This window comes from Erpetoichthys calabaricus, chromosome 14 (genome assembly GCF_900747795.2).
Source record: "Erpetoichthys calabaricus chromosome 14, fErpCal1.3, whole genome shotgun sequence".
Classification (NCBI taxonomy): domain Eukaryota; kingdom Metazoa; phylum Chordata; class Cladistia; order Polypteriformes; family Polypteridae; genus Erpetoichthys; species Erpetoichthys calabaricus.
In genome coordinates, this window is record NC_041407.2 from 70,202,899 (window position 1) to 70,274,987 (window position 72,089).

At 37.5% G+C, this 72,089-nt stretch overlaps 1 protein-coding gene across 2 annotated transcripts; it reads right to left on the reverse strand.

Moving 5' to 3' along the window:
* Positions 1 to 9,884: 9,884 nt before the first annotated feature.
* LOC114665246 (mucin-5AC) lies at positions 9,885 to 57,201 on the reverse strand. Of its 2 annotated transcripts, none has more exons than XM_028819697.2 (9): positions 57,010 to 57,201; positions 33,096 to 33,184; positions 32,497 to 32,613; positions 23,460 to 23,581; positions 22,948 to 23,046; positions 22,159 to 22,321; positions 21,497 to 21,555; positions 13,498 to 13,593; positions 9,885 to 10,484 (listed from the first exon to the last, which is right to left on the reverse strand). In XM_028819697.2, the coding sequence occupies exons 2-9, from the start codon at positions 33,118 to 33,120 to the stop codon at positions 10,218 to 10,220; spliced, it is 948 nt and encodes a 315-aa protein (XP_028675530.1). In that variant the 5' UTR covers positions 33,121 to 33,184; positions 57,010 to 57,201; the 3' UTR covers positions 9,885 to 10,217. The 2 variants fall into 2 exon arrangements, with proteins under 2 accessions (XP_028675530.1, XP_051775063.1); XM_051919103.1 differs by lacking the exon at positions 57,010 to 57,201 and adding an exon at positions 41,130 to 41,206.
* Positions 57,202 to 72,089: the final 14,888 nt, after the last annotated feature.

Genomic DNA, 72,089 nt, shown 5'->3' on the forward strand with positions numbered 1-72,089 from the left:
GCCAGTCCTACTTTGTAGGCTGTACTTCCAAATGGACTGAAAAAGTGTCAGTCCATGCGCAGAAAACGTTTCCTTCCTTCTTCAGTGGAGAACAGATTTAAAGGAGTTTGCGATTTAAAAACCTCGTGACAAAAAAGAAAAAAAAATGGCAAGTTAGTTTACATTTTATTTTGCCACTTTCATCCACACACGATAGAGGAATGTGTAATTCTCGTTTCAAGGACAGAGAAAACTACATTTATCTTTTTATATCAACATAATAGACTGGAAAATAACGGTTTAAGAGCAAAAAAAAAAATTGTTAACACTTTAGTCTGGATACTTCAAAAATGGATTTATTACTTACAGTATATACTGTTGCATAACAAGACATTATAGGTTTGTTCAGTAAAGGGTTATTCATCTGTATGCAGTGTGGAATGTTTAAAAGCCTTTGATCCGCTGGTAAAGTTATTTGTGACTATGCTAAATAATTCAACTAACATAAATACATTATCTGTTTATATTTCTCCCTGTTTTCCCACTCCATCCAGCTCCTTCTCTAAGTTCTCACCAGTCACATCTGCGTTTGTTAATAACCTGCTTTGTAAGATGAGGCCGAGTACTTGTGTACTGGACCCCATCCCCAGCACACTACTTAAATCCTGCTTTCATGCCATAATCCCTACTGTTACAACAATAATAAAGTCATCCATTGACACAGGCTCTGTGCCGCTCATTTTTAAAATCGCTTCTGTAACCCCAATGTTAAAAAAATATGGTCTTGATGCTGACAATCTTAACAACTTTCGGCCTATTTCTCACTTGCCTTTTCTGTCAAAAGCTCTTTGAGCGTGTTGTAGCTTCCCAACTCACTAACTACTTAACTCCTAATAATTTGATGGAACCCTTTCAGTCTGGTTTCAGGGCACAGCACAGCTGTGAAACTGCTCTGCTACGGGCAACCAATGATTTGTTTATGGCAGCAGACACTGGACGCACCAGCATACTAATTCTATTAGACCTCAGTGCAGCATTTGACACTGTGAGACATGACATTTTACTGTCCAGAATGGAGAACATGCTGGGTATCTCTGGCACTGCCCTCCAGTGGTTCAAGTCCTATCTGACTGATAGGCAAGAGTTTGTTAGTCTTGGAAACAGCAGATCCAGCTCAGCGCCAGTCACACAAGGAGTTCCTCAGGGCTGTGTCCTCAGCCCTCTTCTCTTCTGTATTTACATGCTTCCCCTTGGCCATATTATTCCTAGCTTTGGACTGGGTTATCATTTTTGTACAGATGATACTCAACTTTATTTCAATGTTAAAAGTGGAACTTTATCAGAGCTCTCTCAGCTCACAACCTGCCTCAGTGAAATTAATACCTGGATGGAGCAGAACTCTTTAAAATTAAATTGCAATACGAATGAACCCCTGCAAACTGGGACTAAAGTGCAACTTAATAAAATGAGCTCCTTCCCAGTCCATCTTGGCGGTGATCTCATCAGACCTGCCTCTACTGTAAAGAATCTTGGTGTCATTTTTGATTCCTCCCTTTCTTATTCCGCCCACATAAACCACATTAAGAAATTTTCTTACTTTCACCTCCATAACATACCCTGTGTTCGCTCCTTCCTCTCCTTTTCTAATGCTGAGAAACTTGTCCATGCTTTTATCACATCTCGCATCGATTATTGTAATTCCCTACTGGCAGTTGCCCCTTCTTCGACTCATGACTCAGGCGTCGCAGAGAGTGGCAGCCTTTTCAGCAGCTCCGTGTACGACTTTATTTTTCTACTTTTATTTTTCTCTTTTTTATGTGAATTTCCCCTTGGGATTAATAAAGTATCTATCTATCTATCTATCTATCTATCTATCTATCTATCTATCTATCTATCTATCTATCTATCTATCTATCTATCTATCTATCTATCTATCTATCTATCTATCTATCTAATCTTATATCACAGCTCCATCTTATTCAAAACTCGGCTGCAAGAGTCCTTACTCGAACCAGCAGCAGCGAGCACATCACACCCATCCTGCTCCGCCTTCACTGGCTCCCTGTGTCTTACAGAATCGAATATACTGTAAAATCCTACTAATAACCTACAAAGCCTTAAATAACCTCGCGCCAAACTACATCAGTGACCTTCTCCATCACTATGTGCCTGTCCACCCACTAAGGTCCTCTGATTCTGGCAATCTTGTTGTGCCCCTCACTAATCTACACTCTATGGGTGACAGGGCCTTCAGCTGTATAGCGCCCAGACTCTGGAATGACCTACCGAAAATAATCAGGTCAACTGACTCCATGAATTCTTTTAAAAAACAACTCAAAACTCATCTGTTCAGGAAGGCTTTTAGCTCTACTTGATTTTATTAGCTTTCTCTCAGTTTACCTTTATGTCGAGATGCTCATGTAACCTGTGTGTGTGTGCCAGACTATCAATTATGTTGTCTGTTAGGCTTTTTCTCTGAATTTACTGTCTTAATCTTCTTTATTTATTTATCTGGTTTGTACAATGCTATATACTGTATACCCTGCTGTTCTATCTTAAACTCTGTGAAGTGCCTTGAGCATGGGAAAAGCACTATATAAATAAAATGTATTATTATTATGCAGGATTTACAGGTCTTATGCTGAAGTGTGCGATATCAAAAAAAAGAATATGTCACTTAAGCCACTTTTGACTGTTGCAAAGTGAAGTTATTTTAGTAGGCAACACTGCACAGATGAACAACCACTTTACTGATGATCTGTTGGTATTATACACACCAAAAGAAGCCTTTTAAGTTCTTTTAAGCCTTTGTTACATGTAAGTAATAGCTGGATTTTTGCAATACTTCTACTAATGTGTTACTGAAAAATCCTCACTAGTATGGACTGAATAATACTGAATATGACATACAGCATTTATTTATATAGCACATTTTCATGTAAATGATGTAGCTCCAAGATGTCAAAGAGAAAATCATAAGAAAAGAAAAATGAATTAGATATGACAATATTATTAAAGACAAAAAATTAAACAATCTTAAAAAATTAAATGTCAAATTACAAAATGTTAAATACCAAGATAAAGAGTAGCATCCTTATATATTCATATATATGAGTTCAGTGATAAGGTCTGGCCAGGAGGACAGAAAAAACAAAGCAAACTCCAGTTAAGCTGGAGAAAAAAATAAAATCTGCAGGGGTTCCGAGGCCAAAAGACCACCCAACCCCAACTGGGCGTTCTACCTAACATAAATGTTCGTAAGTTATACCTCTTTTTCGGGCTTCATGAGATATAGGATTTGATGAAGTTGGTCTCATGGACAGCTGGGGCGCAATATCTTACAATTTACAATGTTTTGTACAATAATATGACCACGTACACATTCAAAGCAGTTTTAATTTAAAAAAAAATCTATAGAAACAAAAAGTTAGCTAATGCCAAACATGCAAACCATAAAAATGAGCTTTTTACTTTAAACTATATTTGGAAACAAAAAAAAATTCAAACACAACAACGCACTGCAACTAACATACCTACAACTTTACAACACCTGTATTTTTTGTTGTTCGTTTGTAGTTTCAGATGTATTGTGTGTAGAATATGAATGTTCTCCCTATGTACATGTAGGTATCCCACTGAAACAAGGGTATGTGTAGGGTAATGAGATTTTATTCTTTTGCTTTAAAGAGTTCAGAAGTATTATAGACATTTTGTTTTTGTTTTACACTTGAACTTTAGACCTTTTCAAAAGAAACAAGTTTTAAACACTGAAAGAGGAAATGTTAGTAGGCACAGCACACAGAAGGCTAAACTATGTAAAATGAAACTTACCACTGTCAAAAGGGCAGTTGTGCAAGATGAAAAGGTCAGAACTTTAACTGGTAAAATGGTAATTTTTTGGACTCTCAGCATGCGTAAACATAAAGCTCTCAAACCACTGGTTGTCTTTGTGCAAACACACCACATCTGTCAAAATGACTCTGGACAGAGAGAAGCAACGAGTGTTCACTTTGGCCCTAACAAGCTTTAAAAAGTCACCATCTTAAAGTGAACGTATTGAAGAGAGGGAGAACCAAAAAGAACACAGCCACCAAGAAGACACCAAGAGGTGTGTGACGCAATAATGTAACCTTAAGAGAATGAACGGCGCACATATTGGGTGTGTCAGCCAGTATCATCATCTAGGACAGCTCTTCAAATATCCATGCTGCATATGGTGAGTTTACCTCACTAATTTACTTTTATTTTGCTTTTGCTTTAGACATATTGTGATTATTTAAGTATGCTAAAGACTATAATAACTGAATAAAACTGTATTGCCTACTTCTCTTTCTTGCACATAGTATTGCTATCTATTGTCAACGGGGCATAATTGAATAAACAGTAGACGTCCTCAATAGGAGAAGTGAAACATAGTAGTGGTCTGCTTTGGGTGTCGTTTGGAACCGTAACACCGTGTAGCAAGTGCATTGTGACTGCCAGCCTGCCTCTTATTCCAGGCAAGGTGAGTGCCAGGATAACAGAACAAGAGTTTGACTGAAGGACATATGTGTGGGTTTATGTAAAGAATCTGGATGAAGAAATAAAAGAATCTGTGTTTTAGGATTGGATCACTTGAAAACCCTTCCATGATAAAATTGTATGTTACTTGGAGATTTAAAACTGCTGTTTTGTGTTTGAGAGTGAGTGTGTCCAGTAATGGATTGGCATTCCATGTACATTAACTCCTTTTTTGCTGCTGATACTACCAGAGTAGGCTTATCCTCCTTAATATTTCGATTAGGAAATGACAGGATTTAAAATGGACAGAAGGATAATCATCATTTAATTGTACTCTACTTACAAAGTAAACATCTATCTATCTATCTATCTATCTATCTATCTATCTATCTATCTATCTATCTATCTGTCTGTCTGTCTGTCTGTCTGTCTGTCTGTCTGTCTGTCTGTCTGTCTGTCTGTCTGTCTGTCTGTCTGTCTAGCTATCTGTCTGTCTGTCTGTCTGTCTGTCTGTCTGTCTGTCTGTCTGTCTGTCTGTCTGTCTTTCTTGATGTTCATTTTATGAAAATGAAATAAACATGATTAATATAACTGAGATAAACAATTATTTTCCAGGTGCACAACTGCAGTATTCATCTAATGAGTGCATAAGACATTGGATCTCTAGAGGTTCCTGCCAATGGTGTGTATTTGTCTCTAAGCATCATTGCCGAGGCAACACAGACTGATGCTGTTATTCCCCTAGAGAGGTATGATTAGTTAGCTCTTCCATTACAGTAAATGACTTGAAAAACAATAAAAGTTGCCTTGGCTACATTGGCAAACTATACATGAGCAAGTGCATAAGTAGCTTTAGTTTATTAAATGTCGTAATCTGCTTCTTTATATTCAAATTTACAGTGCAAAATCAGAAAAAAGTAGTTTTTGCAGTTCCTCTTCATTTTAGCAATGAAGCTGTAAAGTGGTGGGTTTATATTAAAGCACTCCTTTAAATAAGGTATATGACTTTTTCACTGAGATGTTTAAGGACTCACTTTTATTTTTCACTGAAATACTAAACAATAATATTTAAAGATGAAAATAACAGCAAAAAAGTAAACATACAAAATGCTTAATTTTAGATAATTCTTGTACATACCAATGTACTTGAAACATGAAAGAATACTAGAAACCTAATCAGATAAACTAGTATTTAAAAGGTGATAAGGACAATGAAAAGAAAGCAAAAGAAAAAAATCAATGCAACAGAAAATGTGATCCTTTACTGCTTTTGAATGGGTTTAAAAAGCTGACAAATATGAAACACAAGACAAATATTTTCCCATGACCTAAAGGAGAATAATCATTATTCCTTAAAACATCATTACCACTTTAATTGAAAAGCTAGAATGAATCCATCCTTTAAATGCATATTTATGGTAACTTCCTGTGAGTAAAGTCCATCCATCAGCACATATATAGTTCAAGTTAAAATATGTTACATAATATTTAAAGTAGTTTTCTGTTGTGTATTTAACTCTGTTGCACTCGTAGAACAGAAAAATAACTAAAATATTGTACCCCCCTGCATTTCACAGAACTGTAGATATTTCATTTATAAAGACACTAATTGTCATTATAATTGCCAGATTTGGTAAAAATCAGATAACGTATTTCCAATGTTGTAATTTCCATTATTATCTGTGTATATTTCCAATGTAGTATATTACAGTAAAACACACTGGGTTCCGGCACACCAATTAGCCTGAGTCAATTATATTTTATCTTTGCTTTTTCTCAATAATTGTATTCCCCAGCCATTATTTTTTCTGTATTAAGTGGAGTGTTGTCTTACTGAATTTCTTTGCCATTTGCCCACAATTTAACATACCTTAATTGACTTTCCATTATAGTATATTATCACTTTTTAACATATCCATTAGAAGTACTAAAAAATGGAAGACTACATGAATAAAACATAATGGAAACAACCAATAAATACTGTATATAGATAGAAGCAGCCTGAACATAATATTCTCCTAAGATACTCTGTGGCAGTTAACAAAGAACATTCAAAGAATGCCTGCCTGAGACTATTAGCAGAAAGAAAGAGAGTGTGAGAAAGATTCCTGAGAGAGGAAGGGTTGGATTGCCACTTTAAGAGTGCAGATAGCAGTGTACATTTTGAAAGATTGGAGGTTTCAGGGACAATCAGAGGGAGCGCTAGCCAAGTTTCTATTTTATAACAATAGGCTCTCCCTAAAGAGAAAGCTTTTTCAGTATTCTGAGGAAAAGATGTGGGCAAGCTAATCTGCCTGTTAGACATCGACTAAATAACCATATAAGTAGATTCAGAGAAGCTTATTATTGTAGTTGCTTATCTGATATATTGTGTTATTTCTGTGTTATCACTCCTTTGTGTTTAGATTTTTAATAAAACTAAGCAATTTTGTACATTTTTGTCTTCTTGCAAATGTTTTCAGATGTTGCTTGATTATAAATGATTGCAAATTTTTATTGCAAAAACACATGTTCAAGAAGAAAAAAAATAAAGATGAATGTTGTTGGTTATGTGTGGGAGTGTGTATGGTTTTCTGTATACAGTGTGTTATATAATACTTTGTGTTGTATTTTACTAGTGTTGACCTGGTCACCATCTCTCTCCATGTAGGTGAATAAGTTACTCCAGTGTGAAGACATGCCCAGTTAGGGCAGCAAGATATGCGTGTTTTGTGTTTTCTTTTTCATACTTATATTGATTTTATTTTCTAAATTTGAAAGTTTGATCCCATTTTGATCACAAGCTACTAAATATTGTAAACAATTATGATTTATTGTTTGAATAACTCAGATTATAACCATACCTAGCTTGCACAAGCTTATTTTGGTATTAATCAAGGAAACTGTCAGAACCCCAAAAGAAACTGCAGGAAATTTTGATGGCTGTCAGTCAAAAAAGGTTTACAAGGACATTTCTTATTCTTTGAGGCACACCAAAATCACCATTAAAGCTATGTTGTCCAAATGGAGTTTTGGACAGTAGTTGATCTTCTCAGTATTGCCTTACCTAGCAAAATAACTCTAAGAGCAAATTATAAAATTTATCATGGAGACACAATGAAATCTTAAAACATATCTAGACTCCCAAAGGCTATTTTTGTCTTGGCAAAGGACAGTGTTCTAAATTTAAATCCATGGCAGAATTAGAAGGTGAAAAACAGTGGTCACTAATGAAAAATGAGTGCTTACGTCTTGTTTGGAAAAGATGCACCAGGATGATCTTTAAATGTTCCGGAAAACGATTCTATGGGTAGACAACCCATAAGTGAGACAAACAGTTTTCCTCAAATATTTACAAAGGTCTGTGTGGTAAAGGAGTTTCACGTGAAGATGTCCAGTGAATATTCCTCCACAGCACTGTGACAGACTGATAAGTAAATACAGTAAACGACTGCAATTATTGCATCTCTGGACAGTGTAACTATTATTTAGGCCAAAGAAGAAATTATAACAGTTATGCAGCAATGTAGTGGTCTTTCAGGTACAAATATTTTTCAGAACACAATAAATAGAGATGTTTCTCAAAGCAACTGACCATCTGCCCATGGGTTTCTACTCCAAATGGATTAATTATCTTTATTTAAATGGCATAAATATTATTTTAAAAATTTAAATTGTTTGTGTAATTAAAGAGTATCCTAATTTTGTACCAAAAGTTAATGTACTTCTGCTTTATAATGATCTCTTGGTACAACAAGACCTGCTAATTATCACTTAGGGAATTCATTTATCGTAAATGAACACGTAAACATGTTTTCTTGTTTCATGATACCTTTCATTGAGTTAAACATATTTCAAGTGAACACATTACAGTGGTTTGTAATCATATTATACATTTCTTTTTATTAGATGGTGTTCAATAGTTTAAACTTAAAAATAATAGTTCTTACAACAATATATTCAGAGCATAGTTTAATGTATAGGTTTTGATCAAGGCAGTAAATATTGCAGTAAGGAGTGACATATTGAATGAATAGTGATACAGTTTCCAAAAAAAGAATACAGTCTGAACATTATACATAAAATCCAGATTATTTAGTAAAAACATTAGTTATCACTGATAAGAAAATAATCATAATTAAATGGCAGAATGGTAAATGTAAAGTGAAAGTTTTTCTCTTGGTATATAATTAAGATACTATCCTATTCTGCAGAAACTTGAAAGTGCATTCCATGGTTTGTAAAACACCTTGAACTCTATTTGCATGTCAGTTTTATGTAATTTATCTAACACAATGCAGATGGGCGGCACGGTGGTGCAGTGGGTAGCGCTGCTGCCTCGCAGTTGGGAGACCTGGGGACCTGGGTTCGCTTCCCGGGTCCTCCCTATGTGGAATTTGCATGTTCTCCCCGTGTCTGCGTGGGTTTCCTCCGGGTGCTCCGGTTTCCTCCCAAAGACATGCTGGTTAGGTGGACTGGCGATTCTAAATTGGCCCTAGTGTGTGCTTGGTGTGTGGGTGTGTTTCTGTGTGTCCTGCGGTGGGTTAGCACCCAGCCCAAGATTGGTTCCTGCCTTGTGCGCTGGGATTGGCTCCAGCAGACCCCCGTGACCCTGTGTTTGGATTCAGCGGGTTGGAAAATGGATGGATGGATGGACAATGCAGATGTTTTAAATTAAGCTGCATGTCATCAGGGCCGGATTTATATGAAAAGAGGCCCTAGGCTATTCCACTTGTGAGGCCCTTTCACCTTCCATTTTTAAGTTTGTAAATTACATGAGAGATAATAAAATACGTAATACGCATTGATCTTAACCAATACATTTTTATGTTTGTTTATTAGTCATATGCGTAGAATTTCTCCTTATTTTCGGTTCAGTGTTTTAGTGTTCACTGTTTTTAGAATAGTGTAATTTTAATTTTGCTAACAATTTGAATGTAGGCCCCTCTTGATCTTGAGGCCCTAGGATGAAGCCTAGTTAGCCTATAGGAAAATCCGGCCCTGCATGTCATGTTCTTTGATATAAATTTTCTACTTGTACAAAAGCTTAAGACAATTAAGATACATAAATGCTGTCTCACTGTAGAACACTTACTTTCTCTATCAAGTGCTTCACATTGTTGGTGTGACAATACATAACTCTGCATGAACAGTCAAATCTAGAAGCAAGGCTTTTAGAAATCACCACGCTCTGTCCTTACAATATTCATAGCTTAGGTAACTACATGGAGAAGAATTTAATTGACTTAGTGTGTAAAACTATCATTTACGAGCCGCTAAATTTAACTTAAAATAATTCCAGTGTGATGATCATTTTCATTAATGGTTTCCTAAGAGAAATTAGAATGACAAAACCAACGAAACCCTGGTGTAATTATTCTTTATATATCATCTGTAATATACATATTGATGCAGCCATTATATGGTATCTTCCAGTTAATCTGTCTGTAGTTGACTTGAAAGTTCCTTTGTAAACACCCTGATCATGCAAACTCAAGTCCTCTATGTATTTTTACAATATACAAGAGTTAATTAAAATTAAAATACAGCCCTGTGTTTAGAAAATATATGTAAGTCAGTCTAGCCCATATTTACAGTGTATACTTTATATTACAGATTTTTAGAACATTTAAATCAAGAAAATTAAGCAGACACCTTTTTTAAAATAATATAAAAATATACTACACTTTTCTATTAGGTGTGTTTGGTGTGCATCTTTTATAATATTGAGACATTGTTTAAATAACATTGGAAAATGTTTAAATGAATAGTGAGTAATTATTGAAAACCAAAATCACAATTGCAAATGATAAAATCTTAAGTAGTGACATCATATTAATGGAATCCACACCACTCTTAATATTTACGGTTCCATCCAGTTTGAGACAAGAGGTTGTTGTAACTGAGGTACAACATTCTTGGAGGCAATCAGTTGATGAAGATGTGCAGCCAGTTGTTGTACTTTGACATGAATTACTGCAAGCAGCGCTCCAGATAGTGTTGGTGCCAGTACCTTTCTTTTTCAACTAATGGAATGAGAAAGAGAACACATTTCATCATTATGGCTTAGGTAAGGTGAAACAATAAACTATTAATCCAGTTTTACTCTTCACTGAACAATCATAAAAATAGCAGTTGCCCAGCTACCTAAATTGAAATGTAGCACCTTTCACTTTCTCTAAAGAGTTATGGTTTTCAGATTCATGTAATAATTTAAAATTTTGTAAGTGGTGACAAGTTAAATCATATAGTATACTTTTTTTAGCTTTTTTTATTATCTTTAGGAATGTAAGTGCTATTTCATTGCATTGTAAAAACAAAAATGTCTTTTATTGAAAACATGACTGTGAAAAATATTGATCTTGAAAATTATGAAAAAATATAACATAGTTTGCAGATTAAAATTTTTATCAAGAAGTGAAGTATGCATGCATATCATTTTCATGGTTTTAAATGTAAACTGATTGAATCTATAAAAGGCAAAATACTTTAAGGTTTCTGCTGATTAATATCTGTTTTATTCAGTTTATAATCTAGCCTACATAAATTTGTAACTGCTACAAGTGCACAGGAAGCTGCCCTGTAAATTATGTTCATGTTCAAGTGTATGGTTATGTGTGTATGTTACAGGTAAAGCCCGAAAATTGGATAATTTATCGAGTAGGCCTGGGTAAAGCTGGAATAACGTATGACTTTCAAACTTTACCTGGGCAATCTCTTTGGATAATGTAAGCTTTACGCAGGTAATGCTAGGTTTATCCAATTTCTGGCTTTAGCCATAACATATATAGTACAATGAAACTCTTACTTGCATGTCTCCTCAAAATAGTGACAGTAATACAATAGCATCAAAAGACACACAGAAATATATACATATATATATATAGAATGCTTCATACAGATATTTAGAGGGATATCTGATATACAGTATATGTGTGCAAGAAAACTATTCGTATTGCACACATTATTTCTTATTATGTAATTATATTTGTTATTACAATATGACAAGAATACATGCAGTATTTTTATTATGCCTGGCTGCTCGGTAATCAGCAAATACTAGCAATTTAGACTAATTTGAAGTACAATTTTATTCATCTGGAATAGCAGTTTGTACATTTAGTGAAAAAAAAACCCCAATAAAAACCTATACCTCATGCATCAACAGGGAGTTCAACAGAAAAAATGGAGAAATGTAAGTTACAACTGTAGCTGCAGCACCTGCTATCTACATCAATAAATGCATATATTTTGATATACATAGTATTGTTGTTTTTTCTATAAACAGTAAATTCACTGTCTAAACCTACTATCATTGTGTAGTGTTTTGGTAAGCTAAATGTTATCATCAAAGTTATGCGTACAAGAGGCAATCCTGTGCAAACAGTCAGACCAGAAGAAAGCATTGGGCTGGAGGATATAACCATCATCTTGGAGGAACCTGCAAACTCTGTGCAGCTCTTCACTGGGTTTCAAGTGCTAGAAGGTAACAAGTCCACCTATTGCGACCACAATACTTTAAGTCAAAAAAAGATTCTGAAGCTGTGAAACATTTAGCTGATTTACTATTGATTGACTTTTTGCTAAATAGTACTCTTGTATTTCAGTACCACAGCCATACAGTGTTGAAGTTTCCCCTTCTGAGTAATTCCAAGAAGTTACTAGAAATGAACTGGCTAACATCACCTATCATTATAAATGATACTGCTAGTTTATTTTTCATTTCGGGCAGCACTGGAAGCAAATCATTTAACAACCCTGAATGGTAGTCCATTGTAAGGCATACCAGCCATATGTGACCAGCATGGGCATCTACACTAATGACAATAAAATGTTCATAATTTAATATTAATTATTTACTTGGATCACAAAGGTTTGAAAACAAATAAGAATAGCAACTGAAAGTCAAGTTGAGGTCAATAAATTAATGCAAATGGTTGTATTTAAGCAAAAACAGGAATCACATACAGGAGAACCTGAATTTGGAATCCTTCAACATAGCTGCATTCAACAAGGGGCCTTTCCTTTAGCTCATAAATATTGTTCTGACAAGACGTTACTGTGTCCCTTTGCACTAAAATAACAAGGCATGACAGATAGCATCATTTGAGACATGCACATTAGTGGCACAGCAAAAGGAAAGTGCAATGCAGCACAACAATGTTTTCACCAAGGTGGCACAAAAAACACTAAACAAAACTAACCTAGAAAATCAAACAAAGTGAAAAATACTCATTCTGAGCCAATTTAGCATTAACCTAACATGCAAATCCTTGGGACAATTGTAGTACAGTACTCTGATTACAGAAAGCAAGAAAAATAAAACAAATATCAAGAGAAAATATGAATGTCACTCCTACAGTGTCTGGGTCAATACTTGAACCCAGATTCTGCTGTGGCACAGCCGCGCTAACCACTGAACCCCCTTACTACTCAGTGTTAAAGCCAAATTTCCAAATTAAACTTGGATGTACAACACATGTAAAATTTCTTACTTTATAAGGGTTTGTTAATTCTCGTGTTCGAAATCACTTTAGTAGGGTACTGTTTTTTTTTTCAATGTCACTTCTTTATGTAGGACTATGTATGTATATAGAATTCTTCTATAATTCAGACTGAAATAAAGTGGCAGCAGAAAACAAATGGATATTAGTAATTTGCTAAACCAACCCCTGTTCCTTAATATTTCCCTATGCCTTATTTGATGAAAAACATTGCGTATAAAAAAGGTATTTATTACATTTTCCTCATATGACCACTCTGGAAACAGATAAGTAACCATGGAAAGAATCTTGATGAAAAAGTCTGTCACACAATTCAGTACAGTACTGCACAATATGTAAACTGCAGCCTATGTGCTCATTTACTCATTCTTGCCAATTTAACATTACACTTCATTTCTACTATATAACTCTGCTCTGTGAAGGCAATACTAGTCAAGTTTGCAATGTAGTGTGCTCACCTACCAGCTTTGACTTATCTCTTAAACTTTATAAACACGTAACTAGAAGGTGTTTATTGAAGTATTAAGGCACTTACTTCACAGTAGTTATACCCAACTGCGCAAGATTGAGAACTCGTTTGTCCTTTGTAGCATGTTTCTCCAGTACATGTGAATAAGTGACACATCTTTCCCTATGAGTAAAATAAATCAATCAGTAAACAAAACATTTAGGAAGCAGCATACAACATTGCACAATATATAATATATAGAAAAAGATTAAATATTTTACTAGCAGCAAAAACATCAGCAACTGCAGACATGATTGCAAACTCCTTTATTCCAGGCTTTTTGTATTTTTGAGATAAGAATTACAATAATACACAATATCATTAATGCTTACTTATATCTTGTTGTTCCCCTTGTCATACATTAAACCTTCCCCTCTTTTTTTCCCCAGTAAATTAAATATTAGAAAGCTGCATAATGAAATGGTCTAAGATCTATATTCTTGCCTAAATTCTTCTTGACATAACTGTCAAGGTTGAAAAAGAAAGAATTCTACATTTTTTGGAGCAGTTGCACAAAACTTTTGTTAAGTAAATTTAATTTTTTTCCCCGTTTATATTGTATAAAGCTTATCATACCATTTGCAAGGTAGAGGGTGAAATATTAGATTAGATGACTAGCTTGCAGTGCAACAGAGGTCAGTACATTAGGGTAAGTGTCCGGGAAGGTTCAGAAAATGGCAGTTAGAGTCTCCAAAAGCATAGCTAAAACAAATTGCAAGGCGAGCGTAAAGTCAAAACATATGGCCAAGGGAGAATAATGTTTGGTGGTACCTCTCACTGGTAACATCTGGTCATGAGAAACATTTAGATGGTCAAACTTAGGTGTGTGAAGTGTGCAATTTTAATTTGTGAAAGTAAAGGATTTTACTAAATGTTTCTGCACTTTTGATAATATAATAGAAAACCTGTTTGAAACATTTTTAAACTATTAAGCTTTTCAGTTATATTGCCGTTTGCCTAACTTCTCTTAGAAGGATGACCTTATTCTAGTATACAGTCCTGGGCTTAGAATGTAGTATTATGTATCTCTCTATGTAAGCTAATACAGTATAACCTAATATTCCATATATGGACACATTTGTATTAGATTAACATGTTATCAACCAAATGCTAAATATTATCTTATATATTCATAACTCTAAAGCCTTTGTCTGGCATAGGACTGTCAGCACACCCGTGATTACAATACAAGGTGCATGGTGTGCTCCAAAGACATCTTAGTTAAATAAATTTCCTATATAGTGCTAGAATCTGAAGAACCTTTTTATTAAAAGGCAGGCAGTGTGGCACAGTGGTTAACGTTTTGGACTTCAGACCATGAGGTTGTGGATTCAAATCCCCCCCACTGATACTGTGTGACCCTGAGCAAGTCAGTTCACCTGCCTGTGCTGCAATTGGAAAAACAAACGAAACATAACCAATTGTATCTCAAATGTTTTTAGTACTAGGGTGTTGTACCGTGTTAGCCATTATGAATGTAGTGAAAAGTCAAGCTAAATGACACCTTTTATTGCCTAACTAAAAAGATTACAATATGCAAGCTTTCGAGGCAACTCAGGCCCCTTCTTCAGGCAAGATGTCAAGATGATTACATTTTGCGTGAAGAAGGGGCCTGAGTTGGCTCAAAAGCTTGCACATTGTAATCTTTTTAGTTAGCCAATAAAAGGTGTCATTTTGCTTGAATTTTCACTATCTAAAATGTTGTAAGTCACTTTGTATAAAAGTGCTGGCCAAATGAATAAATGTAATATAAGTGCTGAAGTGGAGGTTGGGATTTTTTTCCCTAACAGTTCCAAAGTAATTTTCATTAGGTAGCTTTCTGACACTTTTCAGCATTGACTCTAGTCTTTCATAACACTACTGCAGTTGACGTTGATGCCAAGTGTGCAAGGAGCTGCTGAGTTCTGAATATGAGTGAACATAAATTAAGTTGTACCTAAGAAGGAGAATTGAGTGATTTATGGGCAAAGGGTATTAAAGAATTTAAAGAATGAATTTAAGTTAGCTATCACAACAAAACAGAGTGAGGAACTCTCAGACAGCACTGTTTTGCTGCCCCTGACACAGCTGCCCACACCATAAATATCTTCAGAAAATTAAGGAGGAAGTTCTTGGTTGTACTGGGACCTCATTGATTTGCAGGTATCATGTGTTGAAAGAGGCAGCGTAATAGTGACTTTGCACTTTTTGAAGGCATTCGGTAGCTTGTAATAGGTCGTTAGTATAAGTAAACTGAAAAAAAAAACAAAAACAAGGGGACTGCACTGAATGAATTTTAAATTAAAAAAATATACAGTACTGTGCAAAAGTTTGAGGCAGGTGTGAAAAAATGCTGTAAACAAAGAATGCTTTCAAAAGTGGAAATGTTAATCATTTATATTCATCAAGCAACAAAATGCAGTGAATGAACAAAAGAGAAATCTAAATCAAATCAATATTTGTTGTGACCACCCTTTGCCTTCAAAACAGCATCAATTCTTCTAGGTACACTTGCGCACAGTTTTTGAAGGAACTCAGCTGGTAGGTTGTTCCAGACATCTTGGAGAACTAACCACAGATCTTCTGTGGATGTAGGCTTCCTCACATCCTTCCGTCTCTTCATGTAATCCCAGACACACGAGATGATGTTGAGTTCAGGGCTCTGTGGGGGCCATACCATCACTTCCAGGACTTCTTGTTCTTCTTTACGCTGAAGATAGTTCTTAATGACTTTGGCTGTATGTTTGGGGTCATTGTCCTGCTGCAGAATAAATTTGGGGCCAATCATACGCCTCCCTGATGGTAGTGCATGATGGATAAGTATCTGCCTGTATCTCAGCATTGAGAACACCATTAATCCTGACCAAATCTCCAACTCCATTTGCAGAAATGCAGCCCCAAACGTTCAAGGAACCTCCACCATGCTTCACTGTTGCCTGCAGACACTCATTATTGTACCGCTCTCCAGCCCTTCGATGAACAAACTGCCTTCTGCTACAGCCAAATACAGTATTTCAAATTTTGACTCATCAGTCCAGAGCACCTGCTGCCATTTTTCTGCACCTCAGTTCCTATGTTTTCGTGCATACTTGAGTCGCTTGGCCCAGTTTCCATGTCGGAGGTATGAATTTTTGGCTGCAACTCTTCCATGAAGACCACTTCTGGCCAGACTTCTCCGGACAGTAGATGGGTGTACCTGGGTCCCACTGGTTTCTGCCAGTTCTGAGCTGATGGCACTGCTGGACATCTTCCGATTTCGAAGGGTGATAAGCTTGATGTGTCTTTCATCTGCTGCACTAAGTTTCCTTGGCCGACCACTGCGTCTACGATCCTCAATGTTGCCCGTTTCTTTGTGCTTCTTCAAAAGAGCTTGAACAGCACATCTTGAAACCCCAGTCTGCTTTGAAATCTTTGTCTGGGAGAGACCTTGCTGATGCAGTATAACTACCTTGTGTCTTGTTGCTGTGCTCAATCTTGCCATGACATGAAACTGTCTTCCACAACCTCACCTTGGTAGCAGAGTTTGGCTGTTCCTCACCCAGTTTTAAGCCTCCTACACAGCTGTTTCTGTTTCAGTTAATGACTGTGTTTCAACCTACGTGTGACATTGATGATCACTAGCACCTGTTTGGTATAATTGGTTGATCATACATCTGACTAGAATCCTACAAAATCCTTGACTTTGTGCAAGTGTGCCTATAAGAATTGATGCTGGTTTGAAGGCAAAAGGTAGTAACACCAAATGTTGATTTGATTTAGATTTTTCTTTTGTTTGCTCACTTTGCATTCTGTAAATTGATAACAATAAACAATCATTATTTATATTTCTGAAAGCATTCTTTGTTTACAGCATTTTTTCACACCTGCCTAAAACTTTTACACAGTACTGTATATTTGGAAGATCTGTTTTATACGTCTAGCACATATTGAATAATAATAATAAGAGAGATATATTCTGTTTTCAGGATTCTAAGGGCAATCTGTTTAGTAGATTTTGAAATCATATGAAGTATATTCCTTCATTTGTAGATCTGTTTAGTAAGAACAACTTTGGTCATTAAAGGGGGTCTTTTAGGTGTATTAGAAAACACAAAATCTCTAGCTTGCAGGTAATGATACTTGCATGCCTCCCAGTGCTTATTTAATTGCATTACATTGTTTTCTATATATATTACAAGTCTCTAATGGTTTTGATATTTTGTTTGTGCCAGAAATTAAATTTCGTATATTTTAATGAAGGGGGACAGCTAGAAATTCTGGTGGTGCCAAACCATTTTAGTAAGAAGTATCTTAACTCCATTTACATTTTTATTATAAAGTGCCCAACTAATTACAATGGAGCTAACTGTGCCACCCATCTTGGATTGGTTGAAATCTAAGTGATCAATGTAGACCTAAGCATTAACGTTTGCAGTGCACCATCAATTCGAATGTATTTTGTAATATAATGAAATAGAATGCATTAGATAGATAGATAGATAGATAGATAGATAGATAGATAGATAGATAGATAGATAGATAGATAGATAGATAGATAGATAGATAGATAGATAGATAGATACTTTATTAATCCCAAGGGGAAATTCACATATTACATTTGTAACTTCAACAGATGGTGCCTCACAAACATTTTGTGTCTGATTGGTGGCAGAAGTGCAGTCAGTGTGGTGTAATGTTTAAGGCTTTGGACCTCAAACTCTGAGGTTGTGAGTTCAAATCCCACTGTTGACACTGTGTGACCACGAGCAAGTCATTTCACCTGCCTTTGCTCCAATTGGAAAACAAGAAGAAATGTAACCAATTGTATCTGAATGTTGTAAGTCACCTTGGATAAAGGAGTCAGCCAAATAAGTAAATGTAACTTTTTTGGAATAAAATTCATTGCTACAAATTTTTGTAGTGTTCCATCTGTTGGAATGAAAAAAGCAATGCACAAGTCTCTGATTTTGTTTGGGGTTCTTCTCACCAATACATGGGATAATTGGAAGGATACTATTTAAGAATCTTCAGGACAATAAAATATTTCCTTGAAAAGTCTTTATGTACATAATAAATAGGTGAATTTGTAATGCAAACGTTTAAGCTGAAAGTCTAAATGAAACACTTGACAAATAGTATATAGTTGAAACATTGTGTCTTTAACTCCCCTTTCTATTTTTTTCATTCTTTGCCTTTTACAGAGACACCCAAACATACTGTAAATCAATGCCTGTCAGCTTAAATGTCTACTGACATTACCAGATGTCACAACAGACCACAGTGTTCTCATAAATCACTTCAAACAATGAATGGGTCTTAAATTGGTTTCAGTCTCATTTAAAAGGAAGGAAAATATTTGTTAGTTGTGGTGATTGTAGTTCGGGATCCATAATATTGTATATGGTGTACCGCAAGGACCTTTTCAGGGAACTCTGTTATTTTCAATTGACATGCTCTCTTGTTAGGCCAGATTATAAGGTGAACAAGTGTTATGCTGCTGACACATGGCTTTACTTATCTATAGCACCAGCTAACCCTGAAGGTTTGGGCCCTCTGGTCCAATGACTTACTTTTATTTCTGAATGGTAGTAGTAATTTCCACAAACTAAATAAAAACGGAGGTCTTAGTAAACAATTTAGGCATAGCCATGGACTCTGACCTAAAGTTCAAATTGCACATTAACCATATTACTAGGGCTGTATTTTTTCATTTAAGAAACATTGAAAAAGCTAGACCTTAAATGACATTGCAAGATGGTGAGAAATTAACTCACACTTTTGTTTTCATTTGACTAGATTACTGTAATGAACTCCTAACAAGACTACCTAAGTAAGAATCTCAAGAGAATCTCAGCAAGAATCTCAACCAGAAAAAGAAAATTTGAACACATCTGACAGAGATGGGAGTAGATTCATACCTGGTGGCATGGATTATGGACTATCTTACAGACAGACCTCAGTATGTGCGTCTCAGGAACTGCAGGTCTGACATTGTGGTCAGCAACACAGGAGCGCCACAGGGGACTGTACTTTCTCCGGTCCTGTTCAGCCTATAGGCCTATACATCAGACTTCCAATACAACTCGGAGTCCTGCCACGTGCAAAAGTTCGCTGACGACACTGCTGTCATGGGCTGCATCAGGAGTGGGCAGGAGGAGGAGTATAGGGACCTCATCAAGGACTTTGTTAAATGGTGCAACTCAAACCACCTACATATGAACACCAGCAAAACCAAGGAGCTGGTGGTGGATTTTAGGAGACCCAGGCCCCTCATGGACCCCGTGATCATCAGAGGTGACTGTGTGCAGAGGGTACAGACCTACAAATACCTGGGAGTGCAGCTGGATGATAAATTGGACTGGACTGCCAATACTGATGCTCTGTGCAAGAGAGGACAGAGCCGGCTTTACTTCCTTAGAAGACTGGTGTCCTTCAACATCTGCAATAAGATGCTGCAGATGTTCTATCAGACAGTTGTGGCGAGCGCCCTCTTCTACGTGGTGGTGTGCTGGGGAGGCAGCATAAAGAAGAAGGACGCCTCACGCCTAGACAAACTGGTGAGGAAGGCAGGCTCTATTGTAGGCATGGAGCTGGACAGTTTGCCATCTGTGGCAGAGCGACGGGCACTGAGCAGGCTCCTGTCAATCATGGAGAATCCACTGCATCTACTAAACAGTATCATCTCCAGACAGAAGAGCAGCTTCAGCAACAGACTGCTGTCACTGTCCTGCTCCACTGACAGATTGAGGAGATCGTTCCTCCCCCAAACTATGTGACTCTTCAATTCCACCCGGGGGGTAAACGTTAACATTATTCAAAGTTATTGTCTGTTTTTACCTGCATTTTTTTTTAATCACTCTTTAATTTAATATTGTTTCCTTATCAGTATGCTGCTGCTGGAGTATGTGAATTTTCCCTTGGGATTAATTAAGTATCTATCTATCTATCTATCTATCTATCTATCTATCTATCTATCTATCTATCTATCTATCTATCTATCTATCTATCTATCTATCTATCTATCTATCTATCTATCTATCTATCTATCTATCTATCTATCTATCTATCTCACCCATTTTAGCACCATTACATTGGTCAACCGTATTCTTTAGAATTGATGTTAAAATACTATTAAATGTATATACATATTCTTACTCCTTCCTATATTTTGGAGTACCTTCCCCCTAAATTACCAGTTCTAACCTTTCACCTTCTAATAGTGGTTTGCTATTGGGGGGGTAAACGTTAATATTTAACATTATATCTATCTATCTATCTATCTATCTATCTATCTATCTATCTATCTATCTATCTATCTATCTATCTATCTATCTATCTATCTATCTATCTATCTATCTATCTACATAGTTATTGTCTGTTTTTTCACCTGTATTATTATCATTCTTTAATTTAATATTATTTATTGTATCAGTATGCTGCTGCTGAAGAATGTGAATTTCCCATTGGGATTAATAAATTATCTATCTATCTATCTATCTATCTATCTATCTATCTATCTATCTATCTATCTATCTATCTATCTATCTATCTATCTATCTATCTATCTATCTATCTATCTATCTATCTATTATTCCCAGAGATAAGTATACCAGGAAAAATAAAGACAATGTTAAAAATGGAAGAATTATTATTGAGTAAATATTTCTAATTTAACTTGACAGAAGTTTGAAACATGTTAATTTCAAGACATATTTATAAAAAAATAAACATTTATTGTGCAGTTATTGTAAACATACATTATAAAATTAAAAATCATGCTGAACCAAAGTGTATCTCTTTAACACAGGGCAGGAGAGGCCATTGAGCTTATGTTGACAGCAATGGACAGGAGCTAACTCTAGCAGGGCATCATCAGTCCATTGCATCTTTTTTATGTTGCCTTCCTAAACAAATTGAAAAACAAAAATCTTGCACATGAGCTGGTGTCTTGCTCTATCATTGATGCTATTGTCCTGCTGCAACCCTGGATTGGATTCAGGGAGATTGAGAAAATAATGTTTATAACCTGGATAATGCTGTAATTTAAAGAAAATAATTAACTACTCACATTTGTTGCAATGGTGGTTGGCTTAATGGTAGTTGTGGTTTGAGTGGCTACTGTTGTCACTTGGAAACAAAAGATTTAGAAATATATCATAAGTGAACAAGTATACAGTTTTTAGAAAACCAATAACATGGATATGATTGATTTACATTTTTTCTCAAAGAGAGCAGTAATGTACTGTTGTACACAGATATGCTCAACATTTCAATGACAACATATAATGAGCAGAGAACCCTAGTTGGTACTTTTGATAGAGTAAGTGATAGTTCAAATCATTTAATCCAAAACACTCTGAAAGTATCATTTAAAGCAAAACACATAATGAGACAGAAATTATTAATCTGTCATCCAAAACAAGCTACAAACTGGAAAGCGAACATAATATTCACCAAATATTGGGACTTGCTTATTTTACATTTTAGTTTAGTTTAGTGTTTTAGTTTTTCGCCTTCCATGCAACTTTAAGTTGCATTACACATAATGTCTGAAATCTTGCATGACTATAGAAAATTTCAAATGTTTGCTTAGTGGAAGTGTTTGTAACAGTAGTATTTCTATTTTCAAACTTTTACAAGCTTTGACTGTTCCCTGACATTCAATACTCTGTACAGTCAGACTCATTTGGTGTTAATTTGAAATATTTAGGCATATTAAAAATGAATTACAAGCAGGTGACTCCTGGGTGGTTCCATTCAGAAATAGACAGCGGGTTGTGGCACAACACTCCATAGTACAAGCATTCTGTGAAGAGTTCCTGCAGATGTTGGTTGTCCCAGCACAAGTCTTGCTACAGCCTGCTGTGTAGCTAGCATTGTTCTGCCGAATAAACTGGAAATAAATTTAACTGTAATGTATTTTGAGTATTATATAAATATGGAATAGAAGCAAATTTTATTTAAATTGTCAAAGATAAGTGGTTCGATAAAAAGGATGACTTGGTTGTCAACTAAAAAAAAACTATTGAGGTACCAATAAAATGTATACTTTTAGCTGCCATACTGAAATGAATTACAAACATTGAAAATACAAGGCAATTAGCAAGGATCTATTGAAATGTAATCTAGTCACCACTATAGCCTTTATGCAGGTCATCAAGAACAACATTAACCAGAAACAGTTCCTAATTTTATGACATCCTCTAATATCCCACACATAAGGCCTTTATCTTCTGCTGGCAGATTTTAAGATGTTTTCATAATTTTTTTGTTCATAAACTAATAGGTTCAGTTGAACCTTTATGTTATAACAGCTACAGAAGGACCAGTCCTATTTTTAATTAGAGAAAACAAAGCTACATATTCAACAATGGATTTCAAACACATATGGCAAACCTCTTTCTGTTTTCTAACAAGCTAACATTTGAGTAGATTATTTCACAACGGAATATATCAACAGCTGATTTCTAATATGCTTAAAGCAAAAACAAAAGAAATAAATCTAAAGTAAGTATTTACCTCACAGTATGAGTTGTTAGTGGGGCACAGAGTACCGGCAAGAGTAGTAAAGTTAACAAAGCAGTTATATCCCGTGCAGTTAAATGTCCGGCATGCTATCTGGAAAAGCAAAACAGCAGGCAACAACACTGACAGTTGAAAATAAATTTTAAAACACAGCAAAAATGATATATATGAATATGTGCAATAAGTATACACTGAAAAAAGTCAAATTATTTGATGCACGTTTTGTTTATGGAAACAAAATACATTTATTTTTTTATGCTTGCATCTATTTTAATTGATTTCTAAAAAGGGTGTTCATTAATCACAACAAATATTTGAAATTATTATATATCTGTCTGCTGATCCTAAGGTCATTGTCTTGGTTTGAACTGAGAGTTACACATCAATAATAAACTGCAGCTATTTATTTATTCAGTATTTGAGTTTGCTTAGTCAGGACTAGAGTGTGTTCCAGTTAAACAACAGAGAACCAAACCAAAATTATGGAGAGAGCCCAGGAAACTCACCAGCCCTGGAGGGATTGTCGTTGTTTCAGGTGTGGGTGGTATAGCACTTGTGGTATTGCTTGATGTATAGTTATCCATCATTAATGTGGAATTTACTTTTGCAGTAGTGGCCATACTTGTACCTGAAAGGGAAAATTCTTCTTTAAAATGAAACATATTAAACTTTTTGCAGGAACAGGAAAGATGCCCAGTGATGGATCAAGTGTCTTGGGTTCAGATCTCATGCTGGAGTTTGCATGTTCACCCAATTTTTGGATGGATTTTCTTTCCCAAAGGACATGCGGGTTTGTTCATTTGGCAACTCTAAACTGTTCTTGTGTGAATGTATGCATGAATGGGTCTTACACTGGACCAGCACCCTGTTCATGATTGATTTCTGCTTTCCACCAGTTTAGGCGCTAGTCCTTCATGACTTTAAATTGGATTAAATGAGACTGAAATGTTACATTAACTTCAGTATGCTCATAGTTGGTGTCACAGTTATTTTCAATACAGTGCAAAACAGCAAAAAGACCAATTTTAAATTTTGAAATCCATTTTCAGGTATCTGTCCTTTGAAACTATGGATGGATGGATGTTCTTGTTATTTACCTTCTAGTTTTTAAGTCCACTACTGTCACCTTTTATTAATAAATGTAATAAACTAACTAACTAGAGAATGTAATCTTCTATATATATAAAGGAGAGTTAGGATCCGTGTGACTGTGTTTGTGGAGGGACAGAGAGTTAAGGCGGGTGTTGGAGTCACGTGATCATCTCCCCTCCCATTCACCTGATTTCATTCACTTCATTTCGCTCCTAGCTGAGCTCCGCAGTCTTGCCGTCCTTTCTCCTTTACTGAATTACTGTTTAGTAGACGCGGTACTTACTGAATAGTATTTTTTCTTTAGTGTTTCTTAGTGTTTAGTAGATGCGGTGTGCGGTTTAGTGTTACTTTCTACTTCGTTTGTGTACTTTAGTGTTTAATAATAAATAATAATAATTCATTACATTTATATAGCGTTTTTCTCAGTACTCAAAGTGCTAAAATAGTGATACGTAGCTGATAGCAGTGGAGAAGCAGCACAGCACAACAGAGCCGGTAGGACAGGCGGGTGTGGTAGCGTAGGTGAGCGGCGATAGCAAGCAGCAGAAAGCACAGCAGGAGGAGGAAGCAGGATTTGGATGTTCCAATACACAGCAATAAACAGTAACGCTTGGTATTTTCAGGCGTGATCGCCCCGGAGCCATAAGCCATAAACCAGGTTAGTATGAACAACAGATAAGTTCCCAGTCGTAGGGTACTGTAAGATGAAACGGGAGCAGAACAGCATAGCGAATATAATCACGGAGACAGATCATCCCGAGGTGCTAGATCGCCAGGTACAAAGAAATATTCGTAGGTCTCGTCCCGTGATCCACAGACTCAGCTGTTCCCAGTAAAGTGGAGTCCATAAAATCTGTAAATATTAAGCCAAATCCATGCAATTCGAGTCAGGTGTATCCACGAACTATACGTACAATAAACGAAATAAAACAAGCGTAAGAAAGTGCAGAATTAAGGTGAATTTTGGGATACATAAATACATACATATATATACATATATATACATATATATATATATACACATATATATACATTATATATATATATATATATATATATATATACATATGTACATATATATATATATATATGCACACACACACATATATACATACACATATACATCTATACTAATAAAAGGCAAAACCCTCACTGACTCACTCATTACTAACTCTCCAACTTCCCGTGTAGGTAGAAGGCTGAAATTTGGCAGGCTCATTCCTTACAGCTTACTTACAAAAGTTAAGCAGGTTTCATTTTGAAATTCTACACATAACGGTCATAACGATCAACAACGTCCGACATGTTAAACTTTCTTATTTATGGCCCCATCTTCACGAAATTTGGTAGGCGGCTTCCCTGCACTAACCGAAACCGATGTACGTACTTATTTCGGTGGTATGACACCACTGTCGGCCGCCATATTGAACTTTCCAATGGTCTTTGTTACTTAATGGGCCCATCTTCAAGAAATTTGGTACGCGGGTTCCCAACGCTAACTGAATCCTACTTACGTACATATATACGTCCATAGCCTGCAGCTCGGTCCACACTCTGAATCCTCCAGGCACTCCTGAGCATAATCTAATTTTGAAGGTTGGGGCACCAATAATGTTACTGAGAAACTTACAGGCACCGAAACTTTGTAATGGCACGAGACTTCAGGTCACATGCCTGCAAAAGAACCTAATTGAGGCAACTACTTTTACTGGCAGTGGCTTAGGGGAGAGAGTTTTTATTCCTTGCATCCCCGTTATACCCTCTGATCTCCCATTTCAATTCATACGCCTCCAATTTCCAGTAACGCTCTGCTTCGCAATGACAATTAATAAGTCTCAGGGACAGACCCTACAAAAGGTTGGCATTGATTTGAGGCAAGACTGCTTTTCACATGGCCAACTGTACGTTGCATGCTCAACAGTACTCAGCACACAGCTTGGTCATATTACAACCGGAGGGGCGAACTGACAACGTGGTATACAAAGAGATCCTTAACAAATAATTATTGGTACATTTTCCCTCAGTTTATTATTTAAAATTTTAAAGCAGTACTTCACCGCTGCAAAGCACGGGTATTTTGCAAGTAATATTATAAGAGCAAATGAAGGGTTAAGAGAATAATTGTGAGAGTCTGAAAACTAACAACTACAGTATAAGAAATAATAATGTAACAATGTCACAGTCACTGACAAAACAGATCTTACAAATGTCCAGCCTCCGATTGCCTCCAGCCCACTGATGATTGTCTCACGGTGTGAGCTCTCCTCAGTTACAGTCCAGCACTATCATTTTTTCTAGTTTTCTAAGACACCCTTCTGTAATTACTGTATATTACATGTTTTACACATTATACTGTGCCTATAAAATGTATTCACCCTCTTGAAAATTTTCACCTTTTATTGTTACACAGCATTGAATAACAATGGATTTAATTTGGCTTTATGACGCTGATAAACAGAAAAGGACTCTTTAAATGTCAAAGTGAAAGATATATCTGTAAAGTCTAAATTAATTACAAATAGAATTGGATATTTCCTGTCTCCATCCCCAGAATTGTGTTTTTAAATCCCCTTTTCATGTAGTTGCTTGGAGTGTTCATTTGTCGTCATTTTGTAGGTTAGGCCATGATAGAGACTAACCACAAGCTGGACCTTCCAGTTGAGGTCCATTTATACTACAATCAGCTTAAACCCCAGACAGGAAATCTCCATTGTACTATTAATGTGACTTCTAAAACCAATTGGCTGTCCCAGTGATGATTTAGGTGGGTCACATTACTTATGTGATCAGTTATTTTCTGTTTTATATTCATAATTTAGACCCCTTTGCAGAGATCTGTTTTCACATTGACATTAAAATCTTTTTATGCTAATCAATGTCAAAAAAGGCAAATTAAGTCCACTGTGATTCAATGCTCTATATCAATAAAATATGAAAATTTCCAAGGGGGTGAACCATTTTTATAGGTATTGTAAGTTAAGAAAACATCCCTTGCTCTGATTATTCCAACCACACTAACCTCAGTGGAAAGTTATTATGGAACCTGATATTCTGACAACATAATCTAATGTTTAAGTCGCATGATGAATTTGCAATAACAGTCAGTTGTTCTTAAAATCTGAAAGCAACACTGCTGCAAGCAGAAGGGATTGTCAGAGTAATATACTTTTTGGATGTAATTGGTAAGAAAAAATGTTAAATTCCAGATGTTGACTTTAATAGAAGACCTTACAACCTATACTTTTAGTTTGAATCATTTGTTTTCTGCTACTCCTAACAAGAGCTGTCCCTTTACTGAAAAATAATACTCTTTGTCATCATCTGTGTTTGATACCTTTGTTGCTTTTAGAAAATACCCATTTCTTTTAAACTTTTGATTGATTAAGCTATGCTTAGTTTATCTCACACCGTGCATCAGCTAAACAGCAGCTATTTATTTGCAGTAAGCCTTTTCACTTTGGATTTTCCATTATGAACTTAAGTACTGAAACAGCTCTCCACACTGTGAACATTTCCTTCCTTCTTTCTTTCCCCTCTTCTTATGCTGCTTTTTCTGTAAATGAGCAAAATCCTGGTACAAAATGTACAGAATCATATTGGACAGGCTAGAATCTGCTGCTTCTGGAAGTGTTCTAGCTTCTGAGGCCATGGGCATCCAGTTTTTACCTCAGAGTTATAAATTTGCCTTGATTTGCTCATGAAGTTGATGGAAATTAGGACGAGAATTTAGGAATTTATGTTGATGCTGGTGGCACGGTAGCGCAGTGGGTAGCGCTGCTGCCTCGCAGTTAGGAGACCCGGGTTCGCTTCCCGGGTCCTCCCTGCGTGGAGTTTGCATGTTCTCCCTGTATCTGTGTGGGTTTCCTCCCACAGTCCAAAGACATGCAGGTTAGGTGCATTGGCGATTCTAAATTGTCCCTAGTGTGTGTGTGCCCTGCGGTGGGCTGGCCCCCTGCCTGGGGTTTGTTTCCTGCCTTGCATCCTATGTTGGCTGGGATTGGCTCCAGCAGACACCCGTGACCCTGTAGTTCGGATATAGCAGGTTGGATAATGGATGGATGTTGATGCTTGATTCTCATCATCCAGTCAATGTGTAGAAACAATTAGAAAGGCAAATAAAATATTAAAGTTATACTGTGAAATCCTTTTTCTCAGACACTATAATGCAATAGTGAGGCTACATCATCTGAGCACTTTGTGCAGTTCTGGTCATCATGCTCCAGTTAAGGGAGTTAAACCTCTTTGTTCTTAAGCAGAGAATGGGACATAATCTAGTTCTTAAAGTTTTCAAAATCATCTATAAACAGTGAGTCACATAACTGAGAATATTATTGAAAATTAAGGGAACATTTATTTAAGTGGAAAATTTAACAATTTTTAAAAAGGGTCTGTATCACATCCCAAGTCAAGAAATACAAACAGAATTAAATTTGGTGCAGAATAAAAAAATATTAAGTTTACACTGGCATGAAACACTAAAATATCCCATTAGTTGTTTTGTCGCAAAAGCATGCTTCTTATGTTCAAGATCCAGAAGTCAAACACCTCAGGGTGGGCTCCACACTCTGTTTTTATCTGTTGATTTACTAAATGTCATGTGACCTCCTCATTCCTATTCTTTATTTTAGTATCAATTATTAAACACGTCTTATTTCATTGATAGGAAGACATGGCTGCACAGTGTTTTGTCCTGCTGCACACCTTTGAGTGGAATCCATTTCCTGGTTGCCAATCAAGTGGCTGCATATGAGTTTTGATCTGGGTGCTTCAGTTTTTGTTCCACATCTCTTTCACAGATTATTCCTAATTGACTTTGGAGTTGTGCGTGAGTGGGCCTTGCAGAGAAATCGCATCTTCTCAAAGGTTGGTTTCTGAAGGCTTCATTGTGGGAAGGGTTTGAGAATATCTTTCCTATAAACACTGAATCCCCTTTTATCAATTGCACAGATTCTTTTTCTGTAGACTACAGTTGTATGTTGCACCTCTGTTGATACTCCCATATCTTTATTCACAAAGTTGCTAACCTATAGGGATATATAATACTAGTTATTACTATTAACCAAAAGCAAACTATAGATGTGGCTTCATACCATTTTAACCTGGATCATGTGTAATTTTGGCAGATGATGAAGATTAACAACACTTTCAATATGTGCATGTTGAGTCCAGGCATCCCATATTCTTAGTTACAGTACACCAAGTCTCTGATCAGGTTATCATTTCTGTTCAGCTCCTTTAGGTTACTTCTCACTGTAGTCGAACTGTCATGTCATCTCTAGTCAGCTTTCTCTGTGTCTGTGTCTGTCACACTCTCTGTCACTAGCCAGTTCATTGGCTGACTTTTTATTGTCCTCTTATCACTGAGGTTCATGAAACTTGCCTTTCATCCTCCAAGCTTTCTTCCTGATAGGGGAAGGTGTTCTCATTCTTCAACCTGTATCCATAAAAGGGGAGCTCATATAGCTAAACCCACTAAAATTTTGTTTCCCTCTTTACCCTCACCACAAATTTCACAACCTGATTTAGTACTTAATACAATCTTAAAGACTCTGATGGGAAGGTTAAGTAAACATCAAAACACAGCTCTACTTATCAGTAAAACCCTTAAACTCAAATTATGGTTTTTTTTTTACCCTTTTCATTTAGAATATATACTTACTTGCCAGAATATTTTTTCTTTCTTTAAAATAACCAGTTCAAGTTTAACTTATTCCTAAAAGACATACAGCGGGGGAAATAAGTATTGAAAGCATTAACATTTTTTTCAGTACACATATTTCTAATGAGGCTATTCATATGAAATTCTCACCAGATATTGGTATTAACTCAAGAAATCCACAAATATACAGGTGCTGGTCATAAAATTAGAATATCATAACAAAGTTGATTTATTTCAGTAATTCCATTCAAAAAGTGAAACTTCTATATTAGATTCATTCATTACACACAGACTGATGTATTTCAAATGTTTATTTCTTTTAATTTTGATGATTATAACTGACAACTAATGAAAGTCCCAAATTCAGTATCTCGGAAAATTAGTATATCAATTAAGACCAATGCAAAAAAAGGATTTTTAGAAATGTTGGCCAACTGAAAGGTATGAACATGAAAAGTATGAGCATGTACAGCACTCAATATTTAGTTGGGGCTCCTTTGGCCTGGATTACTGCAGCAATGCGGCGTGGCATGGAGTCGATCAGTCTGTGGCACTGCTCAGGTGTTATGAGAGCCCATGTTGCTCTGATAGTGGCCTTCAGCTCTTCTGAATTGTTGGGTCTGGCATATTGCATCTTCCTCTTCACAATACCCCATAGATTTTCTATGGGGTTAAGGTCAGGCGAGTTTGCTGGCCAATCAAGAACAGGGATACCATGGTCCTTAAACCAGGTACTAGTAGCTTTGGCACTGTGTGCAGGTGCCAGGTCCTGTTGGAAAATGAAATCTGCATCTCCATAATGTTCGTCAGCAGCAGGAAGCATGAAGTGCTCTAAAACTTCCTGGTAGACGGCTGCATTGACCTTGGACCTCAGAAAACACAATGGACCAACACCAGCAGATGACATGGCGCCCCAAACCATCACTGACTATGGAAACTTTATATGGACCTCAAGCAACATTGATTCTGTGCCTCTCCTCTCTTCTTCCAGACTCTGGGACCTTGATTTCCAAAGGAAATGCAAAATTTACTTTCATCAGAGAACATAACTTTGGACCACTCAGCAGCAGTCCAAAGGCGAGACGCTTCTGACGCTGTCTCTTGTTCAAGAGTGGCTTGACACAAGGAATGCGACAGCTGAAACCCATGTCTTGCATACGCCTGTGTGTGGTGGTTCTTAAAGCACTGACTCCAGCTGCAGTCCACTCTTTGTGAATCTCCCCCACATTTTTGAATGGGTTTTGTTTCACAATCCCCTCCAGGGTGCGGTTATCCCTATTGCTTGTACACTTTTTTCTACCACATCTTGTCCTTCCCTCCGCCTCTCTATTAATGTGCTTGGACACAGAACTCTGTGAACAGCCAGCCTCTTTAGCAATGACCTTTTGTGTCTTGCCCTCCTTGTGCAAGGTGTCAATGGTCGTCTTTTGGACAATTGTCAAGTCAGCAGTCTTCCCCATGATTGTGTAGCCTACAGAACTAGACTGAGAGACCATTTAAAGGCTTTAGCAGGTGTTTTGAGTTAATTAGCTGATTAGAGTGTGGCACCAGGTGTCTTCAATATTGAACCTTTTCACAATATTCTAATTTTCCGAGATACTGAATTTGGGACTTTCATTAGTTGTCAGTTATAATCATCAACATTAAAAGAAATAAACATTTGAAATACATCAGTCTGTGTGTAATGAATGAATCTAATATACAAGTTTCACTTTTTGAATGGAATTACTGAAATAAATCAACTTTGTCATGATATTCTAATTTTATGACCAGCACCTGTAAAGACTTCACAGTATTAAAGACCATAGATAAAGGTATGTATAATAAAGTGGAATGACACAGAGAAAAAAGTATTGAACACACTAAGAAAAAGCAATACACTGAGGCAAGGAATGGCCAGGAAGCAACTGAAGTCTGTAAGTCGTCAGAAAGAAGTTCCACCTCCTATCTGTGCAAATTGCTAACAGCTGGGTTACTATGCATTGATGGGCTATAAAAAGGTGTTTTGTTGCCAAGGGTGTCACACAAGAAACATCTCATGATGGGTAAAAGCAAAGACCAATTATAATAATGCTAGGTATTACAAACAGGCAACAGCAAAAGAACATTAACAAACAAAACAAGTGCACTTTGTGTGGTCTTTAAATGAGTTCATTTCTCCTTTATTTATTTTCATTTCTGAGCATTATTATTACACTGCATTGCCTTAAGGTGGATGCTGCTCATATAAACTCTTGCCACTCAGAACCCTATACTGAACTAATCAACTTTGAGAATATTATGTTAAACACAATATGTGATATAGTGTTTGACCAGCACTTATGGTATATAAATAGTTTGCATCATATTAGCATTCTTCCTAGCAGATTATTTCATAAGGATACATTTTAATTATTATGCTCATACATTAATATTCCCATACATCCATTTTCTATCCCTGGACAGGGTGCCATCCCATCACAGGGTGAGCAGACACACATGTGTGCACACATAAACAAGGGCAAGTTTAGCAACACCAGTTCACCTAACGTGCTTATCTTGGAATGTGAGAGGACACTGGAACACATCCCTGCGGACACTGGGAGAACATGCAAATTCCAGGGAGTACTCTGGACTAGAACCTCAGCCTCCTTACTACGTAGCAGCACTGCTGTCTTTGTGCTGCCATGCCGCCCACATTACTGCCTGGATCTCTAAAATAGCGTTATTATTATTATTATTATTATTCAATTTCAAGTGCAGTAAATAGGCGTAAAGAGGCTGCTTGTTATTGCTATGTAAAGAAAACTCACCTGTAACATCTGTCCCTCGGATACTTGTTGCTGTTGGCAAAGAGGATAACGTAGTCGAGACTTGTGCAGATACCAGGATGGTACCAAATGACAAGAGAATATAAAACAGGATAAAACCTAGAAAAGCGGGTTATATAATATAAATAGAAGGTACCACTTCTAGTGAAATATACATTTACATATGTATAAACATATTGCTTTAAAATGTAATAATAGTAATGCATTTTTAAAATAGACTGTTGATCTTTTTATTTTTTATTTATTTATTTTGCAGTACTATTTAATTATTTACTGTAGATAACAAAACTTTTTAAAAAAAAGCACAGCATCTACATTTAAAATTGTATACAAAAGGCATAAAGCTGGCCATTCTACTAGCAGCTTCTTGGGTTTCAGAAATCCCCTCTGGGACAAAAGAACTTTAATTATACCTTACACATGCTGTTTATGAATACACAAAACCCACAGTCTACTGATAAACCACTCCTGCTTATTCCCACTAAAAATCCTTTTTCTGATCTAATTTATTATAGTACATACAAAGTGATTAAATATCATTAAATATTTATGCTAGCTTGTAATGTTGTTTGCTTACTTACCTTTAAATAAATGAAACTCAGACATTGTGCTGTTTCTTGTTGCTTCAGTAATATAAAATTGTTAGCCCAATCTAAAAAAGCATCACTGGCTGAAATAACACAAGTACAAAAAAGAAATTGAATCACAAATTTGTTTCAAACACTAACCTCATTCCACATTTCTTTTGCACTAAAAGTTCAATAACCTACATATTCCAATTATTCCAAAGTATACTAAGTTGCTTTAGCCTAATCTGGTGCAATGTCATGGACTGGCACCCCTTCCTGGTTTGTTTTTTGCCCTGTGTCCAGCACTCACAGGATTTTCCTTGGCTCTCACAACCCTGGACTGGATGAAGAGAGTATGAAAACAGTATGCATCATTAAATCTTACAAGATTTTATTCAAATCTTCAGAGCATTATTTTTTGTCATTGAATTTTTGGAAGAAATCCTTAACCATGGGCAACAAGACAAGGACACATTATATATATATATATATATATATATATATATATATATATATATATATATATATATATACATATATATATATATATATATATATATATATATAATATATATATATTATATACAGTTATTACAAACTGCAGAAAATGCATGTTAAATGACTTACTCAGGGTCACAAATGAACTGGCATCTACTAGTTTAAAGTCCACAGCACTACATTATACTGCCTGCCTATTCACTGCTGTCATATACCCAACATAACAGTGAGTATGACCAACAAAACAGCATGTGTTAAACATCCATATCTCTCTATTATAAAAGAAAATCTTGAGACAAGACTTTTGCCAAGAGATTTTTTCAAGTCCCACGAGACGAGACTATTGCCAAGAGATTTTTTCAAGTCTTGCCCTCCTCTCAGCCATTTTCAACCACGGTCCTCTCGCCTCTCATTCGTGTGAATGCTTTTGTCAGACACAGTTCCTGCGCTCTCAGCTCTCATAAATTTTTACATTTTCCTCACTTTAAGTTCCCAATAAAAGAAGACTTATATCCAAATGTTTTTAAAGAATCTCATCCCGAAGGGTTATCGACAGAAGAAATGAGTACATGGGCAATCCTAGCACTGTGACACGATGAAGTCAAATTAATTAGTCGGTTTATTTATTAGAGAGAAAGAAACGATATTCACTCATGGGCATTTATATGTTGCATTGTCACAATGTCCAAACACGGAATCAAAATTCAATGTGATATTGACAAAAAGTGAATTAAAAAAATTGTTTTTAATGAAGTTTTACAGTAAAAGTGTAAGTTTAAAAAGAATTTGCGTGTTAATTTCAAAGCCAAATAGAACAAAAACATATAACGAGACGAATACCTCTAATGCAACATGAAACATAATTTTCTTTTAATTTATTACAGTTTACAATGTGCAACTGAGCAACGCCAAGCCATGAAGTTGAATGAATTCCCTGCAGAGCTAAGAGACAGCATGGTGTGGAGGCACAGATCTGAGGAAGACTAAGAAAAAAAATTCTTTCAGCACTGAAGGATCCCATGACCACAGTGGCCTCCATAATTCTTAAATGGAATAAGTTTGGAACAACCATGACACCTCCTAGAGTTGGTTACCCATTAGAACTGAGCAAATGGAGAAGAAAGACCATGGTAAGAGACATGGCCAAGAACCCAATGGCCACTCTGGCTGAACTACAGGAAACCTACAGTATGTGGAGATGGGAGAAACTTCTAGAAGGGCAACCATCATTGGAACACTCAATTATGTGTTAATGTATGGTATTACTACATGCATTATAAAATACTAAAAAACATTAATGCTGAATACACTGAGGAATATATTGATTACTTAGATTTTAACCCATCTTAGATGGGTAGCACAGCCAGTACATTTACAAAATTAGATTTAATTAATACAGCAAAAAAAGAGAGGGTGTTAAGTGGCACATAGGCTGCAGCTTTCATGCGTCCATTCATAGGATAAGTGTGTTTGGAGAATGGATGGATGGATGGATGGATGGATGGATGGATGGATGGATGGATGGATGGATTAACAAGTTGTCGAATGAACCAATTTGCAAAGAAAACCACATATTTTACCATTTTGCTAATCAAGTCACAAGACAATGTCATGGATAAAACAATCTAATCTAAAATATATAAAATATAACACTTGAATGTAAAGTGAATGAATTCCATCTAACAGAAACATACCAATTCACAAAATAATATACAGAAGAAATATGCATGAAATTAAATCCACTGTACAAATGCATCATGTGCATCTATGTAATGTATAAAACCTTGCAGAAGTGGGAAGACTGAAACCTATATAATGCTTTTCCATAGTTGTTAATAATGATCACCAAACCCTTATAAACAGCTGGTCACACCATTATCAGCTTACAGACAGGATGTGTGCCTTTTGATACATTGGTAGCAGAACAACAATATCACATTTTTTCCTTTTTTCATATGAAGCATTACATGTAGGAACTGGAAGTCAAAATGATAGATTTGAATCCACAATGGAAGGTCAGAAACTTGAAATTACACCTTAGAAGGCGTAGTAGGGTACAGAAGCAATCAAGAAAGCTAATAGGACTTTAGATTTTCTATCACAAGGTGTGGAGTACAAGTCAAGGGAGGTTATCCCTAACTTATATAATGCACTAGTGAGGCCTTACCTGAAGTACTGTGTTCAGGTTTGGCCTCCATATTACAAAAAAGACAAAGTCCAGAGAAGAGTGACTAGGCATGAAGAGGTGTGAGCTATGATGAAAGACTGAAGTTGAGCCTTTTAAGTTCAAGCATAAAGAGATTAAGAGGGGACCTGATTGAAGTTTAAAAGTATGACAGGAATTAGTAAATTAGATCCCAGTTGTCAATTCTGAAACAAAAAAAACTTGGACTCAATTGGAAACTTGTTAAAGACATATTTTACACAGATAACAGAAAGTTTTCCTTCATGCAAAGAACCATAGACACATGGAATAAATTACCAAGTAGTGTGGTAGAGAGTAGGGAGCGTCAAATCTCGATAGGATGTTATTTTAGACAAGCGAGGCGAATAGGATGGAAAGCTTGTTTGGCTGAATGACCTCTTCTACTCACAATTTTTATAATGTTCTACAATCATTAAAATTAAAGAACCGCTCATAGATGGTAGTATAGGCTTTCTTCTGCTTCCTGAAGTCTGTGTTAAAACCCATGTTGTGGACAGGGTCAACAGCTTTAAAATACGTGGAGTCATCATCAGTTTTGCACACCTCAGATATTTTCAAGAAGGCTTATTGATGTATTTTCTTTTTCAGATGTCTGGAGAAAGTCAAAACGTCTCTAGCTCTGCTTGTCAACCTCTACACGTAAACAGTAACTGACTGACATACTGCCCTGGTGTGGCACTTGTTCAGCTCAGGACCACATTTCACAGCAGAGGGTGGTGACATTGGCACAGAATATCACTTTAACACGGCTCTCTTTCATTCATGTACTTCCTGCAAGCTCTTAGGCAGCTGAATATTTTTACTTTACAATCAGGAAATTGAAATTAATCAAAAAACTATCCAATGTACTTACCGGAAAGTCAAATATGTTTTAAAACCAAGGACATGAAATGCAAATTGATGTACTAAAGAACTAAGCGAGAGTGTGGAAAATCAGAGAATTACAAGTAACGAAAGCCGAAATGTATTACAGTGCAGAAAGAATTCTTAACCAAGAAATCTTGAAAGTGCATAACCAAACTGAATGCTAAGATTATTTATGAGAATCCAGAAGGTGCACAACACTGACATTTATACTCATGCAGTATAAAACTTCCAATCATCCTGCACAGCAAAAGGCACAACAAAGATGGCAGCAGCCATAAGAAAAATAAAATTGTGGCAGAGGAAAACATAACTCATTTTTAATGCTTTTAAAAATATACATGAATAGAAGTAAATGTAACTACTGAATTCCTGTCAAGCTAAAACAAGATATTATAATGATTGACTATAAAAAAATTCTGCGGTGGGCTGGCACCCTGCCCAGGGTTTGTTTCCTGCCTTGCGGCCTGTGTTGGCTGGGATTGGCTCCAGCAGACCCCTGTGACATTGTAGTTAGGATATAGCGGGTTGGATAATGGATGGATGGATGTAAAAAAATGTAAAACAAAAGTCAGATCAGTCTTACTAAAGATGTCAGCCATCTTGCACAGTCATTTTTCTGCCTCTGCATAATACTCAGTATTTACATGTACAGAGCATCCGGAAAGTATTCACAGCGCATCACTTTTTCCACATTTTGTTATGTTACAGCCTTATTCCAAAATGGATTAAATTCATTTTTTTCATTTGTTCTACACACAACATCCCATAATGACAATGTGAAAAAAGTTTACTTGAGATTTTTGCAAATTTATTAAAAGTAAAATAACTGAGAAATCACATGTACATAAGTATTCACAGCATTTGCTCAATACTTTGTCGATGCACCTTTGGCAGCAATTACAGCCTCAAGTCTTTTTGAATATGATGCCACAAGCTTGGCACACCTATCTTTGGCCAGTTTTGCCCATTCCTCTTTGCAGCACCTCTCAAGCTCCATCAGGTTGGATGGGAAGTGTCGGTGCACAGCCATTTTAAGATCTCTCCAGAGATGTTCAATCGGATTCACGTCTGGGCTCTGGCTGGACCACTCAAGGACATTCACAGAAATGGTCCTGAAGCCACTCCTTTGATATCTTTGCTGTGTGCTTAGGGTTGTTTTCCTGCTGAAAGATGAACCATCGCACCAGTCTGAGGTCAAGAGCGCTCTGGAGCAGGTTTTCATCCAGGATGTCTGTGTACATTGCTGCAGTCATCTTTCCCTTTATCCTGACTAGTCTCCTAGTCCCTGCCGATGAAAAACATCCCCACAGTATGATGTTGCCACCACCATGCTTCACTGTAGGGATGGTATTGGCCTGGTGATGAGCGGTGCCTGGTTTCATCCAAACGTGATGCCTGGCATTCACACCAAAGAGTTCAATCTTTGTCTCATCAGACCAGAGAATTTTCTTTCTCATGGTCTGAGAGTCCTTCAGGTGCCTTTTGTCAAACTCCAGGTGGGCTACCATGTGCCTTTTACTAAGGAGTGGCTTCCGTCTGGCCACTCTACCATACAGGCCTGATTGGTGGATTGCTGCAGAGATGGTTGTCTTTCTGGAAGGTTCTCCTCTCTCCACAGAAGACCTCTGGAGCTCTGACAGAGTGACCATCGGGTTCTTGGTCACCTCCCTGACTAAGGCCCTTCTCCCCCAATCGCTCAGTTTAGATGGCCGGCCAGCTCTAGGAAGAGTCCTGGTGGTTTCAAACTTCTTCCACTTACGGATGATGGAGGTCACTGTGCTCATTGGGACCTTCAAAGCAGCAGAAATTTTTCTAGATATAAGATTAGATATATGCCTCGAGACAATCCTGTCTTGGAGGTCTACAGACAATTCCTTTGACTTCATGCTTGGTTTGTGCTCTGACATGAACTGTCAACTGTGGGACCTTATATAGACAGGTGTGTGCCTTTCCAAATCATGTCCAGGAAACTGAATTTACCACAGGTGGACTCCAATGAAGCTGCAGAAACATCTCAAGGATGATCAGGGGAAACAGGAGGCACCTGAGCTCAATTTCAAGCTTCACGGCAAAGGCTGTGAATACTTATGTACATTTGCTTTCTCAATTTTTTTATTTTTAATAAATTTGCAAAAACCTCAAGTAAACTTTTTTCACGTTGTCATTATGGGTTGTTGTGTGTAGAATTCTGAGGAAAAAAATGAATTTAATCCATTTTGGAATAAGGCTGTAACATAACAAAATGTGGAAAAAGTGATGAGCTTTGAATACTTTCTGGATGCTCTGTAAACATAATCATAATCATATTTACAAATGCCTATGCACTGATAACCTTTAAGAATATATAGAAACAAAAATTAGGCCATTAGGCACTTCAAAGTGCTTTACATGATAGGGATAAAATACAATAAAGAAATAAAATACAACTAAATGACAGTAAAATGTTAAAACAGTATGTAAAATGAAGAGAATAATATGGTGACACAGCAGCATTTCAGTTCAGCAATAGTGCAGCACAGTACATAATCAGTCAAATACACAGAAAAATAAGTGTTTTTTATTTTGATTTGAAAGTTTCTACTGTTGGGGCATCTCTAACATGTTTTGGCAGATAATCCCATTTTTGTGTTGCATAATAGCTAAAACCCATTTCCCCCTATTTCGATCTCAGCTGGTCGACTTGGTCTGTAAACGGTTAGCATCTCTGTGATGTATTCTGGGCCTAATCTGTTTAGAGACTTACATACTAAAACTGGTATCTTAAAATCATTCCTATTGCTGACTGGAAGCCAATGTAATGACCTTAGTACTGGAGTAACTTCTCTTTTCTTAATTTTGGCAAGCATTCTGGCAACAGTATTTGCAATTTCTTAATATTCATTTTGGACAGGCCTGAGAAAAGAGCATTGCAGTAAACTACTGTGCTGAAAATAAAGGCATGGATACGTTTCTCCAAGTCTGTTTTTGGCATCAGACCTCTGAAACTAGAAATGTTTTTATGCATTTGTAACATATCATTTATGATTTTCAAGCTGTATGACCTCTCTTCAGATTTACTTATAACTTTATGCTTTAATTATTTGATTAAATGGAAGATTACAGAATGTAGTATAATTGGTGAGATTTCCACATCGCAACAGTACACTATTGTTTTGATTTTGGGTGAGGAGTCTTTTTTGTGGAATTTACATATTTGCTTCATACTCATATGGGTTTGGTTTACTGAAATTTTTTGTAGCTTATACTTTCAAAACTCCCATTTATCCACCCATTTTTTGCTGCTAATCTGGGTCCAGGTCACAATGGCAGCAGTCTAAGCAGAGATGCCCAGGCATCCCTTTTCACTGCCATCTCTTCCAACTCCTCTGAGGGACACCAAAGCATTCCCAGTCCAGCTGAGAGATATAATCTGATGTCTCCTCCTGATTGGAAATGCCTAAAACACCACTGCAAGGGGGGTACCCAGGAAGCATCCTAATCAATCCTAACCACCTCAACCAGGTAATGTATGGGCACAATGGGCACAATGTTTCTGATGCCTATGTATGTTTCTGTTTTGCTATCAAAACTGGGGCCCCAGTGCACTACTTTACTCGGGGGCTTGTGATACTGGTAAGGCGGCCCTGACCCCAACTGGCACTTTTCGATGGGGAGGAGCAGAAGATGTATTGACGAGTCTTTATGCATATACGCGAGTCTGAGTTTTCATCAGAATAAACTGTTTCTAGGACTATTTCCTGCCTTGCACTCACTGCTGCCAAAATTGACTCCTACCTTCAATAAGCAGAAGTAAAGATTCTGTAAATAAGTGAACTGATTAGTTTATGAAATCTTCTTCAATATCATTAATGGAAAGGAAAGTCAATAAAATGCTCAATTCTATTATTTCAAATTAGCCTAAAGATAAAGTAATTAAGGTGTGAAATATTGAAGTTCAGGGTGGCATGGTGGTGCAGCAGTGCCAACCACTGCACCATCACATGCGGGCTCACTTACTGTGTGGAGTCTGCAGATTCTCCCCAAGCACATGCAGGTTTTTCTTTAAGCTCTAAATGGACTTATCAGAAGTGAGAGTGAACGTGTTATAATCCACTTTAGTCAGCCTGTCAGTCAGTTCTTCCCTCAGGCTAATTAGTGTTATGAAAGACTCAGAAAATGGATGCTTATTATATTTTAAATAGAAGCTAAACAAAGAATCAGTCCCTCAGCCTCCATTTAACAAAGCACAGTACTGGCACTGGATCAGTACCCTGGACAGCAGTCCATTGTGCACTACTCGAGTGTTCTTCTAGAACTGGATATTGTTTCTTTTTGTACACTGAGTAATTCTTTTGTCATACAATTTGCAACATAAGATAAAGTTTACTGTGAGAAAGCAATTTTACAAAGGTATATCACCTTAGGGACAAATATTTAGCGTACTGATACTCTACACCTAATTGTTTTCTAAAGTGGCCCAATGTGTATGAGTTGACCTTGAGATGGACTGGTGCCCCATTCAGGGCTGGTTCTTGCTTTGTACCTAATGTTGTTGGGACGTACAATTGACCACCTGTAAAAATGTGCAAAAAAGCAATTGTTTTTTCCGTCTTTTTCTGTCAGATTGTCCAAATGAAACAACACCCAGTGGAGCAATTTTGTTCAGATTTGGTAAACATTTGAATATTTTGGTAAACATATTCAGCATTTGAAATTGAAATTGAAATTTATCAGGAAAGTTGAACTATCTTAAATAGAGGCCATGGCCCATATATTTTGAAATTTGAAAACCTGCTATCTTAAAACAGAGAAATATTCTGTATGGATTCAATTACTGATTATCTGTGTTCATAAGCATCTCTTACAAATGCTTTGAAATCACTTCAATTTTTTTTGTCAGGTGTCTCTTGACTCACTGGTAAGAGAAAAGCCCCAAATATGATATATCATTCATATTGTCTTGATGTCAAGTTATGCAAAATATCAAGCTTTTCAACGTTCCTGGTCCATGTTTGACCACCTGGACCCACAGATTTCCTAATTTTAGGCCATTTTTGGACCATATCTTGTGCACAAAATTGCACCCTTATGATAAAGAGTAAACAAATATGTGACTTCATTAAAAATGATTAAAAGGACTTGAAGTTGTGTACGCCACATCACCCGACTCCAATGAGTATCCTAATGGGAAATGAGGGGTCAAGTTTACTTCTTGGTGACACGGTGGTGCAGTGGTAGCGCTGCTGCCTCGCAGTTAGGAGATCCGGGTTTGCTTCCCGGGTCCTCCCTGCGTGGAGTTTGCATGTTCTCCCCGTGTCTGCGTGGGTTTCCTCCGGGCGCTCAGGTTTCCTCCCACAGTCCAAAGACATGCAGGTTAGGTGGATTGGCGATCCTAAATTGTCCCTAGTGTGTGCTTGGTGTGTGGGTGTGTGTGCGCGCCCTGCGGTGGGCTGGCGCTCCACCTGGGGTTTGTTTCCTGCCTTGCACCCAGTGTTGGCTGGGATTGGCTCCAGCAGACCCCCATGACCCTGTAGTTAGGATATAGCAGGGTGGATAATGGATGGATGGAAGTTTACTTCTTTTCACAAAAATTTTCAACAAATGGGAATCAGTTAAACAGGCATTGGAGTGTTGTTTTATGCTGTTTTGAGGTTGCTGATCACGAATATGATAATATTTTAGATATTTAATTCTTTACTGTTGGTCCGAGCCCTCAAAGTGTCACTTCCAAAAGGTTAAAAAATAACAAATTCCAAACATAAGCATGGGGGGTGTCATTTTAGACTGATTTTTCAAGGTCAGTGATTTCAAATTGGGTGTCATTTTGAGTTTTGATCCTTTACAAGTGATCTAGCTCTATATGGACCTCTACTAGAGAGTGAAAAATGTCAAATTTCTATTATAATCAAGAACATTTAGACCTTAAACATTTCAATTGAAACACTTGTTTTCATATTTCAAATATATGATGCAGCTATTCTTGTTTATTATGCACTTTTACCTCAAGTGCAGTAAATCATTAAATTTCTTAAGAACACCCAGAATTAGGGTGGCTTACTGCAATTCATACTTTTTTATTCTTTCAAATTTACATTGAGAAAAGTTATTTTAACTAGTATATATTCCTCTTTGGCAAAAACATATCCCCAATATACGTCACTGAAACACCAGCAGAGTTGCATGCACAGCTGGTAACTTCCTTCCATGTCAGTTGCTGTCTGGATGGATTTTAAAGTTTGTTTAAACTCTACATCAAGTACTTCTTTTAAAATTTTTACCTTTAATAAATATGAGCAACAGTTAGCTGCAGACACTTCATGGCCCTAAACAAAACATAGTTTAGTCAATTCAATTTATGCATCACTTGGGCAGGGATCTGGTGTACGTGAAAGCCACCATATGTGTATTTCAACTTGTAAAATGATAGTTGAAAATGTAGTATGCCTATTAATATATGCACTTGTATTCTATCATCACTGTTATTTTTTAATATGACTAGTTGCTACAAAAAATATTTAATAAGCAAAAAAAGTGATATTTTATTCTTTGATGCAGCAACGAAAACAAAACTTTTAATGGTTTCAAAACAGCTAACCCCAAATTCACTGAATATTATGCCATGGTTACATTTTCTGACTTGATTAAAAATTAAATCCCCATTCAAGTCCAAACTTATGATGGGCAAGTCTCGAGTTATGTCTCAAGTTATGGCAAGCAATTCTTGAGTCAAAGTCTCAAGTTTAAACTTCAAGTCCCAAACAAGTTTAATTTTTCACCAATTTTAATGTATTTCTTATATCAAGAACGGTTTTACAACATCCATCCATCCATTATCCAGCCTGCTATATCCTAACTACAGGGAGCAGGAAACAAACTCCGGGCAGGGCGCCAGCCCACCGCAGGGCACACACACACCCACACACTAGGGACAATTTAGAATCGCCAATGCACTTAACCTGCATATCTTTGGACTGTGGGAGGAAACCAGAGCACCCAGAGGAAACCCACACAGACACATGCAAACTCCACGCAGGAAGGACCCGGGAAGTGAACTCGGGTCTCCTAACTGCGAGGCAGCTGCAATACCCATTGCGCCACCGTGCCACCCGGTTTTACAACATGTATTAGGTTTATTATTAGTTTTCAAATTATCAGTTCCATTCCACAAAGTTAAAATATCATACAAATACAAATGTAAAGCAATTTTGAAAGTGTGACTGAATGTAACAATAAAAAGCAGTGCAAACAAATTAGTAGAAAATATTATCACACCAGCCTATGATGTATTACATTTACAAAGTGCAAATTAGCTTATGAATGATTAGGGCAGTCTAGCAGAACAATGCAGTGTCCTTACAATAGCATGGAGTACATTGTTTGACCAAGAAAATCATCAACTTCAAGAGTACATTAAGTAAACTAATTATTTTATACATTTTAATAATAAAAACACTAAGCACAGGGTGCAAAGTTAATAGGAAGAACATTCTTAGACTACATGCACACTACTGCATTTTCACATCATTTATTTAAGCACTTTGCTCCAAACTGTAACAACTGAAAACACATACAGTATGATGTAATTGTCTTTCTACACTGGACATGCACACATCATACATGTCTAATAGTGGGCATACAATGTGCAATTTTGGCACAATTTTAAGCCTTGTTTGTAGTTGCTGACTAATTTTCTGAGATAGACTAAATTTAAGCTTCATATAGGCCGTCATTTTATGGGCAGTACGGGAGTGGTTGCAATGCCCAATTTCCCGTCAAAACTGGGCTATTGCGTGAATGGCAGAATTTCTGCCATGTCAGAAATTTCAGTCAGCTGTCATGTAATGGGAGCAGTGTCATGAGATGATTTTCTGTTGTTGCCATCAAAGTTCACAAAATTCATTGCACAGTGACTGCAGTGAGTGAGCATCGTACATATATAGTCTGAGCACCCACATCGTGGTATGAAAATCAAACTGAATGTACTTGTACAGTTTGAGCACCTATATGACTGTCCACTCTATTATGTAGTGTGAGTAGATGCCTTACCACAATTTCTAAAAATTGCAAAAAACTCAATTGAAATGCACTCAGATTAGCAACACAACAAGCGCTATGAAAAGCAACTCTTTTATGCCCGCTATGTTGGAATATGTTTTTCTTCTGTGAAGGGTAACTAGTCAGGGCATGAGATGTTGTAATAAGCAGGATACAATCAGGGAAGAGACCCATAATGAGCACAAATGAGCAATGTAACGTAATGTAATGTAAATAACGCAGTCCTCTCAGGACTACCCAAAAAAGACATAAATCGTTTGCAACTAGTGCAGAATGCAGCTGCTAGAATCCTAACAAGGAAAAGAAAATCCGAGCACGTTTCTCCAGTTTTGATGTCACTACACTGGTTACCTGTGTCATTCAGGATTGACTTTAAAATTCTGCTTATGGTTTATAAAGCCTTAAATAATCTCACCCCATCTTATATATCAGAATGTCTGACATCTTATACTCCAAATCGTAATCTCAGATCCTCAAATGAGTGTCTCCTTAGAATTCCGAGAGCAAAACTTAAAAGAAGTGGTGAGGCGGCCTTCTGCTGTTATGTACCTAAAATCTGGAATAGCCTGCCAATAGGAATTTGCCAGGCTAATACAGTGGAGCACTTCGAAAAACTGCTGAAAACACATTATTTTAACATGGCCTTCTCATAACTTCACTGTAATTTAATCCTGATACTCTGTATATTCAATTCATTATAATAACTATCCATGGTAGCTCTAAAATCTGTACTAACCCCTATTCTCTCTTCTGTTTCTTTTTCCGGTGTCCTTTTGGTGTTGGCTTTTGCCACCACCATCTACTCAAAGCACCATGATGTTCCAACAGTGAAGAATTAAAAGCTAGAAGTCTGCATGTCCATCATCATCAAGTCCTTCCATGAGAACCCTAATTAAAAAAGAGGACTATTTCATTTATGTTAGATAGAATGCCCAGAGGGGACTGGGCGGTCTCGTTGTCTGGAACCCCTGCAGATTTTATTTTTTTGTTTTTTCTGTCCACCCTGGCCATTGGACCTTACTCTTTTTTTATGTTAACTAATATTGTCTTATTTTAATTTCTTATGTTGTTATATTTTTTTAATTTTTTTTTTATTTACTGTTCTTCATTATGTAAAGCACTTTGAGCACTTTTTTGTATGAAAATGTGCTATACAAATAAATGTTATTATTATTACTATTATAATGGGCTGTGTGTGTTTTCAGAAAGCTTCATTTTTGCCTGTTCACACTGAAATGCGGAGTGTTTTAATAAGTCTGGAGTTGGCCGGCAATCATTTAGGTGTGTCATATTAAAGGGAGTGACTCTTATTCTCTCAGTTATTCTATGTTTTATAATTGTAATTAATTAATCTTTCCAGAGACCTGTTTTTACTTTGACATTAAAGAGTCTTTTGCTCGCTCTTGATCAGTGTCAAAAAAGCCAAATTAAATCCACTGCAATTCAATGTTGTATAACAATACAATGTGAAAACTTCCAAGGAGTGAATCATTTTATGTGAACCGTACGTTACACAATTCTCCCAGTGACCCTCTCATTGACTACTAGCAAACTTAGAGTTGCCTGGCCCTTATACAGTAACTAACAGCTAAAAGCTGACCCAATGACTTGTTCCTATGATGACCTTGGAAAAATGCCACCAATGCCATTTAGGATTCAGAAGTGGACATTGAAACACACGCCTCTTCTGTCCTAGATTACGTCAATACAAGCATTAATGAAATCATAGCGAACAAACAGATTAAGACCTTCTGGAACCAAAAGCCTTGAATGAATAGAGAGGTTAGGCTTCTGCTGGAAGCTTGCGATGCCACTTTCACATCTGGTGACACTGAGAGCTAGAGCACATCCAGGGCCAACCTGAAAAAGGGCATCAGGAGAGCCAAACAGAAATACAAGCAACAAACTAAGGGTTGTCTCCAATCCCAGACAATTGTGGCAAGGCATCCAGACCATCACAGAATACGGGAAGGTGAATACAACCTCTACAACCAGTAATGTCTCCCTTCCGGATGAGCTAAACAACTTTTATGCTCTTTTTGATCGGGACAATAAAACACTTGCAACCAAAACTGCCCCTCCAGGTGACCAGCCCCTCAGACTTACCACTTCTGCTGTACAATCTTCACTGAGCAAATTGAATGCTCGCAGGGCTGCTGGTCCCAATGTCATACTTGGGCATGTGGTCAAATCCTTCGCTGGGCAACAGTCTGAGGGCTTCATTAATAGCTTCAATCTGTCTTTGGCCCAGGCTATCATCCCTGAGTGCCCTAAGTCCACAACAATTGTACCGGTGCCTAAATGATCCTCTCCAGGGAGCCTGAATAACTACTACCCTGTTATACTCACCCCCATCATCACCAGGTGCTTGAGAGACTGGTTCTGGCCAACCTCAAATCCAGTCTACCACCCACACTAGATCCCTACCAGTTTGCCTATCATTCCAATAGGTTAATGGAGGATGCCTTATCCTCAGCTCTTCACTCTGCCCTGACACACCTAAATAACAACAACTACTTCAGGATGTTATTTCTTGATTTTAGCTCTGCATGTAACACCATCATCCCCTCCAATCTGGTAAATAAACTTAGCAACCTCAGCATCAGCACATCTCTTTGTAATTGGTCACTGGACTTTCTAACCAACAGACCCCAGTGTGTCAGGTTAAACAACCACACTTCCTCTACCCTCATTTTGAATTCTGGTGTTCCACAGGGCTGTGTGCTCAGCCCATTCATCTACTCTATCTTCACCCATGACCATATCCATTCATATGGCTCCAACTCCATCATAAAGTTTGCAGATGACACTACGGTAAAAGGACTGATCAATGACAATGACAAGTCAGCCTACAGAGAGGAGTCTGAGCACCTAGCAACATGGTGTGCTGACAACAACCTCTCCATCAACACCAAGAAGACCAAGGAGCTCATTCTGGATTACCAGAAAACTAAAGGCAGCAGACACAATCCCATCCATATTAACGGGGCTGATGTGGAGTGTGTTTCCAGTATCAAATTCCAGGGCGTCCACATCTCTGAGGACCTTTCTTGGACAATAAACACTTCCAGCCTAGTTAGAAAAGTGCAACAGCAACTTTACTTTCTGCAGAGGCTAAACAAAGCCTGCCTGTCTCCTCAGATTCTGTTGAACTTTTACTGCTGCACCGTCAAAGAGCATATTGACAAACTGCATTACGGTGTGGTATGGCAACTGCTCCATAGATGACAGGAAGACCCTGCAACGGGTGGTGAAAATGGCCCAGCACATTATCGGCATTCCGCTGCTGACTATTGCTGATGTGTAGCATACACAGTATCTGCGACGGGCTTGCAGCATCATCAAGGATGCTTCTCACCCCAACCATGGACTGTTTACCCTTATTTGTGTGGTGGTACAGGAGCCTTCAGTCCCACACCAGCAGGCTCAGGAACAGTTTCTTTCATAACATGATCACCATTTTGAATTCTCAGTTCTTTACACTCAACAGCTGAACTCTCCAAATATCAATAACCTGTGACTGTTTATATTTTCCTCTATGTATATTTTCCCCTATTTACATATTATCTATTCTGTGCATAAAAATATTTAATATAAATATATTTATTCATATCATGTACCTGTACTTACTTATCAGTATTGATATCTATACAGTATACTCTCCCTTGTATATACCACTACCAGTAAATTCAAATATCATATAGATAGATATTATAATTTGTATGCTGTCTCATTGCACCCACTGTCTATTGCACCTTACTCTATTCCTTGCACTTTCTGGATAGATGCTAAGCTACATTTCATTGTACCTGTACAATAACAATAACGTTGAATCTCATCTAATTTAATCTAATCTAATGTGGCCTCAGTGTTTCTTATTACTAATTAAGGTAGTAATAGTCTTAGAGACAGATTTTATGCTTTCTTTTTATCTATTTGAGAAATTGGAAACATTCAGGACAGGTTAACTAGCACTTAAAGTCTCCTAATTCTATCTCTTGATTTCTGGCACAAGAAGAATTGCACTTATATGGAGGGAATGACACCAACACAGAACATTTGTTTATCCTTTACCCTTTCCACTTACTGTAGGTTTGTTTTTTTGGACCTGAAACGAGTTGCCATGGTGTCATGTTATTGTCTTTTTTTTTTATTTATTTGTTTGTTTGTTTGTTTAAATAAAGTTGGTCTTCTCAGTTTGAATGACGTTGACATGCTGTCACTCTACAATTCTTTTCTTGAACAGCCACACAGTCTCTGGCACAAAATAGACATAAACTAAAATATTAATTAAAAAATCAACAAATAAATAGTGGGAATTGTTAAAGTTAAAATGACTGTCTTTTCACAATTACTTAATTAAAGCTTATCTATGACTTACCTCTAGCTCATTAATGCTAATTACTACATAAATCAAACTCACTATTCTGAGTAGACTAAAATGTTGAATGAAGTTTTGTTACATATCCATCCAAAATTCTTATCCTACACTTTTTGCACATTGCAATTTGTTTTCTGTTAACCATTTTATAATTGCATAATCTGTAGGAGCAGGTTTCCAGCACTTTCTCTCTGCTTTCATTTAAATACTGGCATGCAAAGGTGTTTGGGATAGATCTTGACTCTTCTTGAGTCATAAGGCGGGAGTCGAAGTCCAAGTGGACGTCACTGCTGTTGAAGTTACTAGTCTTTTTTGATTTTGTTGAGTCGAGTCTGAAGTTATCAAATATGTGACTGGAGTCCAAGTCATGTGGCTTGAGTCCACATCTCTGCTTCATTCACCCCCTCCCACTGCAATAGCTAATGTTCAGATTTGTAGAGTTTGGGAAACTTCTGATCTTGTGTTTGATCGTACTTATTTGTCAATAACTACAAAAACTAGAAAGGAGATCTGTAAAACCAAATTTGACAATACTTTCTGTGACAAAAAATTGTTTTGTTCACTAGCAAAGAAGCCATTTGCATGACAAGCTGCACTTTGAGCCTGTGACAGATGCTAGGAATTCATAAGGAACAGTAACAAAAATTGAGCATCGAAAATATTAAATCAGGGTCATTCATGTCAGAATACATAATAAAAGTGGCTAATAGTTGCCATGTTACCCAATTTTATACAAAGCGGAATGATTTCCAGTATGCCACCCAACAATGACTGGAAAATTTCAGAGGGGGAGTCGGTGTCCTGTGAAAGGTAGGGAGTATATGTCAGTTGGCAACCTATAATGCAAATACTGTATGCTCACCTGAAGACAGGTATAGGAACATGCTGTAGCTGGTCAGGGATGGTTGCTGATATTATGAAAATAAAGCCAAAAGATGATAACTGTGTGTAGCTCGTAATTGTTGTAACTGAAAATGGCCCTGGCAGGCCTGCTACAAAAGGCCATATAATTGATGACAGGATTTCCTTGACATATTTTTTGGAAGCCATACTGTCTGTACAAGGTGACATCTATTATATTTGATAGCACTCCATGCCATGACACCTGCTCTTCAGGCTGCATGTCATTTTAACAATATTGTAAAGATTGCAACATTGTATGCCTCAGATCCTTATGCAAATTAAGATGACCATTCACTCTAAGGGAAAACTGTGACTTTTTACAGACAATAATCAAATGATAACCTAAGGTAGCTCATGCCACTCACTTCAATGGCAGATTGTAGTGGCAAGTGTTTAATGGCTGCCATGGCAATGAGTATCATGATTTGAGCTCCACTCCTAAGAGTTGTAGTTTCATGGTGCAAGGTGTTGCCTGGTGAACAATGGAGGGCAACATACATCTACAGATGGTGAAAACTTTTCACGTAGGCACTGCAAAGATCTTTCACAGGCTCCAACAGATCCCCTATGGTGTACCTCAGATCCTTGACATATGAAAGGTCACTGTGACATTCACAAAGACATGAGGCTAACTGCCTGGCCTCACAAATGCCCATGCTATGTGCCTATCAGTCTCATTCAGCTCTTTAAGAGATTCACCAACATGTTATTGAGGAATTCTGAGTGCGTTGTAGCAGCAGCTCAAGTATCTAAAGGTCACATGATTTCATGGATCTACTTCATAAAGCAGCAGCAAATGTAATCTTTCACCTTCCAAGACCAGCTGATCATATGGGAAGATAGCTGGAAATGTTGTGTACTGCACTCTTAAAAATAAAGGTGCCAGAGTAGTTCTTCAGGACAATGTCGTAGGGAAACCGTTTTTATCTCCCAAAAGACCCATCCACATGAAGGTTCCCGAAAGAAATAACCATGAACAGATGGTAACAGATCTGTGAAATGCCACCAGGTTTCTGATTTTATAAAGACTCTTGCTACATACAATAACACAGCCTAAGTCCAGGCTTTCTAATCTGTTACTGTCCTCCTAGGTAGCCTACCATACAGTAAAGATTTCAGGTTTCTTTTACATATTAGGAAGTTTTTCAAACCAAAAAGAAACAACTTAATATGCAAAGAATCTGTCCCAGAAGTAAATGGTGCTTTGCCAAGTAAATTATCTACAAGGAACCATACAACTCATCATAGAACTATAAAGAACCATTATTTTTAAGAGTGTGGCCAGACAGTTGTTTCTGATGGCATCAGTCTGAGGGTGTTTAAGACATGGACCTTTAAGATCTATTCACCCATTTTCTGAACAGGTAAAAGGGGGCAAAACTGCAGAAGATATCCTGTATATGTTGTAATTGCCACAATTTATCAATTTTTCTTGACTTTACAAATTTTTGCCATTGGTTTTTGTGCCATTTTCTACAAATTTGATTATGAAGAGTTTAAATGTTTAATTATTTTGATTATGACTTAACGTCTCGGAGCAATAAAAGTTTACCATTATTTATTTTGAAATTTCTGTGACACCATTTTGTTTGGTTACGGATATGACAGCACGTCATTAGACAACAGATTATGGAAGTCGTGTAGTCAGGGTGATGGTTTATAAGCCGGCAATGCAGTGCATTTATCATCCTTGTATGACTAATTCTAATTATGTTTTCAAGTGTTTCAGATTTCAGATATCAGTTTTGACTGGGACTTTTTGTTTGCATTATTGTTTATGACATCTGTAAGGTTTAACTCTCTGATTTTGACTACGCTTTTTTTCTCGACTCACTTGCATCTTTTGATTATTTTGTCCTAGAGGCCTGCCATTTTCTACTTCTTGGCAGAACAGTGTAGTCCTACTGCCTAAAAATGGTTGTTCACCTACAGATCAGCAGATCTCCCATTACACATCATGAAGAACTTTGAGAGACTGGTCCTGCAACAACTGTAGCCCCAGGTTGCAGACCACCAGGATTGTCTCTAGCAGTAGTTGACAGTATGACATGCATTTTCCACAGAGCTTACTCTCTTCTGCTTGGACAAAGCTGGTACTGTGCTTAGGATTCTATTCTTTGATTTATTAAATGCCTTTAACACTATCCAGGCTCTCTAGCCATGGAGTACATTTAAGGCAGTGTAGGCAGATGGCCCCACAATGTGTTAGGTAATCAACTATGTTTGACATCTACAGAAGTTCTCAAATGACTCCTCCGCTTCAGGCTATGAACAGGGTAGATGAGGAAAAGTATGGAGAACTGATGGAGGATTTTATGATGTAGTGCAGGGATAACTGCCAGCTACTGAACATTGAAAGATTAAGGAGCTAGTGCCCTGGCATGCACTGGAGGTCTGTAGATCAGTCATCATATTAGGAAAAAGAGTGGACATGATAAAGACTTACAAATACGTGTGGGTCCATGAGAATGGCGGGCTGAATTGTACACCTCCTCTACTAAAAGGGCCAGAGTAGATCCTTCTTTTTGAATGGACTTAGTCTGATAATGTGTGTGCCGTGCTGCTGGGCATGCTCTACCAATCCATTATTACTCGTGCCTTGTTCTATTCAAAGATTTTTCTGTTGGAGTAACACCAGCTCAGAGAATGCCAAATGTCTAAATAAACAAATCAGAAAGGCCGGCTGCATTACAGGACCGATCCTTGACTCACTGGAGACAGTGGCAGAAAATAGGATGACGGTAATGTAGAGGCCATCATGACTAATGCTACCCATCCTTTCCATGACGTGCTGTCCTGGTAGACCTTTAGTCACTGGCTCATTCCACTATGGCTCCACTTTGTTACCTGCAGCTATTAGGTTATATAATGCCACCTTCCATTGTGGCCCTCTTCATCTTTGCCAGTTATAACAGGTGCTGTCATAGAAGTAATGTTTAGAAACAGCATACATTTAATTTATGCTGCACATATTGTGTATACAATAATGGCTCATGTAATTATGTATTAGGCTTTTTTTTTGTCATTTATCTGCTTGGCTTTGTCTGATTAGTTTGTTGATATTCACCTAAACTAAAAGTGAATTCTCCTTTCATCACAGAGTGTAAATTTTTAAAAAATCAAATAATGAAAGTTAATTTAAAAGGTTATAACAAAAAATATTATTTCATATGGCTTCAGTAAATTTAACAGGGATCTGTTTAACGTCTTGCCCATCCTTCACAAAAGCAATTAAAAAAATATTTGGTTCCAAAAGCAAAGTTTTCTCCATTTAAAAATGTTGCAAACGTATCTGCCTGAAAACAGCTACAAGCATGATGCAAGAAAATCCACTGGGTGTTGCAGAAACTCCGAGTGCTAATGGAAAAGCTGCCTCTGGGCTCTTGAGTCATGCAAGGAGAAGCTACACGACTATTGTTATTATCACTTTTAAAATAAACTTTACATTTTATTTAGTATTTATGTATTTCTGTTATATTAAGGAAAGAAAGTTAAAGGTTATTTCCATACTGAAAAGGAAAGAAGATGAAAGACACAATGTTTCAGCTGTATAACGTTCATCAGGTGTGTAACTGAAAAGGAAAGAGCAGATAAAATATAGAGGAGGAGAAGAAGAGAACAAAGCCAGATCAGATGAAAGAGAAAAGGTGAGAGTAGGTGAGAAAAGGCTGCCATTAGCTAAGTTTAAGGGAGAGATTAAAAAGTTAGTCAGCCATTAAGACCCAAAGAAATATACAATCCCAGGCTGAGAGTGAGGTTAGCTTCCTCTGTTTTAATTTGTAAAGTGTCTTTGAAGCCCTGTGGAAGAACGCAAACAGAAAGATTAGTGTGGCCATCATCAGGGGATGTGAAGTGTTCTACAGTCGGCTTTGGAAGGTCTTTTAACTGCTTGAATGTGCTCATTGATGCGGTCTGCTAGCCGTCTCTCTGTTTCAACTGTGTGAATGGCTGGACACTCCCTTAAAGAAATGCAGTAAGTAAGAATTTTAGACTGGTAAGATGTCCTCTTTTTAATATTGAATATACCAGAAGGAACAGTTACAAGGGTTATTGTTGGTGACATATTTTTATTTATAAGTGACACAGCAGCTCCTGTTCCAACTCAAAGCGCCTGGTGATGAATGCAGATCACCCCTGTGAAGAGAGCTACATGAGATGTTTGCAGATGTTAGGTGGATGATAGAAGGAGATTTCTGTTCTGTTAATGAAGCACTGAGGATGAGGAGTTTCTTCATTGATAGAGGAATACCCGTCTGATATCATAGATAGGGCCCTTAATCAAACCAGGAGCAGACCTCATAACAAAGAGGAACACCAATAATGTAAGCTGCCTTCTGCTGGTCCTCCCATTCCACCCTAACACTGTATCTTTCCCACTGGTCATCAAACAAAATTTCCAAATTTTGCAGATTGATCTTTCCATCGGAGCCTTTTTTCCTAACAGTCCATTGATCTCCTTCCATCAACCGCCTAACCCTACACAAACTTCTTTTTTACAACTCACTTCACAGAGGAGAGGCACATTCCACCAGGCACTTTGAGCTGTAACAGGAGCCGCTGTATCACTTGCAAATATGTCATCAACAACACCCTTGTATCTGGTTCCTCTCGTAAATTCAATATTAAACAATAGGGCTTTCACCAATCTAAAATATTACTTACTGCATTTCTTGTAGGAAGCATCGAGCCATCTACATAGCTGAAACAGGTAAATAGCTAGCAGGCCATTTCAGGGAGCATGTTTGAGCCATTAAAATCAAAAAAACTTACAAAGATTATTTTATAACACTTCACATCCCTTGATTATGGCCATGCTGATTTCTCTGTGTTCTTTCACAGGGTTTCAAAAACACTTTTCAAAGAAATTTTCTTTAATGGCAGCTTTTACTCTTCAACTCTAACCTTTTCTCCTTTATCTGGCCTGGCCTTGCTCCCTCTATTTTCCCTCCTTTACACATTGAAACATTGTGTCTTTAACCTTCTTTCCTTTTCAGTGTGGAAGTAACCTTCTCCCTTTATTACCTTTGCAGATGCACACTGATGCTGCCCTGCAGTAACTGCATAAATATTTTTCTGTCACTACACAAAGAAAATATTTTTTCTTTATTAAAACATGCAACCCACTTTTATCTTTTTTTCCCAATCAACACACGACTTCAGCATGTGAAGTGACTGTTTTACAGGAACTATATAATCACACTGCTACCTACTTGCACATATTTACTTTTTATATATTATTATTCTGAAAACAGAAATTCAAATGGCTGAGCTGTACTGATCATTGACAACCTCATTCCAAAAACTGAATATCTATCTATCTATCTATCTATCTATCTATCTATCTATCTATCTATCTATCTATCTATCTATCTATCTATCTATCTATCTATCTATCTATCTATCTATCTATCTATCTATCTATCTATCTGTTCACAGGCAAAGCAGATTTCATTTTTAGAGCTGTATACAGTATATAGAGTGCCTGGTTTAACCACATTAGAGCTGATATTCAGTGAAGCAGAACAGAATAATCCAACACCTCTGCTTCTTGACACCTCTGCGCTGGTTGCTCATACAACGTCAATTTAATTAATCGCGCGCACCCACTGAACTCGCTTGTTTACTCTGAACCAGATGTCCTCTTCGTGTCTCTCAAAACCCCGGCATTGTTTTTCACGATTCCCCCGGGAATTAGCAGCCTACAGAGTTGGTTTTCTTCAGTTCAGCATTATAAGTCCCGGAAGGATGGACACAATAACTCCAGGGGGAACTCAAACGAAAAACAGTTGTCATAACGATTTTAAAGTTGTTGATTTTCTATTTTTTATCTATAGCAAGATATATGTATGTTCTGCTAGAACAATTTCAGATTGTACAATAGTCTTGTTTTTAACCTATTGACACAAAATGACTATAAAATTCTAGAGGTTATGTAATTAAGCAGAAAGTGTGGCGTACTGGTTAAGGCTTTGGGTCTCAAATCCTCCTACTGACCTGTCTGCGCTCCAACTGGAAAAACTAAAGAAATTGAACTGATAGTATCTCGCAAATGCGTGTGTCAAGTCGCTACGGATAAATGCGTCGGCTAAGTAGTAATTACTTATGCACATTCAAATATTTAGGGGAAAAGAACACATCAATTGGCAAAAGCGTACTAGTCATATGCAATTGTTACAAGAACGAGCAGAATGCGATGTCAGAAACTGATGAAACGGGAGCACTATGCGGATTAAATAAAATGAGCACAATATTATATACGCTGCTTACTTTAAAAAAAAATCAGGAAATGAATCAAACTAGTCTGAAGCATTTCTGCATGTATTATGAAATGCGTTTAGATTTCATTAAATCGAAATATGGCTGTAGACTCTGCCTAGGTAACAAGTGTGGATATTTTAGCGGTTTGTTTCGTTTGCATCTATCCACCTGTCTATCATAAGAAGAAGAACGAGTAAAATTAGAGCAAAAATATACATTCATTTTGCACAAGATTATTGCGGATGATTTTAAGTATTTCATTGATTAAACTGTCAAGCTTTAGGCAGCTATTTTGAATTCAGTTATATTCAGCGCCTCAGTGATTAAAACAGCCCCTTTGTTTAACCTGATATTAATGTGTTTATTATTTCAAGCAAGCAATTTAATTACAAACATATTTTGAAATCAATGTGTAGTTGCACCTAAATCCGTATCGGTTAGAAAAACATTTTATTTAACACAAAGACTGTCAATAATGCACGGCTCTTTCAATGCACAAAAAGCAGACAATGGGGTTTTCTACTTATTATTATTTCTTTCATTTTTTGTTCACGAGTTCAAACATTTCTAAAAATAAGGCATTCCATGCCATACCATAGATAGATAGATAGATAGATAGATAGATAGATAGATAGATAGATCCTGAGTAAACTTTCTCTTTCTTTCTTTCTTTCTTTCTTTCTTTCTTTCTTTCTTTCTTTCTTTCTTTCTTTAACTAAAACATACCCAACAATTGCGTCAAAATATCACAATATCAAGAGGATTTGCTCAATCCTTACCTGCTTTTAAAAACTTCCTGCAGCATTAAAAGCGGTTAAGAGACAAGACTGCACGAGAGCCTCAAACTGAGTCTCCGCTGCTCACTCAGCCAATTAGAAGCCAGCGAGGTTTCCGCGGGAGGAGGGGTCAGGTGGCTGTTTTCCTCCAGAAGTGCGCAGGTGCCGGCTGAAATCTGTGTAAAGCAGAAAGTTACATTACTAAAAAAGTTCATCTAACCGTTTAATGTGCTTGAAAGGTTGCTGAGGAATTGATCCAGTATTAATGAACATTCAGAAGTGTGAAAGACGAGTAGACGGTAGATGCTGAAAACAAATGGCAATCCCCCGTCCTCCCCCTCTCTACCTCCCTCCCTCTCTCTCTCTCTCTTTCTCTATTGTGCCCTTTAATTAAGTACCGGTTTACCACCACCTATGGTTAAATCAAGAAAGGTGGCAATGTTTTTTAGATTTAACTAGACACGCAGCAACAGTAAGAAAACTAATGCAAATACTTATTTTAAAAAGTGAAATAAATACAGTTCATTTAAGCGTGTATTATACAGATAATGTCTAATTATCAATGAGATCCACCCAAAGAAATTATGCAGTCGTTTACTGCCTTCCCTGTATCAGCCCCACGCCAGCTACAAGGTTACATTTTCATCCTTTTTCTCTCTCAAATAAATTAAGAAAAGAAAAAAAGAAAAGAAAATTCGGTTCTTCTACATCATTTGGTCCTCAGTCTAAACATCACTTGAACTGGTAGAACGCCTAAACCATATGGATAAGAGAGTATATGACATTGCAGAGGCATAAAAATGAAAATTAGTAAGTGCAAGCACAATGAAATGAACAAATCATATGTGTTCATTAATAAATGGTGAAATAAAGTAATGCACATTAGTTTCATTAACCAGTAGAGCTTGTATTCGACTGCGTCACACTATTGTCAATATACTACGTAACATTCTCTCATGCCGGGAAGAAAAGATTTTCTGGAAACCCAAATCATTCATTTTCTAAACCCTGGGGGTGAGGAGAAGCTGATGCCAATCCCAAAAGCACCGTCATCAAGGCAGGAACAATACCTGGACCGCACCAGCTCACATACAGGCGCCTTAGTGTTGTGGGGGGAAACTGCAGCACTCAGGTTGGAGAGCATGCAAAATGCACCCAGGGAGCACCCAGGACTTCGGGAAATGACATTTAAATAGTTTCACTGTAGTTTTGCTTGCCCGGGAAATAAAAAATAATAATAACTGGTCTGAAGTGGCGTAACGCCTGGTATCAGTTATACGATTTTAGAGTGTTGTGGGTATTATTTTAAAGGTGAAGTTTTGTTTTTTTTTGAAACCCTTAAGCTCTAAACACTGGATCTGTATTGGATTTCTCTTTTGTCATTTATACAAAGTCACCTAAAGTGTTTTGACTTATTGGAAATCTAAGAAATCGCTGAGAGTAAAATTTCTGAAATAAGAGGTGAGAAAAGCAATTGTATACCTAAAGTTAATGTGTCATCATATTTACACTGCGATCACAAAGGAAATAAATACGTGTGGGGCGTTGGGGCCAGTGACATTTGAATGAAAGGTGTCACATGCCGACCTGCATAATGTCTCTTTTCACTGTAAGTGTTCATCTTTTCAATAGAAGAACGTACACTAATGTGCTAAACTGTGGGAGATTTTCAATATTTCATTTATTACGTTGTCAAGGTTTAATCAACTCTTTGAATGCAATTATTCTTAAATAACCAGACTGTCTATTTAGCTATTCACTTATTTCATAGAACGTTTAAATAATTTAATTACTAAGATACATTGCAATTATTGTGCAGCTGCATTTACAACCATGTCTTTTAGCAAACATGTATTTTAAAATATAGTCAATCAATCAACAAAGAAGACCGTAGAGATGATACTTTCTAATTATTTATCATATAGTCATATCAATTTATCTATCCACTTATCTAGCATATGGAGCCTTTTGCATTGTGAATTTCATATCTTTATACATATCACACCGTGTCTCACATATCTATCTATCTATCTATCTATCTATCTATCTATCTATCTATCTATCTATCTATCTATCTATCTATCTATCTATCTATCTATCTATCTATCTATCTATCTATCTATCTATCTATCGTGGCTGACGGCTGGGGTCCATGACCGGCTGGGACGCCCCTTTGTTATATGCTCAGGGGGAGCAGCCATGGACTATGCAATACCTCTCCCTGGATGCTAGATGGCCTCCCCCCTGGGTTGGAGCGGTGCCTCGGTTTCCTGCAGGGCTCCATGGAGTGGGGTGCAGCCCTGTTGGGTCCTGCGGGCGCCGTCAGGGGGTGCTGCAGCTGGAACTCCTGAGCCCTTATGGGCAGTGTTTTCACCACACCCGGAAGTGCAGCCGGACCTCGGCAATCAAGTACCTGGAGCACCTCCGGGTGAACTATAAAAGGCGCCAGCAGCCACCACTCTGGGAGCCGGAATCGGGAGGAGGAGGACGAGATTGCCTGGGAGGAGAGGTGGAGGAGGAAGAAGAGTGTGTTTTAATTTGTGTGTTTGTGCTTCGGACATGTTACTGCCTGTGGGCCACAGGGAAGATGTGCACCCACAGGCGAAGAAAAATAAATAGTTTATTTATTTTACGTGTGCCTCCGTGTCCAGTCTGTGTCGGGTCGGGTGCCTATATAGCAGCTTTTCACACTATCTATCTATCTATCTATCTATCTATCTATCTATCTATCTATCTATCTATCTATCTATCTATCTATCTATCTATCTATCTATCTATCTATCTATCTATCTATCTATCTATCTATGATATAGCACCATTCATATCTATCTATCATATAGGGCCTTTCAAATCAACGTATCTTTGCATCATCTATCATGTGAAGCCTTTTGCATGGTGTCTTACTTACCTATATACTTATTACACGGTTCCTCTCTTATCTGTCATATATGTGTGTTATATCTATTCATTTGTCAATCCATCTATATTACCTTGCTTACATTATAAAATGAATAGACATTTTTAACACTAAGCAATTAGTGTAAATGCAATTTGTATGTTAATTGTAACTGTAACATGAAACAAATTTGTTTAATGCTCCTTAACTCCCTCATAGTTTACTAATACCATACCATACCTTGCTGTTTTCTAAGGCCACTAATGGAGGTCTATCTATAGATTACAGTTTAATTTTTCCACATTCTCCATTAGGCAGATAGTGTGGCAAAGAAACAGGAGTTTTTCTTCTGACCCTGCAACTGCTGCCATCGACTGATAACATTTTTCTTTCCAATAATGAACGGAGACCTGTCGTTTTAACACAATGTCTATTTTTTCCTGTGCGTCCATGTAACAGAAAACCATTTTATTTTGTATAAAAGACTCTCAACAACAATTGCCTCTTTATGTCCTCCAGTCTAAGGTTGTCCATTCAACATATGAAATCAAAAGGAATAATTGGCAGAATGACTATATTATAAATCAGGATTATCTTTTGATGCCAAGATCTGAAAATCATCCTGACAATAAATAAATGTTAAATAAATTCGGTGTATTTGTTGAAAGAAAAAAATAACTGCTGAATGTAATACTATCTCTTAGTCCAGCATCTGAAATATTAGCCGGCTATGACATTGAGTGCCACAGCACAGCTGGTGTTTTACATGGAAACTAAAGACAAGATAAATTCAACATCCTCAGTTTATAAATAATTACAAATGCCTGCTTCCAGACTGTAAGCTGACTTTTATATTGAGGACAAAATTCAAAGAGCTTCAACTACCTCGTCATAAAAATAATTTTAAGGGGAGAGATGTTTACTGTCACAAACTTTCTGATATTATTATATTTTATTATAAGATAAAAAACATTCCTGCATGAACTACATCGATTGTTGCTATAGAAATTATGAATTTCTTATTTTTCATAAATTGTCATACAGTGTCCATTCAGACCACAAAATTAGATCTTAGAGATTAAACCTGTTCTTTGTTATCGTGCAGCAAAGTATTGCATGTAAATGTTTTAACTGTTTGAAAATGTGCAAGTCATTTTAATACGCATTTTAACTGAACAACTTGCCCCCTGAAATCTGAAGAAGAGACCACCTATACAGCAGGATACCCTATGGAATCACATCAAGACACTTGACAATGTAAATGACTTCCTTCTGTAACCGGTCAAGTGTGCTATGTATTATTCAGAGGAGCCCAGCCTCATGCGACACTTCAGTTACCAGATCTAGACAGGGATGTAGACAGGGAGTCCAAAGGGCGTCTAACAAATAAACAGTGTTGGCAGCACTTTGGCATATGGCGGCCGTCTTCAGTAAGTACCGTTTGTAGTATCCACCCCGAACCCCAGGGTGTTTGAATCCTCCTTTTCTAATTTCAGATTATTGATATAGCAGATGCACACTACTGCATTTCTTTTGAATCCTAACACATCTAAAAATTACATTTTCATCCCAATCTGAAAATGATGAATAGCACAGTTTATTCGGTAAGTAAAACGTTGAGCTTTTATAAATTTAGCTTTAAGATGCACTAGTTTAAACCTCTTCTTTAACTTTTTAAATACATAATCATTCTTCAAGCCATATGGCCCCTGGTGATGGTTTCTGTAGATTATAACACATTTATTGAGCAAAAAAGGAATATCGGGGGCAGTACGGTGGCACAGTGGTAGCGCTGCTGCCTTGCAGTTAGGAGACCTGGGTTCACTTCCCAGGTCCTCCCTGCGAGGAGTTTGCATGTTCTCCTCGTGCAAAGACATGCAGTCCAAAGACATGCAGTTTAGGTGGATTGGCGATCCTCAATTGTCCCTAGTGTGTGTTTGGTGTGTGTGTGTGTGTGTCCTGCGGTGGGTTGGCAGGGTTTCATTGGTTCCTGCCTTGTGCCCTGTGTTGGCTGGGATTGGCTCCAGCAGACCCCCCGTGACCCTGTGTTCAGATTCAGCGGGTTGAAAAATGGATGGATGGAATATCGGTGTAGGCTTACCAGCAGCACTAATTCATAATTGTTGTTAATGTAACATGCAGTCTAAGAGAGGACCTTGCAGTGAAGTCATAAGAGAGTATGGTTGAAAGTTATCTCTGACTTTAACAGCTGCAGATTCCCAAGAAAATCATCATGAAATTGACCAGCTGTGTGTCACCTTTGAGGTATGTGATCAATGTCAATAAAGTTGTGGATGTGACCTTGCTAGCACTGGTTTGGGCAATTAATTTCTTTAGAGAGTCAACATACTGTACTTGCATTATTTAGATTCATGGTCAGAGTGATGTATCCGAGTTTCATTCTCTATCATGCAATGCTTATTAGGTTTCTCTCAGTCTGAATGTATATGCTTGAATGCAATGATGCTTCCTTATATGAAGATTTTCAAATGTGCCGACCCTGCTTGCAGCAGGGAATATAAGTATTGAACTCGTCAATATTTTACTCAGTAAATATATTTCTAATGGGGCTATTGACATGATATTTTCGCCAGATGCCGGTAACAACCCAAGTAATCCACACATACAAAGAAATCAAAACAAATAAGGCTGTAAATGATGTGTAATAAAGTGGAATGACATGGGGAATAAGTATTGAACATGCTTACTGAAATGTATTTAATACTTAGTAGTAACGCCTTTGTTGGTAATGACAGCTTCAAGACACCTCCTGTATGGAGAAACTAGTCGCATGCATTGCTCAGGTGTGATTTTGGCCCATTCTTCCACACAAACTGTCTTCAAATCTTGAAGGTTACAGGGGCCTCATCTATGAACTCTTATCTTCAGTTCTTTCCATCGAGTTTCAATTGGATTCAAGTCAGGTGATTGACTGGGCCATTCTAGCAGCTTTATTATCTTTCTCTCAAACCAATTTTAGAGTTTCCTTGGCTGTGTTTTTGGGATTATTGTCTTGCTGAAATGTCCACCTTCATCTCATCTTCAGCATCCTGGTAGATGGCAGCAGATTCTTATCAAGAATTGTCCTGGTACATTTCTCCATTCATCCTTCCTTCAATTATATGAAGTCTGCCAATACCATATGCTGAAAAACAGCCCCACATCATGATGTTTCCACCTCCAAAACTTCACTGTTGGTATGGTATTTTTGGGGTGATGTGCAGTGCCATTTTTCCTCCAAACATGGTGTGTGCAATGACATCCAAAAAGTTCAATTTTGGGTCTCATCTGACCAGACAATATTCTCCCAGTATCTCATTGGCTTGTCCAAATGTTGTGCAGCAAAACTTTAAACGAGCTTCAACATGCTTTTTCTTCAGCAGTGTAGTCTTGTGCGGTGAGCGTGCATAGAGGCCATGGAGGTTGAGTGCATTACTTATGGTTTTCTTGGAAACAACTGTACCTGCTAATTCCAGGTCTTTCTGAAGCTCTCTGCAAGTGGTCCTTGGCTCTTGAACAACTCTTCTGATTGCTCTTTTGACTCCTCTGCCAGAAATCTTGTGAGGAGCACCTGGTCGTGGCCGGTTTATGGTGAAATGATGTTCTTTCCACTTCCGGATTATGGCCCCAACGGTGCTCACTGGACCATTCAGAAGTTTAGAAATACATCTGAAACCAATGCCATCAGCATGTTTTGCAACAATAAGGTTGCGAAGGTCTTGAGAGAGCTCTTAGCTTTTACTCATCATGAGATGCTTCTTCTGTGACATCTTGGTAATGAGAAACCCTTTTATAGGCCATCAATTAGGACTAAACCAGCTGATATTAATTTGCACCGATAGGGGACAGGATTGCTTTCTAAATACTGGCAGATTTCAGCTGGTTTCTTGGCTTTCCATGCCTTTTTTGCACCTCCTTTTCTTCATGTGTTCAATACATATTCACTGTGTAATTCCACTTTATTACACATAATTTATGGAATAATTTGTTTTGATTTCTTTGTATGTGTGGATTACTTAGGTTGTTACTGACATATGGTGAAAATTACATGTCAGTAGCCCCTTTAGAAATATATTTACTGAGAAAAACGCTGACGCATTCAATACTTATTTTCCCCGCTGTATGTTTAAGTATTCATGAAAAATGGATTCAGCTGACCCATAACTAATCCCTAAAGTGTTACCCTTCAGTCTTCACTATGGCTTGTTCCACAATGGATTTTTGCTGTTTTTCCAGTGGTTGATTGGCCAAACAGACCTCGGGTCATCTTCAAGAGATGTTCTGCAGCCTTTCTCTTTACAGTGGTATATGGAGGTGACTGGACCTGATATTCACTGACTTGGTCAGAATGAACCTCCAAAGACATATTATCCTCTAGTAATAAAACAAATAAAATGACAGAATGTTACTTAATTTAGCTGTTTTTGTTATACAAGTTGCTTTGCTCGTAGGAAGAGCAATGCACACTATAAACCACAAATGCTAGAAACTTGTAATTGCCATATGTTAGGAGAGGAGCAAATTGTCAGCCACTCCAAAAATCTATACCGTAGAACAGGGGTAGGCAATGTCGGTCCTGGAGTGCCACAGTATGTGCAGGTTTTTGTTCCAACCCAGTTCCTTAACGAGAACTCAATTATTGCTGATGAAGCACATATTGCTTAAGTGACATTTTAATGCTTCATTTTAGTGGTCTCGCTTGTTAAGGTTCTCCAACCTTAATTGCTTATTTCAATCTTAAACTTCTGCATTCAGTGTTTTAATTGCTCCTTATTAGCAATAAGATGTAAAAGACAAAGCAGCCAGCAGTTCTCCAGCTAGCTTTTTTCCAATTACATCTGTGTGTGTTCATCATGCATGGTTTGATTTAATAAAACACTTAATAGAAAAATGTGACAGAGTCAAAATGATCTGTTTTAGGCTTCATATCATTTGGATGATATCCTTGGAAAGGAAAAAAATCTACGATATAAAAGCCTTACATTGCACAGACTAACAAGCCATAAAATTAAATAAGGTCTGAGATTGGCAATGATTGGTTTCTAATTAAGCAATTGGGTTGAATGAAAACCTGTAGCCACTGCGGCTCACCAGGACCGACATTGCCTACCCCTGTTTTACATCTTATTGCTAATAAGGAGCAATTAAAACACTGAATGCAGCAGTTTAAGATTGAAATAAGCAATTAAGGTTGGAGAACCTTAACAAGCGAGACCACTAAATGAAGCATTAAAATGTCACTTAAGCAATATGTGCTTCATCAGCAATAATTGAGTTCTCGTTAAGGAACTGGGTTGGAACAAAAACCTGCACATACTGTGGCACTCCAGGACCGACGTTGCCTACCCCTGCCATAGAATACTGCTTTCAGGTTCAGACCCTAAAGTTTATCATTAGCCCTTTCGAGGGTTGCCAGAAAAGAGGATTTGGCACAGGATAGGGCTCATTATGATTTTGGAGTGGACACCAAAGATTGATTATTGATTTGACAATTTAGGAGCATCCCTTAACTTGATTATGCAGTGTCACACGTGTGCACATAGGGGACATCTGGTGATGCTAATTCCCTGGGATGGCCCTGTATATTATAATGCTTTTGTCTTCATTCCTCTGCAGACTGGAAGATCGATGGCTTTAACACCAATGATGTCACTTCCGGTGTCAGTCCACCTGGACCAGCCTCTTCGTGCCTGAAGTCCTTAAAGATGTAAGATCAGCCATATTGGGCAGTCAAGATTTAGGCTCACATCTGAAAAGAGATTTTTTCCCCAATGGCATTTGGTAACCAAGTTTATTTTCAACATAATTATGTGGGGTGTGCCTACAGGTGCACCAAATCTTTTTTGTGTCCCTGTATACTTTCTTACAGTAGTTACACCTCATTTTTCAAACACACAGAGAAATCTGAGGTCGTTGTGGTGGCTGCCTCTCCTGGTAAAATTAGGGATGTGGATGGAATCAGGGCTGAATCACATACACACCTACACTCAAATCCAATATGTCAGACCCGTGCAAAACAACATCACACACTACAACACCAAAACACAAAATGCAAAATCTCAGTCACTCATCTTTTTTCATTGCACAAATTTGAAGTGTTCTTTTTGTCAAAGACGTAACTTTGTATCAACCGTCTCCTGCTGCTTTGTAATCAGAGCAACAAATTTCTCAGCCTGATGAAAAAAACTGCCAACTCTTCTGGACTAAGTTATGCTTTGTTGACCACCATCATAGCAGACCCAGTGGCAACTTCTGCAAAAAAAAAAAAACAAGGTGACCATCTCATTGAGACAATCACAAGACTAACTTACTCTTTTTTTAAATTTTTAAAGCATTCATACTACCATATGTTAATAGTGATGTGGAGGAGTCTGTAGTTATGGGGTAAGTGATAAAGGGCTCGCTGGGTTTACCTCACTTGGCTGTTAATTACATACACACCTCTAAATCCAAAGTATCTTCATAGATGAGTGCTGGTGGTACACAGTGGCTTAAGACAGTGTAAATGAACAGCAGACTGGACAAGATGGTCAGGTGTCACCAGGTGTTAGGATCTGCAGCAACCAAACGCAATGAAAATATTTTATTAATGTTCAGTTTTGCAAGATTTTAGACAGGTCTAAATTCACACAAGTTTTTCTAGTTTTTCTAAAAACAAAAATAAATCAAGTTTCTATTATGCTCAGAAATCAAATTCTTCCCTGAAGTATGAGCTCTGCGTGATGTTCAAGTTTAATGGCATACATTGTACGATGAAATTCATACTTGCATGTCTCCCACAGGATTAGTGACAGAAATACAATAATAACAAGAGACAAGCAGATGACACTTAGGTAACACCATACTGTACACTGAATGCTAAACAGATTTATATGCCTTGAATACTATATACAACAACAACATTTATTTTTATACCACATTTTCATACAAAAAATGTAGCTCAAAGTGCTTTACATAATGAAGAAAAGAAAGATAAAAGACAAAGTAAGAAATTAAAATAAGACAACATTAATTAGCATAGAATAAGAGTAAGGTCCGATGGCCAGGGAGGACAGAAAAAAAAAAAAAAAAACTCCAGACGACTGGAGAACAAAATAAAATCTGTAGGGGTTCTGAGGCCACGAGACCACCCTGTCCCCTCTGGGCATTCTACCTCACATAAATGAAACAGTCCTCTTTGTATTTAGGGTTCTCACGGAAGGACTTGATGATGATGGTCATACAGACTTCTGGCTTTTAATCCATCAATATTGGAACATCATGATGCTTTGAGTAGATGGAGGTAGTGCATGCCGCCACCACAAAGAAACTGGAAAAAGAAACAGAAGAGAGAGTAGGGGTTAGTAGGGATTTTAGAGCCACCATGAATAGTTATTATAATGAATTGAATATACAGAGTATCAGGATTAAATTAAAGTGAAGTTATGAGAAGGCCATGTTAAAGTAATGTGTTTTTAGCAGTTTTTTAAAGTGCTCCACTGTATTAGCCTGGCGAATTCCTATTGGCAGGCTATTCCAGATTTTAGGTGCATAACAGCAGAATGCCGCCTCACCACTTCTTTAAGTTTTGCTCTTGGAATTCTAAGGAGACACTCATTTGAGGATCTGAGGTTACGATTTGGAATATAAGATGTCAGACATTCCGATATATAAGCCGGGGCGAGATTATTTAAGGCTTTATAAACCATAAGCAGAATTTTAAAGTCAATCCTGAATGACACAGGCAACCAGTTTAGTGACATCAAAACTGGAGAAATGTGCTTGGATTTTCTTTTCCTGGTAAGGATTCTAGCAGCTGCATTCTGCACTAGTTGCAAACGATTTATGTCTTTTTTGTGTAGTCCTGAGAGGAGTGCGTTACAGTAATCTAGTCGACTGAAAACAAAAGTGTGAACTAATTTCTCAGCATCTTTCAATGATATAAGAGGTCTAACTTTTGCTATGTTTCTTAAGTGAAAAAATGCTGTCCTAGTGGTCTGATGAATATGCGATTTAAAATTTAGATTACAGTCAACAGTTACCCCTAAGCTTTTTACCTCCGACTTGACTTTTAATCCTAATGCATCCAGTTTATTTCTGATAACCTCATTGTATTCATTATTGCCAATCACTATATATATATATATATATATGTATATGCATGTATGCGTGTGTGTGTGTATATTATATATATATATATAAATATAACACTTGTGATTGGTCAGCCAATCAGCTAACATCCGCCATGTCCCCTGCCTGAGGCCCTGACATCTGGGGTTTGATCCCCACAAAGGAAAGCCAAGGTGTGTAACACCTGATCAGCCCCGATTAGGGTGAAACGCCTGTCGTGTACTCTTTGTATTATTTGACAGGTGTTAAATGGCAGGGATTGTCAAACTCAGTCCTGGGGACCCACTGTGGCTGCAGGTTTTTGTTCTAACCAGATTCATAGTCAGTGACAACAACTGATTTAATTAGCTGCCATTTTTTTCCTCTTCTCTTATTCTACATTCAGAAAAGCACAACAGCATGATTCTTACATTTGTAAGACATTTAGAAAAATTTCTTTTTTCGCTATAGATGTAAATGTTTAACTCTCTTTTTTGATTTCATCGTATTTCACCCTTTCTCTGTGCAGTTTGTTCCGCTCATTGTATCTTAATAATGATAATTAAAAACGAGCAGAGCAGACACCCAGGCAAACAACATTGAATCGTGAAAGGCTGCAACTACTTAGGCGTCAGACCCACTAATTAGTAAATAATGGATTAATTAAACAATTAGAACACCTGGAAAAGTAGAATGAAAATCAAGGTGAAAATTTTAAAAGGAAAGAAAAATACATTATTCTCATATACGAGGGACGTTCACAAAGTTTCCACATTTTTTTTAAACTTTATTAAGAATTTCAAAAACAAATTACATCATTTTTGTACATAGTCACCTTCATTTGCAATGCAATTTTCCCAGATTCATACCAACTTTTTAATGTCCAATGAAAATATAATATAAAAGCGTGGAAACTTTTTGAACGTCCCTTGTAAACTGCTTAAAAAAATGACCAGACTTACCTTTCTAATTTCTATATTGCTCCCAAAACACAAAATCTGGGAAATAACAGTTCACTTAATTAGCCCAGGAGTCCAATTAAAAATTGAAGCTAGTTAGAACAAAAACCTGCAGCCACAGGGGGTCCCCAGGACCGAGTCTGAAACCCCCTGCTATATGGCATATCTGTGATCTGCTTCTTACAGCTGAGAGGGCATGGTGGATGTTTGCAAATTGGCCGACCAACCACAAACGTTACATGCTAGGTAACCACCCAAATAATCAGCTTGCAATCAGACCTATTGATGTGAACACTCCGATCTTCATGCTGTCAGCTAAGCAAACCTGATGCTGAGGCGTTGATGTCTGAGGTTTGATGCTTGCAAGGGGAAGCAAAGTTGCGTACACCTGATGAGCCCCAATTAGTATGAAACACGTGTTGTGTATTCTTTATATTATATATATATATATATATATATATATATATATATATATATATATATATATATATACACAGTACTGTGCAAATGTTTTAGGCAGGTGTGAAAAAATGCTGCAAACAAAGAATGCTTTCAGAAATATAAATAATGATTGTTTATTGTTATCAATTTACAGAATGCAAAGTGAGTGAACAAAAGAAAAATCTAAATCAAATCAATATTTGGTGTTACTGTCACTACCTTTTGCCTTCAAACCAGCACCAATTCTTACAGGTACACTTGCACAAAGTCAGGGATTTTGTAGGATTCTAGTCAGGTGTCTGATCAACCAATTATACCAAACAGGTGCTAATGATCATCAATGTCACACATAGGTTGAAACACAGTCATTAACTGAAACAGAAACAGCTGTGTAGGAGGCTTAAAACTGGGTGAGGAACAGCCAAACTCTGCTACCAAGGTGAGGTTGTGGAAGACAGTTTCATGTCATGGCAAGATTGAGCACAGCAACAAGACACAAGGTAGTTATACTGCATCAGCAAGGTCTCTCCCAGACAAAGATTTCAAAGCAAACTGGGGTTTCAAGATGTGCTGTTCAAGCTTTTTTGAAGAAGCACAAAGAAACGGGCAACGTTGAGGATCGTAGACGCAGTGGTCGGCCAAGGAAACTTAGTGCAGCAGATGAAAGACACATCAAGCTTATTACCCTTCGAAATCAGAAGGGGTGCAGCAGTGCCATCAGCTCAGAACTGGCAGAAACCAGTGGGACCCAAGTACACCCATCTACTGTCCGGAGAAGTCTGGCCAGAAGTGGTCTTCATGGAAGAGTTGCAGCCAAAAAGCCATACCTCCGACGTGGAAACAAGGCCAACCGACTCAAGTATGCATGAAAACATAGGAACTGGGGTGCAGAAAAATGGCAGCAGGTGCTCTGGACTGATGAGTCAAAATTTGAAATACTGTATTTGGCTGTAGCAGAAGGCAGTTTGTTCGTCGAGGGCTGGAGAGCGGTACAATGATGAGTGTCTGCAGGCAACAGTGAAGTATGGTGGAGGTTCCTTGAACGTTTGGGGCTGCAATTTCTGCAAATGGAGTTGGAGATTTGGTCAGGATTAATGGTGTTCTCAATGCTGAGAAATACAGGCAGATACTTATCCATCATGCAATACCATCAGGGAGGTGTATGATTGGCCCCAAATTTATTCTGCAGCAGGACAACGACCCCAAACATACAGCCAAAGTCATTAAGAACTATCTTCAGTGTAAAGAAGAACAAGAAGTCCTGGAAGTGATGGTATGGCCCCCACAGAGCCCTGATCTCAACATCATCTTGTGTGTCTGGGATTACATGAAGAGACGGAAGGATGTGAGGAAGCCTACATCCACAGAAGATCTGTGGTTAGTTCTCCAAGATGTTTGGAACAACCTACCAGCTGAGTTCCTTCAAAAACTGTGTGCAAGTGTACCTAGAAGAACTGATGCTGTATTGAAGGCAAAGGGTGGTCACACAAAATATTGATTTGATTTAGATTTCTCTTTTGTTCATTCACTGCATTTTGTTGATTGATGAAAATAAATGATTAACACTTCCATTTTTGAAAGCATTCTTTGTTTACAGCATTTTTTCATACCTGCCTAAAACTTTTGCACAGTACTGTGTGTGTGTATATATATAAAAATATATATATATATATTGTGACAGATTATAGGGTCCCCGTGACCCCTTGAACCCTCAGACCAGACGTCAGACACCAGATAAAAGAAAAATGAATATTTATTATAATAATAAGTGCACAAAGCACCCTCCACTCCACTATACTCCAATAAATCACCAGTAATAACCAATAATCAATCAATACAATCCTCCACTCCCAGACATGTTGCCACCCTTCCACCCAGCTCAGCTCACTTGTCTGGGGTTACCCAGAGTCCTTTATAGTCCCTGACCCGGAAGTGGTTCCATACCAACAATCCATAAGTCCTCATCACTTCCGGGTCAGATTAAAAGTCCTTTTCTTCAACCCGGAAGCACATCATTCCTTCCTGTCATGTGATCATGACGCACTTCCGGGTTATAGGGCACGTAGCCTTCTGTAAGCCTTCCTACAGCGGCTCCTGGTGGTCCGCATGGTATCCAGCAGGGTTGTTTATAACAACTACAATGTCCATAATGCCCTGCTGGAATTTGGGGACTTTCCATGCTGCTGGGAGAGCTCCATCTGGCGGCCTGGAGGTGTGAACCGGAATATTTAGCTGGCCATCCCTCACAATATATATATTATATATATAATGAATGTTATACACTTGACTTGAGAATTCATAGTTTTCAGACTCTTTCTCTGTACGTTTAGCATTCGTTTGCTCAGAGGTTGATGCACCTGCTGCTTCCTGAGCAGCTCTTTTCTCCACTCTTCTTTCGTCGGCATCTTTTTTGCGTTAAAACTGATTAAGTCAGTGTTTGTGTTGTACAGTGATCCCTCGCTATATCGCGCTTCGCCTTTCGCGGCTTCACTCCATCGCGGATTTTATATGTAAGCATATTTAAATATATATCGCGGATTTTTTGCTGGTTCACGGATTTCTGCGGACAATGGGTCTTTTAATTTCTGGTACATGCTTCCTCAGTTGGTTTGCCCAGTTGATTTCATACAAGGGACACTATTGGCAGATGGCTGAGAAGCTAGATTGCTTACTCTTCTCTCTCTCTTGCTCTGACTTCC

Bases quoted from the DNA above. Each gene is read 5' to 3' on its own strand.
- LOC114665246 (XM_028819697.2), bottom strand. From the start codon at position 33,120: ATGTCTGAGTTTCATTTATTTAAAG. The intron at 32,614-33,095 runs GTAAGTAAGCAA...CCGCTTTTCTAG, and splicing joins TGAGTTTCATTTATTTAAAG to GTTTTATCCTGTTTTATATT. The intron at 13,594-21,496 runs GTGAGTAGTTAA...TTTTACTCATAG, and splicing joins CAACCACCATTGCAACAAAT to GGAAAGATGTGTCACTTATT.